We start from the raw sequence: 63,276 nt of genomic DNA, 5'->3' as shown, positions 1-63,276 counted from the left end.
AGTAGTCCTGCTGGTGGCACGCGAGGTGTCCAGGTCAAGCCAGCGAGACACGAAGCGTCAAGGTCCTGCCGGCGACCCGCAGCAGAGGTGCTGAGGACCAGAGGCTGCTGATAACCACCTGGCCCCGGGGCAGCCTAGCACAGGGGACAACCGACTCCACAGCGCGGCAGCTGCAGGCACCATGAACCATCAGGAGCAGCCAGAGGAGGAGGCCCCTGGGGACGAGACGTGCCCCATCTGCCTGGGCCGGCTGTCCAGCACGGCTCGTGTGGAACCCTGCAGGCACTCCTTCTGCCTGGGGTGCATCCTGCCCTGGGCCGCTCGAAGAGCCACCTGCCCACTGTGCCGCGGGCGTATTGTGAACATCGCGCTCGTGGTGCCACCCGCCCAGCACGACGCCTCACCCCACCGGCCCCGCCGGGGATTGCAGCGCAACGCGGGGCTGGGGCGGCGGGAGCAGCAGCAGCGGCGGCAGAGGAGCCCCTCCAGCTACCGCTCCCGCAGCGTCTCGCCACGGCGCAGGGAGCGCAGCCCCGCCGAAGCACGAGAGCTCGTCCGCAGCCGCTCCTGGCACTCGCAGCAGGATGAGCACAGGCTGCCACGGGCCCTGCAGTACCTCGATGCCGAGGACATAGCCGAGGACATCGCCTGGCTGCGTCGGATCCAACTGGAGGAGCCGGGGTCTGGCGACCACGCGGGCCGCCACGCCAGGCCCCGCAACTGAGCAGCGACCGGGCCTCACCTGGGGACGGGCTGGGGGTGGCAGCCACAATCACCCCAGGAATAAATTATGACTTTTCCACCCTGCAAAGCCTCTGCCTCCACTTCTTCCTGCAGAGGTCAGCGGGGGGGCTGAACGCAGCCCTCTCCCGCTGTCCGCGCCGCCAATTGGTTGGGGATGGCTGCTGTTGATGGGGAATGGCTGCGGGTGGCGGGTCCCCAAGTGAGGCTGGGGGAAGAGAAGTCATTTGGGAGCCACGAAGGTGACCTGGCCCTACTGGGAAAAAGGCAAAAAGCAAAAAAGGAGCAAAAGTCTCCTAAAACCTGCCAGCAGAGAATGCCTGCCAGCTGGGGAACCAGGCCTGGGAACCTGCAGCAGCCTGGGAAGGTGCTGCTGGCCTCCTGCAAGTGCAGCCTAAGGGTACCTAAGAACCTGAGACTTCCTGGATGCATTCCTGTTTGACATGATTTAGGTGGTCCTGCTCCGGCAGGTGCACTGGACTAGATGATCTTTCAAGGTGCCTTCCAATCCCTAACGTTCTGTCATTCTGTTACTGTGCATCACTGCGCATTCATCCTGGAGGAGAGAAGGCTCAGGGGGATCTTAGCAATGTCTAGACATCCCCAAAGGGAGGATGCAAGCAAGACGGAGCCAGGCACTTGTCAGCAGTGCCCAGCAGTCGTCCGGCTCTAGGTGTCCCTGCTTGAGCAGGGGGGTTGGAGCAGATGACCTCCAGAGGTCCTTTCCATCCCCAACCCTTCTGGGAGCTTCCTGCTGGGTAAAAAGAAGGCCCTTTTTATACCATTGAGACATAAGATGGCGTAGAACGCCACCACTTCAGGTAACCATTGAGGCGCTGTTCATTTCTCTCATCCTCCCGAGACAGGCAAGAGGTGGTGATGTTCCTGATTTTCTCTAAACAACCCTAGATTTCTCATGCACGTCCCCACTTTCTCTGGCCAATTTCCACCTTCCCAGGTGCAGTTTCTTGCTGTGTCCTTAGCAATGGTGAAACACGAAAATCATAGAATCATAGAATCATTGACTATCCCGAGTTGGAAGGGACCCATAAGGATCATCAAGTCCAACTCCTGGCACCGCTCAGGTCTGCCCAAAAGTTTAGACCATGGGACTAAGTGCACAGTCCAATCTCTTCTTAAATTCAGACAGGCTTGGTGCAGTGACTACTTCACTGGGGAGCCTGTTCCAGTGTGCGACCACCCTCTTGGTGAAGAACCCCTTCCTGATGTCCAGCCTAAACTTCCCCTGCCTCAGCTTCACACCTTTCTCCCACGGGTCCTGTCACTGGTGATAACGGAGAATAGGTCACCTGCCTCTCCACTCCCTCTCGCGAGGAAGTTGTAGACTGCGATGAGGTCCCCCCTCAGCCTCCTCTTCTCCAGGCTGAACAGGCCCAGTGACCTCAGCCGCTCCTCATACGTCTTCCCCTCTAGGCCCTTCACCATCTTCGTCGCCCTCCTCTGGACACTCTCCAACAGTTTCATGTCCTTTTTATACTGTGGTGCCCAGAACTGCACACAGTACTCGAGGTGAGGCCGCACCAGCGCAGAGCAGAGCGGGACAATCACTTCCCTCGACCGACTAGCAATGCCGTGCTTGATGCACCCCAGGGTACGGTTGGCCCTCCTGGCTGCCAGGGCACTGCTGGCTCATATTCAACTTGCTGTCAACCACAACCCCCAGATCCCTCTCTGCAGGGCTGCTCTCCAGCGTCTCATCGCCCAGTCTGTACGTATAGCCAGGGTTGCCCCGTCCCAGGTGCAGGACCCGGCACTTGCTTTTCTTATACTTCATGCGGCTGGTGATCGCCCAGCTCTCCAATCTGTCCAGATCTCTCTGCAAGGCCTTTCCACCCTCATCCGAGTCCACAACTCCTCCAAGTTTAGTGTCGTCAGCAAATTTGCTCAGAACAGCTTCTAGTCCTACATCCAAATCATTTATAAAAACATTGAAGAGGACTGGCCCTAAAATGGAGCCTTGAGGGACCCCACTAGTGACCATCCACCAGCCAGATGTGGCCCCATTTACCACAACCCTTTGAGTCCTGCCCGTCAGCCAATTGCTCACTCATCGTATGATCTTTATGCTTAGCTGTATGCTGGACATTTTGTGCAGTAGGATCCTGTGGGAAACCGTGCCAAAAGCTTTGCTGAAGTCCAAAAAGATCACATCAGCTGATTTCCCTTGATCGACTAGATGGGTGATCTTATCATAAAAGGAAATCAAATTTGTTAGGCAGGACCTACCCCTCATGAACCCACGATGGCTGGGACCAATGACTGCATTGTCCCCCAGGTGGTAAAATCCACGTAACTTTCCAAGCCTCGTTTTGGAGAATTAGAAAGCAGATCACAGAGGATGCTCCACCAGGGACCAGAGGGAAGCCAGGGGTGTAGGGCTGGGGAAACAGGGATGTAGCCAGGCACCGGAAAGCACGGCAGCAGCCCAAGGGTGCTGTGCCCCGACCCCTGCTGAACACACTGCGTTCAGCCCCTTGGACCTTCTGCTGCAGGCTTTTAGGCAAGGAAACCTCCAGACCAAGCCCAGGGCTACAAAGCTGGCACTGCTACGAGAGTATGGAGTAAACCGAGAGGTGGGATACAGGTAGCTGGGTAGGGTATAGCAAGGCTGGAGCTCAAGAGATGAGCAAGCAGCAGCTGTAGAATAGGCCGGTCTTGACCTTGAAAGGTTTCTAGAGAGCAGCAGAGCCCCCAGAAGGGCTGCGTGTAGTCTCCCAGGCTGCAACATGCTCTAAGGCTCCAACTCACCTCCTGCCCGGCTCCAGCTCCATCCCAGAAGAGCAGAGAAGGTCCCCAGTGTAGGCACAGCTTCCCCACTCCTCCTCTTCCCAACAGGGACCGGTATAAAAGTCAACGTACTGAGCTTTAGCTGTCTCCCCCCTGGTTACAATTCAGTTTTCAGGCCCAACCTATAGGGTATTACTGTGATGCCCTGCAAGGAAGCATCTGCACTTCATGTAACTTGTGCAACAGTGGGGAACTAGAACAATAAGAGAAATCAAGGCGGAAGAAATTCTCAAACACTTTTTTCTTTTTTCCAAAGAAAACTTTAATGTCAACAAGACAGGAAGCTGCACAAAGGGAGCTACCGCAAGTTTCTTAAACAACAGCTTAAAACTATCTACATAGGTACTCGTGGAGTAGGGCTGCTTCCTCCAAGTAACAGTCTGGCCACACAGGCTTGGCCTTGCAAAGGCCACCAAACGCCCCTGGTAGGGGTAGGCTTTGCCCTGTCCTGCCCCAGGCTGTCCCCCCCCCATCACACAGTCAAAGCAGCAGTGAGGGATTAGGGTCACTGAAAGCAAAAATCCAGGAAAACAGGACTTGAAAGTCGTTTCCTCTTCCCACCCCTGGCGTTCCCTGTGGGAACGCAGCCTGCTTGAAGTCCAGGCTGATGGGTCTCGAAGCAGCAGTGGAAAGCTCTTCCAGTTTGCACGTCAGACTCACTCACAGCACCCCGAGCTGCAGCCAAGTGGGCCAGGAAAACCTGCCTGGGCCACCCCAGGCTCCCTCTGGGCTACAAAAGTGCAGAGCCCAGAGCATGCAGCAAAGGTGGGTGGCCGTGCTCACATCGCGCTCGGGGTTATTAGCCCAGGGCAACTCCTGCCCACCCCCTTTCACCACCTCCCCAGCTGCTAAAACCCAAAGCTTTGCAACGCACAGTGCCACCTGTACGAAGGAGCTGCAAGAGCTGGCTTTGGGCACGGTGCACGTTCCAGCAGCCAGAGCAGCACGCCTCCGACACTGAGCAAGGAAAGGGCTCGTTTCAAGCCTAGCAGCCTCCTCAAATACAACAACAGAAAGGTGAAGATCGCCCCTGGTTCCAGGTGCCAGGAGGGCAACCAGCCTGGGCTGGTGGCCAGAAGATGGCCAGAGCTTTCTGCTGGCTAAGTGCAGGGCCTCCTGGCTGAAGCCAGAGCCCTGCGCGTGGGGAAAAGGGGCTGTGTAAGAAAGGGAGGCCAAACCCAAAAAAGGCTCCCGTCCCGCGGCTCTGAGCTGGAAAGGGGTCTCAAATCTCAAGCAAGAAAAGAGGCAGCTGGAGTTTCTACTTCAACCATCCTAACCAAAAAAAAAAATAAAAAAATCAACTCAGTAGTAATCAGGTAAACCATCCAACAGGAAAGGAGGGAAAAACCAAAATCCAAATTCAACCCCAAACAGTAAGACTCCGATTGGTGCTTGCAACCAGCCACGCAGGCAGCAAGAGAGGTGAGGAGGGGAGCCTGGCGATGCCATGCTGTCCCCCCAGGGGCTCCAGGCCACCGGCGCCCCGTCCTCATCACCGCCCGCGGGCCCGGTGGCACCCGGCTGTCCCCACCAGCAGGGGCAAGGAGCCTCCCGCCTCTGCTGCCCGTCCGCCGACGCGACCATCTCATCTCCCACCGCCTGCCCGCCCTTCAGTTCTCGCCCGCCTGGACGTACTCTTCGGCGGCCTTGGAGATGGTGCTGAGGTACTGCCAGCTGAGGGCGGCCAGCAGCATGGCGCACGACAGGTAGATGGGGGAGTAGTGGTGGCGCGAGGCCATGGGGCCGCCGGGCAGGCTCATGGCGCGGATGGAGGCGATGATCTGCTGCGTCTTGTTGGACGAAGGGTCCGTGCTGGGGATCTTCTGGTAGATCTGGGGAGGGGAAGGAGGAATAATGGGCTCCTTAAACAAGGGAAACACATGCACGGAAGAGGAAGGCTCGTGGGGCACAAGGCATGGTCCTCAGGAGTTAACTCGGTGGGGGACTGCCCTGGAGCAGCAGGCCCAGGGAGGTGATCGTCCCCCTGAACTCTGCTCTGCTGAGGCCGTACCTCGAGTGCTGTGCTCACTTTTGGGCCCCTCACTACAAGAAGGACATCGAGGCCCTGGAGCGTGCCCAGAGCAGGGCTACAAAGCTGGTGAAGGGCCTGGAGCACAAGTCCTGTGAGGAGCAGCTGAGGGAACTGGGGGAGTTTGGTCTGGAGAAGAGGAGGCTCAGGGGAGACCTTATTGCTCTGTGCAACTGCCTGAAAGGAAGGTGTGGGGAGCTGGGGGTCAGCCTCTTCCCACAGGTAACCAGTGACAGGACTATTAGGAAGAACTTCTTTACTGAAAGGGTTGTTAGGCATTGGAATAGGCTGCCCAGGGAAGTGGTTGAGTCACCACCCCTGGAGGTCTTTAAAAGCCGTTTAGATGTAGAGCTCAGTGATCTGGTTTAGTGGAGGACTGGTTAGTGTTAGGTCAGAGGTTGGACTCGGTGATCTTGGAGGTCTCTTCCAACCTAGATGATTCTGTGATTCTGTAACTAGAGGGAACGGCCTCAAGTTGTGCTAGCTGAGGTTCACGTTGGACATGAGGAGACGTTTCTGCTCAGAAAGAGCAGTCAGGCATTGGGACGGGTTGCCCAGGGAGGTGGTGGCGTCAGAGTCCCCGGGGGTGTTCAAGGAAAGGTTGGACGTGGTGCTTAGGGACATGGTTTAGTGGGTGACGGTGGTGGTAGGGGGATGGTTGGACCAGATCATCTCGGAGGTCTTTTCCAACTTTCATGACTCTGTGATTCTGTGATTCTAAGGCCCAGCTGCTGCATGGGGCCCGGGCCCGCTTCCCTTGAGAAGTGCACTAAGCCAGGCAGCCTCTTGAGGGCACCCCGTGATGGGAGATGGGCTGCAGGGCCTCCAACACAATCCATTGACTGACTACAAGCGGTGCTGCTGGGGCAAGCGGCTCTAGCCCAGCAAACCTCACTCACTGCTGGCATGCTGCAGCCCACCCCAAACCAGGTAACAGCCACCTCAGTCGGATAATCCCATTGTTTTGGGGGTCTTCTTTTCATGGTCTGTATGAGTTTTCTGGAGGACAGCAGACCTTCCTCTAGGCTAAGGCGTCACTGTCCCTTGTCATAGGTTTGGTCTGCCTGCACAAGAAGCTCTAATAACTCACGGTTTTGGGTCTCCCTGATGCAGAATTATCTAACAGCCCTTATCATCTAACAGCCCTCACTGGATTATTTTTTCCCCTAGGAGTCCACCCACCAGCTGTCCTTCCGCATAAACTCTTAACACCCACAGCGCCCCAAAGCCAGGAGTCCCACTGCTTAACAACCTGAGACGAGCTGCCCTCATTTACTGCTGCCCATGAAGTGGAACCACAGACTGCATCACACTCGCTGCAACTCCGGACACGGTGTAAACAAGAGCGCTCCCCATGGAGCTGTCTGCGGGCAGGTGATGCAACCTGTTCAGAAGCAGCAGTCCTCTTGCTCGCTCAGAGAGAGGAAGCCCTCACGCTGGGAAAGCTGACTCATCTTGCTCTTGACCAGAATGAAGGCAAGACCTTGGTCTCTGCCTCTCAACGCAGGCGCAGACCGAGGGCGTATTTAAAGAATGTCAAGCAGCCAGTTTGGTCCAGGCCAAAACCATGTCAGGCATCGCCATGCCCTGGTGATGGACTAATAGAGACGTAACGAAGAGATTAACAGGTTCATGGGTCTGCAAGGGACTGCCAGTTCCACACCAGGAACAAGAACAGCAACAGCCAGAAATGACTCGAAGCAAGCTGCTCAACCTACCTCTTCCACATACTGGTACATGATGGCTTTGACAGCCTGTATGTTTGTGGCATCCATCATCAGAGTGACGGCTTGTCCCTTCCGGATCTTCACTACGCCCCTGAACACCTGCTTGTTGTTATAGCAGGCGGCCAGAGTGGCGATGGCCATCACCTAAGCAGAAAAACAAAGAGCCCTCACTGCATTGCAAGGAGCCTGCCCAGGGAATAACCTCGGCCCAAGCAAAATCAACGGCAAAACACCGGAGTGGAACCGCAATCCCACCTACAGCACGCACAAGCAAAGAAAGAAGAGAGAAGAGAATAAAACAGGTCGGAGTTTGCTCTAAATAAAGATACCTTCACTGGGTGCATTTCCTGGCTCTCTGATGGATTATTGCAGCTGCGGGATGACTTGACAAAGAGGCAGCATGCATTATGTCAATTAATAATGTGGGTGACTTTGACAACCCAAATGTTGCCTGCCATTCCTGCCCCCAGCCCCACTTTGGACATTCAGTGCCTCTTCCATAGTTTTTTGGTTTGGTTTGGTTTAGATTTTAAAGACACATAAAATTTCTACATCTCTCAAATTTGTTTCAGTTCAGTGAATAACCCTAAAAGTGAATTGCGATTGAGGGTCACGTATCTATCCCCATGGTTTTGGCCTGACTTCAAATGGGAGGACAAAGAGGCCTTCGCATTCATGCCGTGGATATCCCCTGCCAACTGGGGAACCGGGCCCGGCAACCTGCAGCAGCCTTGGAAGGCGCTGATGGCCTCCTGCAAGTGCAGCCTAAGGGTACCTAAGAACCAGAGACTTCCTCAAGATACCACCGCCAAGGGCAAAAGCAAGGAACTAGAAGAACAACGGGCTGTCTGAGAAGGAGCAATTGCCTTGGGAAAGGTGCCTTTCTCAGAGACTAGGAAGTATCGGTGTCTATCGCTTGTCTCAGGCGAAGCACAGAAATTAGCAGCGTCTTTTGGCTGCTCCAAGGAGGTGGTGTCCTAGATTGGACTAGATGATCTTTCAAGGTCCCTTCCAATCCCCAGCATTCTGTGATTCTCTCACAGATCTGATACGTAACCCTTCTGCCTCCAACTCCTCATCAGCTGCGCTGCAGATGACGAAGAACCACTCGAAAGCGATAACCTACCTGGGGGATCGCACAGAAGTTGAAGACGCTTTGGTTTTTCAGGCGGGACAGATACGTAAGGACATCGGGGACGTGGTGGAGAGCGTTGGTGATGAGCTCGTTCAGACACTGGACAGCCATATCTATGTTCTCTGGTTTGGCAAGGTCCGAGAGCTTTTTTGCATATCTGCTCCAAACCTGAAGAGCAAGGTAAGAACTCAAGTTAGAGGGTACATTCATGCTGCGAAGGAGACATCAGTAAGTCTGAGGTCTGGGGGAAGAACCCCCACAGCCTTGAAGGGCTAGGGCTTACGAGGCTACAGAAGAAAGGAAAGGCTCCGGAAACCTGACAGTAGCCTTCATATATGCTAAGAGTATGAAGAAAAAGGATGTATCTTCATGTCTTCTATAGGTAGGGCAAAGAAGTACAGCTCATGTGCCAGGCTGGTATCGGGAAATGTTCTATCAGACAAGGTCTGCCATGTGGGGGAGAGAAAGAAAATTCCTTGGAGGGCTTCAAGAACAGCAGACAAGCATCTGTCTGACAGGCAGAGTTGATCCTGCCTTCGGGAATAGACTAGGTAACCTCCCAAAAACCTCACCCAGTCTTTTTCTCCCTCATTCCCGGATCTGACTTAATAGGGAGAGGGGAAAAAGCTGCCCAACAAGCTCTTAGCAGTGGGGGGAAGACATCATCTTGTCACCACATCAGTACCCAACAGCTGTAGATAGATGTAGGACTTCTGACTCAGGTGTCATTTGAAGAACTGCTATTATTAAAGGAATGTACAACCAACAGCAGCAACCTTAAAATTGAAGCAGACTGTCAAATCTCTCCCATTAACTTTGATTTAAAGGGATGTGAAAGACACCACAATTTTAGCTGTGCGTGGCCCATTAGCTACATCCACAACAGATCTTGGACAGAAGTCCGAGAAGATTGTCAAGGGACACGAACAAACAAGCCAAAGCAGTGGAAAAACCCTGGCCGTAGGGATTTTGAAGAAAATTCTAGGAGGAACTCTTCCAACGACAGGCTGCAATGCACTATCAGAGCAGCCAAGACAGTACCTACATTATTTATTAGCACAGTACGTGCAGTTCCTCATGAAGCACAGCAGAAAAGCTTGCCCAACAGCAGTGCTCTCCCTTACCTCTCTGGGCCAGAACTCCCTTCCCTCCAGCTGGTCCTCCAGATAGTCACGGATGATGTTGGTTTTCTGCAGGAAGAGGCCCATGGAGTTTGCCAGCTCCGTGTCCTGTCCGACAATCGGATCTTCTAGCTCTGATGCAGAGAATAGACGGGAAAGGCCTATCCCCACCAGCCCAGCTACGTAGTGACAGTACTGGGACGCACCGGGAGGGCAAGGGACAAAAAAAAAAAAAAAGATAAAAGGAACAGTTACAAAGAGCTGCCCACTTTGCACAGCACATTTTACAAAAGTGATGCTTAGGAGGTAATTCGTGGTGTGTTTTCTGCAAGTTCTCCTTACACATCAGCTTTCCCATGCCCAAACACCTTGCCAAGGGTGTCCTCTGTCACGTCTGTGACTGTTGGTGCTACCAAATGAGCTGCCCGCAAGGGGACCCAGAAACGTGCTGGTGGGGGACACCACCAAGCCGCTGGTGAAATCTTCCACACCATCCCTCCACAGCTGCCCTGCATTGAGGAATAGCTCCCCACGATAAGGGAAGCTGCACGTGCAGACCTTCAGGCCCCAGCAAGGTAACTTTCCTACTGATGTTGAGCGCGTCTGGGTTGACTTACCTTATCCCACTCACGCTGAGAATCCACCTTCTTCTCCAAGAACTCGGCCATCCCGACGCCCATCTTGTGACAAATGTCTGAAATCACATCCTGGTAGACTTTCGACAGGTTCCTGAACTCCATGGAGATCTGCAGCACAAGCCAGCAAGAGGAAACAAAGACAGCAGGAAAAAAAATAAAAGTCAGCAGAATTCAACATTTACTAGCGGACGAGAAAAAGACTTGTTTAGCAGGCTCTTATCCCACCCTAGCTAGAGATCTAGGACAACTCCCCCAGCAAGAGTTGTTTCAAGGCCCGCCAAGCACAGGCTCTCTCCGTCCTCAATCTCAACAATACAATCTCTGGCAGCAGATCAGACACGGCGATATCTTTGGGAGGACTCTGCAGCCTTGGACCGGTATCATCTGGGAGGTGCAGGACAAAACTAGCTACGTGCAAAGTTGTTTCTCGAAATTTATGAGAGCATCCCATCATGACAACCATGGGAAGGAAAGGGGAGGTTCCTGGTGCTCTGTTCTCCTGAGCCTTTCCAGCTTTGGCTCTTGCAAGACACATGAGTGCCCTTCGCACAACGGGAAAGGCATCAAACAACAGGGAGAGTGTGAGATCCCCCTCCTGCATCTCCACAATCTTCTCAGTGATTCAGCTGCTGTGTAAATTAAGCGCATGGGCTCAGCTTCAGTCTGAGGGGCTGGGATCCCCTGCGCAGAGAAGAACTGCTGGTGAGCGCATCCCTACCAAATATTATTAAAATCATACCTGAATATGAACTGCCATCACCTGAGCGCATAACGCAAACAAAACGGAGAACAATGAAGTTCCCCAAACAGCTTACCTACAGAAAATCTCTTCTAAAGTACCACGGCAGTGGCATACAAGCCACGTCTCTATCGCCATACACTAACAACTCCCTGGCACAGCTCCCTCCTATCCCATGCGTCCCAGGCAGAGCCTCGAAGTTTCCACTACGCCTTGTTTCTCCAGACGACTACCCCTTTCCCACTGCTACGGAAAGCCTGACAAGGACAGAAGAAATTTAAAGCGGAAGAAGGCTGAGCAAAGCAGAACTTCCTCCAAAAAAATGAAATGCTTTTTTCTATATTATACCGTTTCTTCAACAGAGCTTTAAAAACAAAGCAAAAAACCCAATCCACCAGCTATTTTTGATCAACGTGAGCAACAGCAAGACAGGTTTAATACTGTTTAACTTGCTGCGGGAGATGCAGATCCCCTGCGCCTTCATTTTAGAAAGATCCTTAAACTATGAACAGCAGCGGTGCTTTTTATCGTAAGCTCTATGCTGAAGACCTCCAGACTCCTGCAGATCCCGAGCAGATCCTGCAGGACTGCTGCAAACGTTGTTCCTCCCATAAGCTGGACACCAGGCAAGTCTTCCTCTGCTCGAAGGGTCACAGGACAGCAAACCCATAAAATGTACGGGCTCTGCACCAGGAACCCGATGCTCCTGCGGGTGCCTTACCGTGGGGAAGTCCTCCAGCACCTGGCGGTCCTTCTCCTTGCTCTCCATGTACTTCCAGTCCGGTTGATAGAGATAGGAGTGAAACTCGTGCAGCATCGGGACCTTTACGTCCAAGCTGATGGTCATATCATCCTCTATGGTGTCCAGGGCACGCAGAACTAGGTAGAAGATACAGACGGCATGTCTGCGGGGGGAGAGAAAACAATCGTCCCTTACTCAGGATTGCTTGTTATTTGGGAAAAGCAGCTTAGGTTCATCGCACAGCCTCATTTCCAGCTCGCCACCACGCACGTGCCGCCAGATTGACGGTGTAACGTAACAATAAATGTCTTAGGAATGAGCTGCTCAAACACCAGGGCAGCAGGAGCGGGTTGGGGATGGGGAGCACCCGTCTGCCCTGCTCAGGACTCCGCAGCCCTGCTCTGACTCCAACCTAAAGCTCCACACAAGCTCCTCGTGGGCTGACCCCCGGGAAAGCTGCAGCACGCCCGAGCCGGGGTTGGAAACCTGGCTTTCTCCTCGGAGCAGAGCGTTCCTTGCAAGGCTTTTCTGGCTATTTACCACTGGGCAGGGCACTGCAAAATCCAAGCCCGCGAGCGAGCTCCGAGGCTCTCGGCCAGCGCTCGCTAGGACCCGGGGGACAGAGCCCGAGGTCTGTTTACAGGAAAAAAAGCAAATTCCAAGCAAGGACGGGGAGGAAAGCAGGTGGGAGTGTTCCTACTGCTGCCTCCGCTCTGCACCTGGAGCCCTTTTAGCAAGCCTGGGGGGAATAAGAGGACCTCTTACGGTGCAACGGGAACACCAGGGTGGGCAGACAGAGCCAAAAAGGCTCCAGATATATCTCAGGCTTGCCGCACCCAAGCCACGCAGGAAGGAATCGCAGCGGAAGGGCACTGCTGCGAGGGGAAGCCCAGAGAAGATGGCATTTCCCTCCCGTCCCCCTGGCACGAGGCGCTGAGGCTCTGGCAGCGCTCAGCCCGTGTGCCCGAGCACCCCGGCAGAAACCTTGGGCTCCCCGCTTCCCCAGAAACCTCCCCAAATGAGAAATGCTGGATTTATGCAGTAATTCCCCAAATCTTAATGAGCAGCGACGCTCCGAAGAGGCGATGCGCTCATTAATTGCTTGCCAAACAGCCACTAGCTGGGATTGCTTAAGCGTTAATTGTTAGGTGAAGGCAGCGCTCTCCTGGGACGAGCAACGCACAAGCAGCAATTCGGCAGAGAAAAGAGAGCGGTCTTTCGAGGCAGCACTTCAATTTGGCACTTTTTTCCTTTAATTAAGGGATATCAGAAGGGTAATCTGAGTTGAACAAAAGCCACCGGCGAAGCCAGGCTTTGTTTGAGGACAGCAGCACGGTCCTGGAAGAAAATCACGGTGGATGAGAAGAGCTCGCTCCTACAGAACAAGGCCCCCTTCCCAAAAAGATGCCCTAAACACACGGCAACGGGCTGGATAGGGCCCTGGCACACGCAGCACAGGATTTATAGGGCCAAAAAGAAACCAAGCCAGATGAGGCCAAGCCTCCCAGCCCAGCAAATCGATTCCTCCGGTACCGCTGCTGCTCCGGCGCCGCGAGCATCACCTGCCAGTCCTGCCTCTCCCTCCCTCACCCCCAAACTCTCCAAACGCAGCTTCGGAAAACGAATTTCTCCTGATCCGCTACAGAGCCGGGGCCATAATTCAGCAGCAATCCCCGCACGTAGGTTGCAAACAGCCGCCGACAGCATTTTTAGGATGCCAGGCAGGAGTTTCCGTGCCCTGGGGACAGGGAGCCTTCACCGTCCCGGTAAGCTACAACAAGGGGAGGATTAAAGAGCAGAAAAGACAGACAGGAAAAACCACCAGCACCCCGCGCAGATTACAAGACTAGCAGCACCCCATACAGACACCGCAAACACGTTGCGAGGTGTTTTATGGATTGGCACCTTCGCTTCTCCTTTTGGCTGTTATAACAGGGGAAAAAATAAGTTCGGTTTTTGGCCCCGCTCACGCTTTTCCAAGCCGCTGGATTTCTTGGCTTTTCCTGCAAACCGTTTCACAAACGCTGGAGCGCGGCCGCGGGGCAGCGTCCCAAACGCCAGCCCCGGGCTCGGGAACCAGCAGCTTCCCCAGGATTCGGGCACAACACACGCACCTAGTCCTGGGAACCCCCGCTTTTAACCGTTAACACGGCGCAGGATTGATCGGGGAAGCTCCCCAGACTGAAAATTAGGAACTTAAGTGAATATTTGGTGGGCGGAAAGAGATGCACAAGACCCCAAGCTTGCATCCCCCTTTTCTGCAGGGGTCAGCAAGGGCTGTAAAGCAAACCTGGGGGCCCAGCGAGCCTCGAGGACCCCCGGGATGGAGGTCTCGAGGCTGCTGCTTCCACACCCACCTCTCTGTCAGGCTCCAGACCCTCGGTCAGCCCCGGCTTTCTGCTCGCCTCCTCCCGCCGTGCCTCTCCAGCCCTCCCGGCCGGCGTGGCACCCAACGCCAGCTCCCGACGCTGCCAGGACGCGCATTCCCAGGGTGTCACGGACAGCACACGGGCTCTGCCTTTAACCTCCTGCTGCCAGACGAGCTGCAGCGACCGTCGGCGGGCCCAAAAAAACCCCGGAGCCCTGCTGCGTGGGGAGGGAGCAGCCGCGCCAAGGAGCCCGGGGGCATCGCGCGGGCACCGCCGCGCTGATTTGGGCGGGAGGGCCTGGGGTCCAAGGTTCCCCCCTCAAAAAAAAAAACAATCCCAAATGAGCAGACCCGGTGCTTAGGGGCACTGCACAGACCCCCCCAGTACCCAAACTGAGCAGCCCGAGTACTTGGGGGCATGACAAAGACCCAAGCAATGCCCAAACTGAGAAGCCCCAGTGCCTGGGGGCGTTGCACAGACCCCCCCACAGTACCCCCCAAACAGCCCCAGCGCTTGGGGGCATTGCGCAGACCCCCCCAGTACCCAAACTGAGCAGCCCCAACGCTTGGGGACACTGCACGAACCCCCCCAGCACCCTTCCTAAGCAACCCGAGTGCCTGGGGGCATTGCACAGACCCCTCCAATACCCCAACCAAGCGACCCCAGTGCTTGGGGTCACTGCACGGATCCCCCCAATACCCGAACCGAGCAAACCCAATGCTCGGGGGCATTGCACAGACCCCCCCCCCCCCCCAAGCAACCCCAGTACCTGGTGGCATTGCACAGACCCGCCCCAGCACCCCCGCCAAGCAACCCCAATGCTCGGGGGCACCGCGCAGCCCCCTCCCACACCCCCCAAGCAGCCCTGGTGCCCGGTACCATTGCACCCACACCCCCCCCACCCTCAGCTGTGCCTCCCCCCCCCCCAGCTCACCGCAGCTCTCCGTCCAGGGCCTGGATGACGGCGGCGAAGCTGCGGCTGGTCTGGTTGAGGTAGCGGTAGCAGGTGCGGAGGCCGAGTCCCAGCGAGTCCTGGGGGGACAACGGGGGGCACAGGGCGGGTTGGAGGCGAGGTGGGGCCGGAGGAGACGGGGGGCAGGGGGCGGCAGCCCCGCTGCGCTGCCCCCGCCGCCCCCCGCCCCGCAGCCGCCCCAGGGCTGCCCGGGGGGGTCCCCGCGGGGGGGACAGCGCCAGGGTGCGCTTGAACAGGGACACAGCTTTGGTGCTGGCCGCCATCGGGGAGGAGGCGGCGGGGGGGGGGCACCAAGGGGGGGTCACCGAGCCCGCTCCGCCCCGTGACCGCCCCCTTAACCCGCTGAGCGCCCGGCATGGCGTTGGGCACGGCACGGGAGGCTGCAAGCTGCTGGGAAGCACTGGGCAGGGGCAATGCATGGGAAGCACCGAGCTGTTGCAAGGCACAGGGGGCCAGGGCAATGCATGGGAAGCACCAAGCTGCTTGGAAGCACCAAGCTGCTGCAAAGCTCCGGGCTGGGGCGATGCACGGGAAGCACGAAGGTGCTGGGAAGCTCTGGGGCAATGCACACGAAGCACCAAGCCGCTGCAAGGCACGGGGGCTGGTGCAATACAAGGGAAGAACCAAGCTGCTGCAAGGCACCAGGGCCGGGGTAATTAATGCACGGGAAGCACCGGGGCAATGCACGGAGGTAGCAAGCTGATGGGAAACTCCCGGGGTGCTGCAATGCATGGGAAGCACCAAGCTGCTTGGAAGAGCTGGTGCCCGTGCGATGCATGGCAAACACCAAGACACTGCAAAGCACCGGGGCCGGTGCAATGCACAGGAAGCACCAAGCTGCTGCAAAGCATCAGGGCGGGGGCAATGCATGGCAAACACCAAGCTGCCGGGAAGCACCGGGACAACGCAGGGGATGCACGAAGCTGCTGGGAAGCACCAGGGCCGGTGCAATGCACAGGAAGCATCAAGCTGCTACAAGGTGCCAGTGCAATGCACGGGAAGCACCAAGCAGCTGCCGGGGTAATGCACAAGAAGGAACCATCAAGCTGCTGCAAGGCGCTGGTGCAATGCATAGGAAGCCCCGTGCTGCTGCAAGGCATCGGGGCAGTGCAACGCACGGGAAACACCAGGACAACGCATGGCAATCACCGAGCTGCTGGGAAGCACCGGTGCAGTGCACGAGAAGCTCCAAGCAGCTGCAAGGCAGCCGGGCCGGTGCAACGCAAGGGAAGCACCAAGCTGCTGCAAGCAGCCGGGCTCGGCGCAATGCACGGGAAGCCGGTAACCGGTGCAAAGCACGGGCAGGACCAAGTCGCTGCAAAGCGCCGCTGTCGGTGCAATGCCCCGGGAGCAAGAAGCACGCTGCAGGGCAGCACCGGGGGCCTCGGATGCTCCGAGCCGGGCGCACCGCCCCAGCTGCTGCAACGCACCGCGAGCACCGAGCCGCTTCCATGGGGGCTGCTGCGACGCGTGCAGCACCCGGGGGCGCCCAGGACCCCCGAACCCGCTGCAATACGCACGGGAAGCACCAAACCGGGGGCGCGCAACGCCCGCAACCGGCTCCGTGCACGCCAAGCAGCGGTGCGCGCCCAGCTGGGTGCCGATGCAAAGCACGGGGGGCCGTGCAAATCCCGGGGAGCGATGCTCAGCGCGATGCCAAGCCCCGGGAGCATCGCAAAGCTCCCCCCGGGCATCGCAAAACCCCCCCAAAACCCGCAGCGGGGCCGCGCACGGAGCCCTCCCGCCCCCCTCCATCACCCCGGGGCCGCGCCCCGGGGCATCCCCAGCCTCTCACCGGGTCGATGCGCGGCATGACGGCCCGGTAGCCGCCCATCTTGAAGCGCAGCAGGTTGTAGATGTCCTCGGGGTGCCCCAGCCATGTCCGCAGCAGCTCCATGGGGGCCCCGCTGCCCGCGCGCTCCCGACGCCGCCAGGCGCGCTCCCGACGCCGCTCCCCCCCCCTCCTCCTCACCCCCCTCCCGCCGCTTAACCGCTGAGGGGGCGGGCCCCTCGAGCCCCCTCTCCGCCAATCAGCCCGCTCGCCCCATGGCTCGGCAGGCAGGCGGGAGCGGCTATTGGTCGGCTGCTCGTCGTACCAGAGGGGCGCCGGCCAATAGGAGGGCGGCGCGGCTGGGGTGACAGCCGGCGGCGGGCGCTGAGTGGGCGGCGGGCGCCGCGGGCACTCGCGTGGCGCCGGGAGCGCTGAGAGGGGAGAGGGAGGAGCTAAGATGGCGGCCGGCCTCCCCTCAGCGCCCGCGGGGCTCAGCTGCCGGCTGCCTTTGGTGGAGAGCTTGCTCCTAGCTCCCACCTGAGCCCTAGGAGCATTAAAATTGGAGAAGACCTCCCAGACTATCTCGTCCAGCCATCCCCTGACACCAATATCACCCATTAAGCCATGCCCCCAAGCACCACATCCAACCTTAAGTTCCCCCTTTCACTAATATCTCCACTAAACCCTGTCCCTAAGCACCCCATCCAACCATGAACTCCCCCTTCCACCACTATCACACACTAGACCCTGTCCCTAAGCACCCCATCCAACCCTTAAACATACCCAGGGACTGTGATTCCACCACCTTCCCCGTCAACCCATTCCAATGCCATGACACAATTTCACCTCAATTTTTATTTAGAAAGGGCACCCAAATCACCATACTTCATTTTCATTTCATACTTCATTTTTACTTCTCTTTCACTAAGAACTTGTCTCCCTCTGACAAACAGCCTCTCAGGCCTGGGCACAAGCTGAAAAACAGCTTGCAGGGCACACTCAGAAGTGACATTAGCCACCCCTTTTGTTACCAAAACCCCATAAATTCAGCAGCCCCATCACCCACAACCACTCAAAGGCATCGCAGTTCACAGGGGAGAGGCCATGAAACTCCTCTGGGAAGGAGCCTGCTATTGAGGCCTTGAATTCCAGCATTCCCAGGTGATTCACAATCCACCTTTAGATCCATGAGGTGTTTTCCTGCTGAGACACCCATACAGCTGAGCCAAACTGCTGGTGGCATCCTCTAACAGGGCAGCAAGAGATTCTGGAGTCCTCCCATTTGTGCTTATACCTCATGTTTTAACCAAGAAACCATCAAAAGAGACACAATGAACTTCAGCTGAACATCACCAGTTCTGTAATTCAGTTTTTATTTTTCACTCAAAAGTCAACAATCCATTGTTAAATTAAAGCCAAACTCAGGGAGAGAGAACTGCAACACTTTCTGCCCTACTGCATGGAGAGAGACAGCTCTGACAAGCTAGGGACGTTATCATCTATTTCCAAATCTTTCTACTTTCAAGATACCTTGAAGATCATGAGTTTTATGCAGTCCCCATCACAAACATTGTTAGATACCCCCACGTTGGTCAGGCTTGTGATCCTAGTTGTAACTGGGGTCCTTTCTGAGTCCCTCTCTTTGGAACCACCCCGGTACTTTGTTAAAGCTGATTTTTTTGACATCAAGACCTGGATTTGGCAGAGTTTGCCAGAAAACATCAGCCTGTCAGGGCAGATGCTCTGGGAGGCAGAGCTGAGCTACACCAAGCACCGCTGAGGTTTTCATCCCTTGGAAGGAGGCAGCTGTTCTCACAAGAGCTGACAGAGGAACAAACACTCATTTTTTAACCACACCTAAATCACAGCCCAACACACGCTTAACTCTGCTATAAACAGAGGTAGAATTATCTAACACTGAAGCAATCAAGCTGTGTAGACAGCCAGACCTACTCCTTTAACTCAACTCCATCTGAAGTCACTTTATTTGTACCAGGGTCAAGGATAAGAGTCTCAGTGACAGTAGTCACCTGCTCAACACCCTAAGCTTCCCATTTGCTGAAGCACAGACACCTCAGAACTGGTCAAACTTTTTACACTGTTTTGTCACCAAAAAAATGCAACCACTTTCTCCTTTTTACATCTCAGGAGATGCTTCAGGGACACCTAGACACCTTCCAGGAATCGAGGAACATAAAACCAGGTCACTCAGTGACTGGGGTAGGCTCCCCGACCCCTGACAGCACTGCAGGCTGGCACTGAGGACACCACCATGTGAGTCTCTTATATCCACTCAAGGGTCCAAAGGTTGCCTTCATCACCGCATGCCCAAGGGGACACCGCTCCTTGTGGTAGATCTGAAGGTGCAACCCTTCGCCACGCAGCTTGCTCTGTAGCCAGTCTGAGCTGAACTGAATGGCACAGTCAAGCAGATGCTCGAGATCTGAAGGCGCCAAAACAGATCCTCGTGTTAATGGATGGATCTTTGCCAGGTACAGGATCTCATTTTTAATTATGTTCCCTGCAAAGGGTCAGAAATAAGGAGACCATAAGGATATTTCTTATCGAGATGATGCAGACCAACAGCTTCCAGTCACTGTGACTTCTGCCTGGAAGATCACATCCAGCAATGCCATTCCCCGTATCAGAGATGGCATACAACAAGCAGACTTACAGCTGGGAATAAACCAGAGGACAAGTCCCTTCCCACTATCCATCGAGCAGATCTTCCTTTCTTTCACAAGTACAAGCCACCCACACTAAGACATTTCACTCAGCTCACAGGGTACACCCAAGTATACAAAACTCCCTTTCTTGCTCTGCCACTAAGCCCTGGAACTCACCCAGCCCTGAAAAATATCTCTGGTCCAAGAGGGTGTAGCAGACAGGGCTGGGCGCACGGAGGGCATCCAGCGCCTGGCCACGGTGGAACTCAGCAGAGAGGATATCAGACGCAGGATCAGCCACTGGAGATGAGCACCACTGCATTTGGCAGTTGTAGAAAACAAGGAAGCCTCCATTCTCAAAATGCAGAACCAGTCTGGGAGAAGCAGAGAAGTTAGTCTCTACCATAAACATCCGTAAACCATCTGTTATATTCTGGCCTGGCTGAAGAGATTTGCACAAAATAGAGCAGAAAGGCAGCAGCTTACAGTTAAAAAACACACACAAAGATTAGAAAGGGTCTGCACATAAGTTTGGAGAAAAACAGACTGAACATATTAGGCATCAGCCCATGGAGAGCAAATGCCCATCAGTTCCCATGAGAGCCAGGGAAACCTCTTGGAGGTACCAGTACCCCAAGGCTCCAAGGTCACCAGCTATAGTTTGGGCTCCGATAGCGGTATTTCAACTGCTGTCTCTAATAGCATCGCTACAGCCAGTGGTTTCAGCTACCCCAGATGTTCATCCAGAGCTTTTTTAGACATAACTGGGAGAAACTGGCATTTGGGGGCTATGATTCACTTTAGCAACCTAAAAGTTGTCTTTGAATAAAAGTCTTCACTGAACTGACACTGTGATTCGCCAGGCTGGCAGGCAACATGAAGCCCACAAGCGCCATCACTTAGATCTCTGAGATGAAACAAAGGAGATAAAACAGCAGAAAAAGGAAAGCATTGGAGAGGCCGTGGCTGGATGGAGGAGGCAGAAGGCAGCAGAGAGGAGAACACTTCTCACTAAGGGTAGAAGAATACTACTAAAACAAGGCATGTCCAAGGCAAACCACACCCAACTGATATTGCTGACAGGCTTCCATGACACCTACAGAACAGGAATCCCCAAACAGCAACCTACTATGGGGTCCCTGGTTGAACACACCCCAGACCTACTTAAAGACATACTTTTAAGATTTTAAGAGGAAGAAAACAAAAGGACAGAAGTACCCCCCCACACACACACACAAATTTAGTCTGAAACAGAAGACTGCCTCTCCAGAACGACAGAAGAACACCAAGTACCTGGGCACGGGGTCCTTCCAGTCTCCCCTCTTATTGGCCCGGTTTGCTCTTGAGAACTCGTTTGTCCGAACGCTGCCGAACAAGCCGAAGTGGAAGCGCAGCCAGCTGCCCGGACCCCCTACTGCACCTGGGGCATCAGGTCTGGAGCACTGGAGCTCCTGTGGCTCCTCTTCCTCAGGTTGTGTCTGTGGAGCACTGACCTGGGCAGGAGAACTTGTCCCGCTAGCAGCTTCTCCTTGCGGCACTGGCTCTTCCGTGCTTGGTCGTAAGGGACAGCCAGCTGCCACAAAGGCCAGGAATAAATTCTTCCCATGAACCTGAAGGAAAGGAAGGTGGGATGGACTGAGGATCTGCATTGCCTCCAACTGTTTCTGTACAAAGGGCTGTTATCTACAGCTTCTTCTAAGCAGAAAGCACATCACCCAACCCTTCACAGGATTCATTCGCATCTGAACCAGCCCTGGCAGAGCTCAGATCATCCCTTCTTCATCTACATGAAGCACAAAGCATCCAGATACTACTCTCATGTGAAGGCCTCTCAGAGGCTCCTGGCAGGCCAAAGGGCAGTGGCTTCCCTCCAGGGCCCACCATGGAGGGATATGGTCACCTTCAGCACAGCTCACCTGGGAGTCCTGGAGCCTCAAGGCATTCAGGTCATTCACATTTATCTTCCTGGTGCTTCCCCCCACCTTGGTCACCACCTGCCCCACAAAACGGGAGGCCAGCAGCTGGAACTTCCTCACCGAGGGGCCCTCTGGCATCCTGGCCAGCTGGTGGAGGAATGGCAGGACCTCCAAACACTGGGGACCCTAGAGCTGCAGGAAAATTTCCAGCTCAGAAACACAGTTAACAGTCAGAGGCTGAGCTCACATCCCCAGGAAGAGCTCACCACAAACCCCTCACCCCTGTTTTCCTCCTCAAGCCCCTTTGGCAGTGTCCATGGAGAGAGACAGGTCCGTTCCAGGACCAGGGAGGTGAGGAACCCCCATCCTTGGGGAATTTCACAATCTAGGTCCACCTGGCCCTAGGCAACCTGTTCTAACACTAGTTTTAAACTCACTTCAAGCAGGAAGTCGATGTGCAGATTGTCAGAAGCCTTTTTCCACCCCAGGTTTTCCAGGAGTCAAGAAGGTCTTAGACTGCTTAGCATCTCTCCTCACAAGGAAGAGAAGCTCACTGAACTCCAGCCACTGCTTCAGTCCCAGCACAAAGCAGGAACACAACCTTACACAGATGTTCCCAAAACAAAGCCAGTTGAGGCCATGGCAGCCATCCTTTTGCTGATAAGGGCACAGAGGCAAGCACAGCTCCCTGATCACCACTGGAGTTAGCACATCCCCTTGCTTTATCAGCTGCTTGTCCCTCCGTCACGGCATGGAGCAGGTTAGGGAGCAGGCACACTCTATTAACAGAGCCTGGGATCAGAGCCGAGACAAGGCAACACCATCCCACAGCATCCTGTTCCTCCCCGGAGGAAGCCACATCAGAACAACGTGGTTATTTCCAGCACAAGATCCCCACCACACGCTGCCGGCAGTCCTGAGGATTTCTGCCAGGACTGAGAGTACAAGAAACTCGAGGACACGGGAAGCAAGGCTTGGCTGCCATCCCACGGTGCCAATTCCCCCTGCAGACCAATCCCAGAGACCAGAGGCTCTGCTTCAAACCCCACAGCACCCAGAGAAAGGCTCTGAGCTACTTGGCACCACTCTGAGCTTGGTTTTCACATCAAGCATGCACGTGGGCGCCCACCAGCAGAGGCATCTGGGCTGGCTCTGACACAGCTGCTCTCAAATGCTGATCCCACAGGGCCAGGCAAGGCAGCGTGGCTATAAAAGCCTTCATGTGCTGCAACGAGCACAAGCCCTTTTGGAAAAGCTCCAAGAGGAAAATGCGTCAGAGAACATTACCTGGATCCGGTACCTTTCATTTAATGCCTTAACTGGTCACACGAACTGGAGAGCTTTTGCAGCAGTAAAAACCTGAGCTTTATCCCTGTGTCTCCTAGGGCAGGAGGTAATTATTTGCAGGCTGGCTCCAGTTACACCCATTTAGCTACGTGTTGTGTTCTGTAGGCTAAAGCCAGTACCAGGTCAAGAGTCACCCAGGAGGTGACAGATCCCCAGGATCAGCTGCTGGCCCTGGACACCGCTCAGCCAAGTGGCCTGCCCACGCCCCAGGTCCTTTTGGTCCTCCTCCCGATTATGTAGGCACAGGATTTGCACAAGGCAGCACAAAATGAGCCTCAGAGCAGCTCACGGCCAGAGCTGAGAGCTGCAGATCACCCGCAGAGCTTCACAGCTATGGTGCCACTGCCATGTTCTCCTACAAACGCTCCTCCACACAAACAAGAAGAGTGGTGGCACCTCCTGGGTGAGCAAGGGACACGCACTGGGAAAAAACAACCCATATCCCACCACAGCTTCACGGTGCTAACAGGGGTTTTGATGCACATGGGCCTGACTTTCCACATGCAGTTATAGGGGCACAGCCCTGCTCAGCCCACCACCTTCTACCTTCTCACCCTATAAAACCATTATCTCTCCAGTTTGCTCCAAACTTATGCACCAACAAGCCCAAGCCCCTCTACAAGGAGCCCCTGTAGCCACACACCAGCCAAGACCCCACAAGATGGGGGCCTTTACTTTTGCCTCCTGCCAGCTCCGCACTCCCTTCTCCCACCCCCCAAAACTGTATCCAATCTCACTTCACACCACTCCAAAACAACCCAGAGCTTCCCCCCCATTCTCCCAGGGGCAGCAGAAGGAACCCTATTATACCACACTCCTGGGGATAGGGTTCATCCAATGCCTTCACACACACAGCACAGCCCCCCCAAAACAAGCACCCATTGCACATCCCCTGTCCCAAAATCCTACAGCCAGCCCCCCCAACTACTGCCCTTCCCTGGGGCTGAGCAGTCCCCTCCCTTCTGCCCCTACCCCATTGCTTGCTTCTACTACCCCCAACCACCTCCCAAACCAGCATCATCACCTTCTTTCCAGCCTTCACAGCCCAACCTCTTCCACTCACATGCTTTAATGGAGAAAATGAGACCCTTCCCCTCCAAAAAAAATTAGCAGGGGAGCTCCCTAATTGGCTGGCGTGGGAGAAATGGGTGAGGTTTCAAGTGGTGGCCCCACCCAGCCCACCAGTTGCCCCAGGGACTGGATGAACTGGGAAGGAGCCTGGACGCCCCATGGCTGGGGGGATTGTGTGAGGGTTGTGAGCGCAGCCTTTGGTGGAAAAGTGATTTTGGCTTATGGGGGGCAGCTGGGAGCTCAGCTGGGAACTGTCAGGCTGAATCAGCAGAACAACTGTTAGTAAAAAGAGCAAAAAAAAGGTAAATTATGAGGGTATGAAAGTGCCTGGAGGAGCTTATCCTCTCTCCTCTGTGCTAGTGGAATTACCTGCAGGTTGGAAAACATGTTGGGTGCTTTCCCCCCTGTGCATTAAAATAATCTTTGCTTCTTCAGGTGCACCGAATACAAGAATATTTACCCCCAGCCTTCCCAAGGAAGCCCCCCAGGATAGTCAGAGTCAGGCAGCAGCCTTCTGGTTTTATTGTCATTATTTTATTTCCATTAGTTCTAAAGGTGTAGAAGTTACGTGGATCGGTAGCCATACTACTTCTTAATATATATTTTTTTACATCTTTAAATAATTACAGCTTGTTCAGTTGGTTGGTTTCCCTCTCCCCCTTACAAATAAGTGTCTGTTTCCACGGGACCTTCCCAGCTGACCTGGGAAGCTTCAAACTTTATACTTTATACATGGAGGAAAAATAAAAGGCAAAACAAGACACCACCCCTGGCATAGTCACAGCTTCAGAGTTACACTGAGAGTCATTGATCGGTTTGAAAGCTCTTTTACAATATTCCTGAGCTCCTCCTGATTGGAGAGGGTCCAATCATCCCGTACGATTGCAAAGTGGAATACGGATCTCTTCTGATCGATTCACGCAACAAGATCTGACGCGATTCTAGATATTGCACTTTCACAACTCGGAAAGACATTTAGAGGTGGTGAACCACCTTTCCACCCCTCTCACTCCCCACCCTGGTTCTCATCTGCCCATCTCGCTCCGGTGAGCACCGAGCCGCATGAAGAGGGCTTGGCACAATCTCACCTTGTGCTGCAAACCCTTAGGCATCAAAATTCCCGTGTGCCATTAACGATGAGCTCTAAGGGAACAACTTCCACAGATAGGTTTATATAAATGTTTGAGTGTTTTGCGGGACTGGGCCTTTCGCTCTTGAGGACAGGGATGGTTTTCGGTTCTGTTTGTGTAGGACCCATCCTGGTGTCACAGAAGAGTTGAGGTTGGAAGGGACCTCTGGAAGTCATCTGGTCCAACCCCCTGCTCACGGTACTCAGCAGGACCTCCAGCCACGCCGCAATGGAACAAATAACAGCAATAATTGTCTTGTCGTATTGTCTCTGCTAATTGTATCTAATTTCCTTAGCAAAGCAGGCTCTGAATGCCTCCCCCATCACTTGAAGGAAAGCAGAGCTGGAATGTAACCCTGAATTTTGTAAGTCGCCCCTCTGACTAGAACGGGCTGAATCTCCTGGTGGTTTCCTTCCTTCATCCTGTGCGAATCCCTTCACGGGTCACCTCTGGTGCTTGTCGTCCTGTGGTGACAATCCCAGGCGCATCTGAAACATCAGCTGCTGGTGGTGTAATGGAGCCTCACCTTTTGAAAGCAGACGTCTTGTTATCTAGGTCCATGTAAATGCTCTTCGCTGTGTTTCAACATCCGTTTTTTAAGGCTTTGTGGGAAGCGGAGAGGCAGTCAACCAAATTGTGCCACGGTCATTTAGATAACCTAAAGGGACATGAGCCAGAGGGCTACCAGGCTTATGTCTTGCAGGGTTTTTCCACCTTGCTTTGCAGGCAGACTCCTCTGTGGCACCTAGGAGTGTGGTTTAAGGGCAGGAGAGAATTTCAGCCAGGGAATTCGGCTTTGAGGGCAATAGGAGGAGCACAGCAACGGGGCAAAGCAGGCAAAGCCCTCAGGAGCATCACCACGGAGAGAAACGTTGCGTGTGTTTGGTCTGCGCCTTAGATCCTCTCCAGGAAGCCACCTGCTTCCCTCCTCCTCGGGCTGTGCAGGGTGGTTTTAGGTATCTCAGGTGTGTGCGTTGCCAAGAGGCATCTCCGGGGTGCTTCGGTGTCACAGAGAAGAATTCACAGCAAGACCCCAAGAGACCTCAACTGCCAGGTGCAAAGGAATATAGGACAAGGAGCAGGCTGGCTAAAGACCTGCATGCCCGGGGAGACAGACTGTAATGTTTTCACCCCAAATTCATATTTGTTAGGTGCTATTTCTGGCCTCTCTGCAGGCTACTGGCCTCAGCAGAATCACAGATTTTCAGGGTAACATTTTATTCATGTTTCACTGAATGTCTGTAGTTAACACACTAATGAGGTTAGACCCTACATTAGCTCCATGGGTCAGAGTGCAAACTCTGGGGGCATCTTGTGGGGGATGGAAAAAGTGCCCAGTTTGTGGGCTTCATTCCCATGAGCTAGTGAAGGGCACTTCTTGTCAACGGGAGGACCACACTTCGTATGGGGATGCTCACAGAGGAGCCTCAAGGTGCAAACAGCATCCAGCCATCCCTGTGGCATCGCTGCGTCCTCCTCCAGGGAGTGCAAAGGCTCCGTCACCCCTCCAAACCCCTGCAAATCTGAGCTACTACAGGGATTGTGGAGGGGCCCAGCTCTCTGCTGTGACTCCATTCCCAGTCTCTGTCGTGACCAGTCCAGTTGAATCCTTCTCCTTAAAGAAGCTTTTCAACCATCAGGAGGAAATTGGAGAGTTCAAACAAATACAAGTCATGCTTTTGCTTCAACCGTGTATGTGGCTTTCCTCTTTGCCAAGCCCTGTATCTTGGTACTTGGTCGGAAACACTCCTTGAGGGAATGGTAAAGAGTGAAAGCCAGAGGACGGCACCTTACACCCTTCAGCACATTTCGGGAGGATACACGATCCCTCATCCAGGTAGCACTCAGTCGTTCCATAGTCAAGTTGAGGATGCAGGGAGGAAAGAGAAGAGCTTGGAAGGCGAGAAGAAGAGTGATGGAGTTTGGGAGCGGACAAAAACAAGAGTGGAGAATCTCGTAGGATGCGGTCTCCCAGAAATTCTCTGCCTGTTCAGGCAGAGCTCTCCCTCCTTGGAAATGCCAGTGAAAACATCCTGGCAAGCATCCGGTGAAGCACTTAGACGGCACAGGGGAGCTGTGGTGTGTGCAGTGCTGGATTTTGTTCAGCACTTGCTGGAGGAAGAGCAGCCAGGGCTAGGTTACATAGAATTGATCCCTTTGGGACAAGGGAATGAGTCAGCGACCTCTCAGCATCTCTCCCAGCTCCATTTTCTATGATTCCCCGGTTGCTGAGAGCCTTACAGGTAAGCAAAACCATGAGTTTAACACTTGTGTATGAATGGAGTTAGACTCCTCTTGCAGGCAAGCAAGTCTATGCACATGCCTGGTAAAGAAGATGGCTCCTGCCTGCATCCATTAAAGGCTGAAGGGTTTTCTTGTTGTAAAAGGTGAAATCCTTAAGGGTTGGACACAAAAATGGTCACGAGCCAGCTGCTAGGGGCCAAGTGGGCACTCACAGTACAACAACAGATAAATGACAATAGGACTTCATCAATGACATCAAAAACAACAGAGAAGTATGCAAAATAATTAAATTAACTGTCTGAAAAGTGACAGCACAGCAGCGTTAAAGAGCAACTTTCACTTGCTGTGCTCTACAATAATCTCTAAGCCTGGCCTGTAGCTATTTGTGAGGAAAAGCCCAACACTTTCCTCCAGGATTCGATGACCAACGTGGGTCTCCTCTACCCACTTCCAGAAGGTTTCTCCTTCCAAAATCCCCCTTTGATTTCAGACAGACCTTCTCCAGGCTCTGACAACAACCTTTTGGGAACACATGATATTGTAATGATAAATAGGAAAGGAGTTACTATTAAATACGGACATTCATCAGGTTTCCAGACCATCTAGGAGAATGAAGGTAATGCTCTAGGTACGTGAGCTGAGGATGAGGAGGGGGGCCTCTTTTTTCTCTGCCCTAGATCATACCAAATCCACTAAAGACACCACAGCATGTCTCCTGCAGTCTGTTCACCAAACTGATCTGGATCTGGCTCCATTTGGTGGAAGATCACTGAATTTCAGTCATGAGAAGGTGACGGCATTTCCTCTGGTCGGGAAACAAACGGATGGTGACAGAAGAAAAAAATGTCTTTGTGCCACCATTGTCTAAGTCTCAAATGGCAGATGTTTTTAAATAAAACCCCAAAGCTTTGTCCATCTTTGTGTTTCTGGCTATTTCGTACAAGATGGTGACAATCTAATAAAGAGAGGCTTGTTGAAAAGGGGGGAAAGGCTTCAAATCCATCAGTTTCTTTGAGATTTGAGTCTTGGTCTCTTTTGTAAGAGCTCTCCTACACCTCAAATAAGTCCTCTTTACCTTTTTGCTGGAACATCTCGAAAGGGGAGAGAAGGCAGGAGAGCAGGGGAGGTGGGGAACAACATTGACTTGATTATTACGTGGCATCTTCTTTGTCTCTCAAGCCGGTCAGCCTGAAGTCTCTGGGTGGAAGACCAGGTTATGCAGTTATGATGTCCCCATGGTTTTCAGCTAAGACCAGGCTGTTCCAGGAGTCCTGTTTGGAGCTGGTTTGTGGAGACTGGCTGATGGCTGACTGGTAGGCCTGCGGGGAAAGCTTCAGGGCTGAAATCGCAGGGTGAATTGAAGATCCATGTCCAGACATGGCAGAGACTGAGAATGCCTACGGGAAAAGGAAAATCCCGTAAACAACACTTCACACCATTGAGGACCCTCTGATTCCCTGTATGTGGGGCTGGTGCCACTGTAATAACACATCTGAGGATTTGCTAGAGTTCGCAGCTTAGATGTGATGCTTTGGACAGACTCTCCTTCTTCTAGACCATGTTCTTTACTATTTGTGCACACGGGACATAGTGTTCTCTTCTAAATGACAGAAATGATCATTTAGCTTCCCAAGGCTTGAGATTTCATCGGCTTCGGGCACTCCTAGCTTACAAATGCCCTCCTGTGGACTGCAGGACACATAACAGCGCTGCAAAGGGTTGCGGGTGCAGGATCAGTCCGGCCCAACAATGCCATTTTTTCCCCCATTCTGTTTAAACGCTGCAGCTCCCTGTATGAACCCAAGGGGAAGGCAACTACTACATACCACCGTCTCTTAGCTGTGCTGGGCCATGGGGATCCTTAACACAGTTATTAAACCCAGAGAGGCAACCCCAGATCAGCTCCCAGCTGCGGGTGCTGCTCAGCAGGACGCACGCCTTGCTGGAGGCAGGGCTCTTCCCAAGACATCTAGTGGTGGACGTGGCACACAGCACCCACTCACCCTGCAGCCCTCTGCCGTCACGCTGGCTTGCTTTTACCTTCACAGGGACTTAAATTTGGGCTACGTGAGTTTATTCTCACGCTGCATTTCTCATACCGTTCAACACACAGCCAGCCAGTGCAGATGAAGTAGAGTATTGCCAAGTTTTTCCTTGCTCAAGACAAATCAAATCAAGTCATATATAGGGAACGAGTATTTTCTTGCCGTGGGACCCATACAGCTGCCCAGCTAGAAGGAATTTCATTTTTTTATCAAGGCTGCTACCTCTTGTTGTCCATTCAGAACTGCTACATGTCATTAAAAAGCCACATTGTGCTGTAAACACAATGCCAAGACCGTGTATTTTTATCCTGTCCCCGAGAATAGATCTCCTGCTGTGAAATCTGGGTTAAAAAGAGGCAACCTTCTACTACAGAGAAGGTTTTGAGGATACTCCCCTCACCATATCAACCATCCTAGTTCCCATTTCTGTCCCACCACCCCATGTACCTGAGAAATGGGGCTGGGGTGCCCGTAGTGAGATGAGAGCCCTGGTTCTGTTTTTATGGGGCGCATTTCCTCGGTGGTTGTGGCACTGCTGCTGCTACTGGTGGAGCTGGTGGTCGGGGTAAGACTCTCACTGCTGGATGGACCTGTGAGAAAGCGAGTGGTAAGCCAGGCTCTTCCCAAGGACCTAGAGCAGTACAGATCTGTACCCACCCACCCAAAGTTAAAAAAAAAAAAGGTTAAAAAAAATAGCAGGAAAGGCTTTGTTACTGCTGAAAGGCATTCAGACATTCCCCATTTTTAAGACGCAGCCCATTTTGTGGTTGGGTGTTGGACTTGGCACATAAATCCAAATGGCCAGAAGCACGAGCACACACATATACACGCAATAAACTCCCTTGTTCAACACTTACCTGCTGGCGTCTTTGTTTTGTTAAGGTTCTTCGGCTTACGCTTCCTCGTTTGAATGCCCTCTTTTCTCATCGCTAAAGGCCGTGGAACCTATGGACCCAAATATAAAAGCACATTGGTTTCTGTATGTCCATGTGGTCACCTAGAACATGGTTCCAGCTCTACCTTGTCGAACCTATGCAAAATTATCTGATTTAATTGCAAACAACAACAAAATGGAGCCCAAAGTCACAGATCAGCACTGCTGTATGAAGAGAGATGTCAAAGCTGCAAGGTGTGCTTCCGAGTGGGACCAGATGGGCTTTTTACAGCGTAGGTATTGAGAGATTGTTTTAAGGCCAGAAGGGAGCAGCCCGTCTGATTTACTTTCCTGTTGAATTCAGAGCTGAAGCTGTCTTTCTGGACAACTTTCTTTATTTTCTAGAAAACTACTAAATCTGCATTGGGGGACCTCCGTATGCAACTGATCCCACTGAGCTAGTCATCCTCAGAGTCAGAAACACGCTGGGATTCCTAGCAACAATTTGTGGGGTCAGGTAAAGCTTCCCCTCATCCGTTGTATCTTCCAGCTTTGACCTATCTCTCCTGGATGCTCCCCCATCTGCTCTGAAGCACTGGAAATCCTTGAGAGCATGGGAGGGTATTAAAAAACAGGAGTAGCAATGGGGAGAAAAATGGGGGAGAAGAATGGGGTTTTCTTCTGCAGTCGCAAGGGTGGTGAAGGTCTCTGTCTCTGCCACTACTACTCTCCCACTGACTGGTGGAAGAAGGATGGGATATTTGCATCCTGAAGTCCTGCTTTGCCTTGGGCTCCAGCAGGACTCTTCTAGATCTATCAGACACGACATGAATGCATGGAGCCCCCACTATTAGGAAGAGACTATCTGGGCACCCGTGCAAGGGAAATCATCATCAGGAAAACCAAGACAAGAGAGCACAGAGTTGTACCCCGAAGCCAATCCCCACCACAGTGCCATCCACACCCTCCCCATAAGAGCAACGAAGGCTTTACCCCGTGGAGCTTCATGTAGAGCCCGCAGGCGTTGCAGACGGGCTCTCCCTCAGCGTTTCTGCGCCAGAGCGTGGTTGTCGTCGTGTGGCAGTTGGCACAGGAGAGGCCGACGCGGCGGGAGGCCGACTGGGATTAAGAACAGAAGAAGAAAAAGCATCAACCCTCCGCTGCTCCCACCGGCAGCATCTCAGGTCCCTACGAGCTTGCTCCAGGTCCCCTGTCCTCTCCCAGCACCACCAGGCACACGGGTGCTGTGGCTCTGGAAGTCCTCTGGTCTCCCTCTTTCCTCTCTAATAAGGAAAAGAGAGCTTCCAGCTTCCAGCAGCATTGTCTCCCTCAAGATAAAGAGGGATAAGTAATAGGAACCCCCAGTAATTAAATGTTGCAGGGAACAGGTCTTTTCCCTGTCTGGGTGAACTGGTTTAGGCTCAAAAGGCCGCAGGAGGAAGACAATGAGCTTGAGACCATGTAAAATAGCAAACGTGAGCTTGGAAGCGGTGGGAGGAAGAAAAAGCGTCGTCCTCCAAGCCTGCCTGACTCTCCCCAGCACCTTCAAAGCAGAGGTCTTAAGAGGCCTTCAGTTATCCACCTTTGTCAGTGGAAGAGGAGCTTAGAAGAGAGCTTGCAGCAATGACAAAGATTTCCCCTTGCAGGGCTCTCTGGCAAATCTCGGGCTCTGAAAATAAATACTGAATGTATTCATTGAGGTAGAGGAGCTGGCGTTGCTTTAACCTTCCCCCTATGCTATATCCCTAGACGTGTCCCCCTTCTCTTCATGGCAATTGTTTTCCAGAGGAAAAAGCAGGAATCTGGCCATTTGGGCAAGATTTCCAGTTGCCAGCACTGGACCAAGTCTGGCTCCCAGCCGGCAACACCTGACCACACAGAAGCGCCCAGGGATAACACAGATACCAGAAAATGAAACAGGGCAAGGGCTTGGGTGCCAGGTTGCAGACACTGATGGTATTATGTTTCTCCTGGCCAGCAGTGTTGTATATACCCTGCAGAACCGAGATAGGTTTTGCAGGGACTCAGCACCCTCTGGAACAGACACGCAGGAGATCCCTTCCCCCAAAAAAGCAGTGGGAGCATCCAGTCCTTCTCTGGGGCAACCAGGGGTGGGCAGTCCCCAGATCCCAGTCCCCTTGGAGCTGAGGACAGCCCAGCTTGGCCCAGTTACTGGTAGAGGTGGTGGTGGAGCTCGGCTCCATCCATCACCACCAAGCGGTTTTCACAAGAGGGCGCTGGGTAGCTGCGGCTGGTGGCAGCGCTCAAGCTACAAGCGACATTTTTTGGCACTTGCAGGGAATTGGCTGGGTTTGAGCAGAGATGGGTTTGGGCTAGGTAGAGGGCAGGGCAGCTGGGGATGGAGCCTCCAGGATGACGAGGAGCCCCGAGGGAAGGCTTGCTGGCTCCTTGCTACATGGGGTCAGGACAGCCCCGTGTCCCTGCGGCACGGACTGCAGAGGCCTTCCCAAAACTCCTCACCCAAACAGGCCGGGACAGGCAGGATATCATCACCGAGATATTCCACATTCCCCATGCATGCCCCATCCCGATCCCACAGCCTTTGGGACGCCCTGACCTGCCCCACAAGCTCTGCTTCAGCTTGCCCAAGGGAACAGCAAGCCGGGTGTCCAGGAGAGGTGGCCGGCCACCACGAAGTGAAGGGGGTCAGCCAGCAGTGACCCAGGGGATAATGATCCTGAGGGTAAGAGAAGATCAGCTGGAGGTGTGGTGGAGCTGGAAGGGGTTTCCATTGCTGCTGAAATGCCTACAGAGGTACTAAAGCATAGCTGGCTTTCTAGTTGACCTGTAGCCCCTTCCCTGCAGCCCCTTTCACCACCTGGCCTGGATCAGGTCTCTGCACAACTAGTCTGGACAGTACGAGGCCTTGCAGCTCACCAAACTCAAGGTAATCCTGCTTATTTTGGAAATCCGGTCCCAAACCACCTGCGCCGGGCAGATGGGGGCCCGAGGAGCTGAAATACCCCTGCCACCTCCACCTGGCCGAGGCCTTTTCGCCTCGTCCTGGCAGGCAGCCTTGCCCCACGTGTGATGCTGACTCACCAGCCTCCTCTGGGGTTTGAACAAGGGCCGGTTGATGCCGTTCATCTTGTGGTAGAGCCCGCAGGCGTTGCAGAGGTAGTGCCCCGTGCCGTCCCTCCTCCAGAGCGGGGTGGACATGGCCCCGCAGTTGACACACTCTCGCCCCTCGGAATAGTCATCAAAAAATTCTGCTGCCATGACGGGAAAGAAGGGAAAAGATTCGGTTAATTAAGCGGCTTTACGTTAAATTTCTGCTCTGCTTCTCAGTATTTGAACCCAGCAGTGACATTTAAAGAAATCACAATTGGATTTTATAGGGTGCAAGAAGCATCTCTTCCTTTCACGGGGAAGCCCCCAAGATTACAGGGAAGAGGAACCCCTTTCCCTGCCATACAGTGTTGGCTGAAGGACCTGTGTGGCAGCAGGGATGTGCTGGGACACAGATACAGGGAGACAGAAATAGAAACCTTCCCTTCTGCTCTGACGTTATCCAGTTTTCAAGATTGGACATAGCCAGGGCAAACAGATCAGGGCAGGCAAGCGGCCGTGTTTGCAACCCAGATGAATTGCCTGCGACGGGGGACAAAGAGAAGCCCGGACCCACGAAGCAGAACTGCCCAGAGAGCAGAGAGCTCCCCAGGCATCCCCTGTCGGAGCTCAAGTATGTGTGAGCAGAGAAAATCCTGCCTGTGCACCCTGCAGCCCCTGGCTCCCACCTGCCCCTCTGCAGAATTGCCTCAGAGAGCCAAAAACCAGAAATATTCACATGCCGTCACTCTATTCTCTGCACAAGAAGCAGCTCCTGAACGGCAGGAATCCACAGGTATTTCCATGATAAACCCATTCCTGCCCCTGTATCCCCTCTGCACCCAAAGACAGTGACCGAGGCACGCACATGTCCTGCTACGGGCACCAGGAAGGGAAGGCCAGATGATAAACTCATTGTGGAGAAGAAGAGGAGGGTAAACAGGCTGGGAATAAACCATGCTGCTGAAAAAGCCTGATCCCCAACATACTGCAACACACATGAGACTTTTGGAGGATGGCAAGAGCTTTGCACTGGGGCCTTCAGCCGTTACATGCCAGCGTAGCATTAACTCTTCCAGTACTATTGTCCAACTTGCTCTATTTTCTGCCTGCCCACCTGATTGTTAGACAGATCTCACTTTCTGCTGGAGGACAAGGGTTCCCCAAACGGCAAACCAGCAAAATTTGACTTTTTGTGGATCCACGTCTCAATCCCTTGTGGATTCTCTGATATCTTGTAAGCGTTACGTTCAACCATCAGCCTTACGTTCTTCTTCTTCTGCTCTGCAGGCTCTTTTTGGGAAATCTGTGGGAAGCTACGTAACCATAACACAACCAAAGGATTAAAAAATGACTGAAGTGGGGCCGGTAAACAGAGACACAGAGAAGGATTCATACAAGCCTAGTTATCCCTAGAAAACCAGTCTAAAAATGAGAAGAGATTACACCATGTGGCAATAGGGAAATACTAGAAGAGAGGAAAAGAGTACACCTAAGGGGCTCTGGAGCCAGAAAAGAAGAAATACAATGTCTTCTAATCACCTTAGGGAACCCTCATTACATTTGTGCAGTTCTGGTGGTTTAGGAAAGATGGGAATCCCTCCAGGTGAGTTTTGGACTTGGTACTGTAACCATGCCTCACTTTCCCCTTTAAAATCACCACCGAGCCACAGCCAAAACCCAGATCAAATAAACTTCCTTCGAAAAGAGGAGGAATTGGAAGAGCTAGTCAGGAAAGAACTCATTTCCTTGAAAAATCTCAAGAAAGGAAAACACTTTGCTATTTTCTTTCTTAGAAGTAGCTGAGGTTTTTGATTATAATTTTACCTTAAAGAATCTATATTACATGTTTTCGGGGTAATTTTCATCTTATGAAAAAATCTTTTCATCTCTGAAAATAGTTCAGTACAAAGTCTTTGACACAATCCAGGGAGAAATGAGCAGAGAAGGGGTAGTCCAAAGACAATAGTTAAAACTCTTCACTGATTTAAATTGTTCTTGGGAGTTATTATAAAATGTTGCCGTTCCTGGAGAATTTCCCACCAGAAAACCAAAATCCGAAGGCTTTTAATCAAAGAAACAAAAGGGAAAAATTTCTAGCTGTCCCTGAGAAATGTTAAGAGTTGGACTAGCCCTTGAATAGGAAGGTACCTCAAAATGGGTATGATAAGAAGAAATGTCAAGTATGGAAATGCTTTTGTTTTTAAAGAAAACAGCCTGTGGAGTCCAAACCAGACAAGCTGTAAGTCTTTTGTTTTCTGATAATAATCAAATTTGCTACTGTAACCTAGCTCCGTGGTCCGTATTATTTTCACTGGCATGTAATCTGCCATCCAAAATCAAAATACAAAGCAGTCTTCAGACCTGCTCCCTTTGCTCTCCCCAGTCCATCTGCGTTTGTTTGAGCTATATTCTCCACTATTTTTTCTTTCTTTCTTTTGGGTTTGCAGGGGATTTGGACTGGAGCTTCTCTCCTGAGGGACTTTCACCGATTTACGTTTCTGGAAGACCTTTTCTGCTTCTGTAGTAACAGCATTTGTGCGATTTCTTCCTCTCAGCTGCAGGCAAAGGTGAGCTTCGTGAACATGACCAACTGGGAGTCGCTGGAGCTGGAGACCGCGAAGGAGCAGACTTTGCTCGCAGGGCACACGGCGGCTCCACTCAATGGGTGGCTCTCCCTGACCGCGGCCCTCGCAGAGCGATATCGGATGGGTGCGTCCCCTGCGGACACCACCCAGAGCTGAGTCAGAAGATGACATCTGTGGAGTGCAATCTCATTAAAAACATTCCCAGAGCCCCGCCGGGGCAGGGACAGCTCCTTGACCTCACTAGATCTCACCTGGAGGAGAAATGTTGCATCAGGGTATGCCTGATGATGGCAAATTCCTCTCGGCAGAGGTGCTGGCTAGAAGGGTGTGTCATGGAAATGACTGAATGTCCGCTCAGGGAAGACAACTTAGGCTTAATGCATGCCTGAATGAAAGGGTGACTCGTTTTGGTGCCAGTGGAGAAATGGAAGGCAAGGGACTGGATTTCTTTCAAAAAGAGGTGCTCTCATTTCACACCATCACTGAAATCAGGGTTGGGGTTGTGGAGGGGAGCCTTCTGAGCTGGCCTTCCAGCCATCCCAGCTGCTCTTGAAAACCTGGGCATCTATGAAATGCCAAGAAATGCCAAGAAAGTATCACCTTAACAGCAGCAACCCCTGCAGTTTGACACGGGCAGATGTTCAAGACCTAGGTAACGCAATAGCTGCTCATTTTGGAAGGTGTGGGCCATGGCCTCTGCCTCCCTCCCTCCCTCCCTCCCTCCTCCAGGGGCACAACCAGGGGCAAGGCTGAGCTATATTGGGCATGGAGGTCACTGGGTTTCAAGTGCACCCATTGCTTAATCTGCCCTTGTTATTAATAACGGGGCACCGCAGACCGGAGGATCCCCAGGAGAAGCAGTAAAGTGTTTTCTTGGCTGCCGTCTCGGGGCTGGAGCTCTAAATCCCGGCGTTATGAGATCCCCTGACACTTATTCGTTCCCTCTCCTCGCACTAGCAGCCGGCAGAGGAAACGTTTATTCAGGCAGCAAATTGCCCGAGCGGCTCCCGGCGGGACCCGAACAATGGGAATGGAAGGAAAGGCTCCCCCAGTCGCACTCAGGGCAACAATTTCCGTTTCGCGGCACAGGAGCCACCGCCTGATAATGGAGATTTATGGGTCCGGCCAGTGACCTCTACAACAGCCCTTCTGCTTGGAGGTCCTCCTGGAAAGGTCTGCTCCCTCTCCCAAAGCCGGGTATGGCCAGCAAGGCCGAGGAGAGGACAACGTGTATGTGCCAGTTGGGCTGAGGAGAAAACAGGCCCATGGCAGGAATAACCTCCTTCACTACATGTGCCTCAAGGTATCAAGCTCCTCTCTGAAGGCTCAGCTCCCCTAAGTGCCTTTGCCCAGCCCTTATCTCAGATAATATCGGTCTTGGGGTAGTTCAGGCCTTGCTGTGGGGTGAGTCCCTGAGCCTGGCGTTGACTAATGCTAATGGCTTTCTGCTGCATGCTTCATAAGACACTGCCCCAAGACCATGAAGGAGCTTCTCACGTGAGATCAGATCGTGAAATGGTGCTGAACAAGCCGGCCTGTTGAGGACTGGGGCCTGTCCCTGTCCCAGCCACCAGCTTGCCACATAAAAGGAGGTCCTTTTCCCCTCACACCTACCCCTTACAAAGACTGCAAGGTCCCCAGGGCAGGAAATGTCACTTGAATGTTGCACAACAGTCTCCTAATCTTGGGTGAGGCCTTGAGCATGCTAATGTCAGGAATGCTTTCCACAATGGGACGCTTAGTCCCTAGGGAGCCCGGAGCGATTCTGAAGTGGGGCACTGGGGTCTGTTAGGGGAAAAGCATTCTTGAAGGTGGCCTTTCATGGCTCTTAGTCACTGGGAGCGGCCCTTTACATCCACCACCAGGTCCACAGAGATCAGCCAGGGAGGACAATGCAGAGCTCGATGAAAAGAGAATTGGGAGCCGCCGGCCAGCCCACACCTACAGGCACTTCTTCCAGCATGGCTAGGATGTGACAGCATCTCTGGCCAAGGATATCAAGTCTGGGTACTTCTGCCTTCCCAACCAGGAGAATCAGGTCCCCGTGGACAACAGCTGGGAAGCAGGGGAAGGATGCCCAGGGCTTGGGTCTGAAGGGAGACTTGAACTCCCCTCTGATCCTTCCAGCATCTCTGCAAACTCCAGCTCTGCCAGCATGTCCATTCCTAGGTCTTTAGCAAGCTTAAATTTGGAAGCCTTGGAGAGATATCTTGAACAGGTGAACCTGAGGGATCAGGACCCGAAAGAATGGTAAGAGTGAAAGCACCTCTGACGGAGAGGTTTTGACTCCTCCAGTTCAAAGCCAGCAGCCAGTTTATAAGTTTTTGTTCCCAAACCAGCCTCGAGAAGGGGACAAAGAACCCTCCTTGCACGAGTTTGGGTGAGATCTGGTTGTCTCTGCTTGAGAAACAACAACGAGGTTGTCTCCTTTCTTCTGCCCCCTCCTGCCCTCACCCCCTCTCTCTACTTGCTGGGGAGAAAGAGACTTCCATTAATATAGCACTGGAGTTTTGTTTACAGATGGAGGGATATTTAATATCAACATTTCCCCCTGCAGAAGTGTCTTCTCAACCCAGTGAAGCAACTCGGCAAAGGAGAAGCTGTCCTTCAAACACAGCCAGGCACTTAGAGGCTCTAAACAGAGCCTGAGAGCAGTTCTCCCTGCAGAGAAGCAGTTTCCTAAAACAATTTGTTATGATAAGAGGTGAGAGCCACGTTCCTGTGTATACAGAATCCCAAATGGACTCTCAGGGGCACTCGCAGCTGAGGCAAAGGACACTGGTCCCTCGGACACATGGACACCTTGGGCTCCAAGAGGATCCCAAGCCACCAGCACCATCTGCTTCGATGGACAGCCACAACAGCATGGCAGCAGGAAATGGGATTTACCATTCTTGGCTACTCAGGATGGTTTGTCCCAAATCCCAAGATTGTTCCTATTAAAAAAGAGACAGTATGGAAATCCTTCCTACCATTCAAGCCTTTGGGTGTCCCTTTAATAAGCGTTTTGCTGCAGCGAGTGGCTCAGAAAGTCACATCTCTTTCTTTTAAATGGGTTGAGGTTCTCCCATGACTTGTATGACTACAGGAGCTGCAGCTTTATGGAAAAAAAAATAAAAAAGAAAAAATGCCAAAAACCTTCTGGTCAGATCACAGCTGTTAAAAGTGCTTCTTGTTCCAGTGCTGTGTCTGAGTACAGGGCTAGAAAGGAAAACAGAGCAGCAGAAAACAAGGAGAGACAAAAGCAGAAGAGGCAGGGAGTGATCGAAAATAAAAGAGCCCAGACCTATGCCTGAGAGAGCTCTGCAGCCAAGAGAAAGCTGTCTGTGAGCCTTTCCTTTTTCTATGGGGACATCATCAGTGTGGCATGCAGATGGGGATCAGAAAGCCCATGTGCATTATCAGCTACCAGAGCTGAGGATGTTTCTGTAAAATTAGGTTCTGCCCATTGGCGTTTTTTTTTTCTTTTTTCTTTTAACCCCTCCTCTTCTCTGCATGTTTCCCCTCTGACAGAATTTGGGGGAAATTCGTCCAGTTACCCACTGGTTTAGAGACCATTGGGACCTATGCACAAGGTTGGCAAGGGGAAGCAGGACGTTGCCTGAGTAGTGCCCATCAGTGAGCTGGTTGTGGCTCTCACCCTCCCATCATCTGGATTAGCAGAAGACATCCCCTGTGTGTTTGTTGATCCACAGGGAATGGAAAAGGAGGCAATTTCCCCAGCGTTAACCAGAAATGCTCTTTCAAGCAAAATGCGTCATTGTGAAGCTTCACAGAAAGGGCTTGATGCCGTCCCTGAATGTTTTGGGGTTTATCTGACATGTCTAAAATGGTCGGTCACTCAGTTGGCTGCTCAGAGCGAGTAGCTTTCCCCATGCAGACCTACAGCCCCTATTTAATTGCTCAGGAAGCATTTCACCTGTAATCTGCCTGAGCCACACGCCACTTTTGAGAAGGCAAAGAACTCTCTTGCCTCATGAAACACCGAGACTGTTCCTGCACGACCGTTCCCAGCCAAGTGTTTCACGTCAAGGCAAAGGGAACATTGCGTCCCTCCCCTGCAAAGCTCCCCGCTCTGCCTGCAGCAAGCCAAGGTCTATGGCACACACCACTGCCAACAGCCAAGCATACTCCTTTCCTTCACGGATATGTTTTCCCCAGCGTGAAGGACAGTGGAGGTAGAAGCAGCCAAGGGACCAGCTGAGATCATGTGCTAGAGGTACACGAAGGGAAGGCTGGTCAAAGCCTGGGCCTGGATTTGAGTTCAGTCTCGGCTCTGTCCTTGGGAGCAGGAGCAAAGGCTCTTCCATGCCTCACCGCGTGCCCACACAGGGGAAGGTGGAAAACACCAGGCCTGGGGCTCCGGGGACATCTCAGTGTGTAGTTTTGGGAAGGGGCAAGAGGTGGTACTGGGGGCTGGCCAGTGTGGCCACTGGGAAGGGCTCTCCACCACACCAGAGCCACCACCTCACAAGCCCAGAGGCTGTACCACAGCTGCACGGAGAGGTGGTCACCCCCATGCTGAAGCAGCATGGCCCGGACCCAAAAAGTGGGCAGCAGGCCGGGCAGGAGAAGGCCTGCAGCTCCCCTTGGGTTGTATTTGCACGGGGGGAAGGCCCAACAAGCTCTGTCCATGCTGCAGTGGAGACAGGCTCTCCTTTTTCCATGTCCACCATGAACACCACTCATATATGGCCACTTACACGCATATGCGTGCAGGATGGGGGCTGTTCAGATGACAGAAACACAGCCAGACTGTTAGATCCCAGTCACCCCAGCATCCTAAATGGGCACAACCCCACACTACAGTCAGAAAAGGCAAACCCATTCCTTCTCCCCACCCATCCCTAGCAGCTCACCAGCAGGCCTGAGGCCCTCCATCAGATCCTGAGGAAAGCTTACACAAAAAAAAAAAAAAAAAGTTAAAAAAAAAAACAACAGCAAAAGCTGATTTTGGGCAGAGCACTTGCTGGCCACCCCTTTGATGGCAGAGTGGTGTCCTACAGCAACTTGTGCTGCCTGTGAAGTTGTGTGTAAGTGATCTCCAAGGCCTGCTTTCTTTTGCTGGGACGCAGGCCTGATCCCACCCACCAAGGTGACCTCCCCTTTCTTACTCCTACTTACAATTCTTACACTTGTAAATATCTGAGGCTCTTCTGATAAACAGGAGATTCCTCTGCTTATCGACTGTCCAAATATTTTTAACAAATCTCAGATTAGCATGGAGAGCTCAGGGAATGGCCAGGATGGGGCCATCCACAGCCTGGGGGCTGTTTGGCGGCAGGGACCTGGAAATGGTCTTTCTCTCACTAGACAAAGGAAAAAGAGCCACAGCATTTTCCCCCTTGAAATACATCCCATCTCCACGTGCACGTGCTTTAGCTCTCCTTTGATTACTGCAGGGATGATGGGGAGAAAATGGAGAGTGTCAGAGCCAAGGAAAGCTCTGTAGCCTTACGGCTGCTGGTGTGCCAGGCCCGGTGCCCATGTCTGGCACCTGGCACACGTTCATCAAGCATGACATAGCCTCCACGTGCCCTTGGCCTGCCTTGGTTGGCCACCTACAGCACGGTGGGTGAGCCGAAACACCTAAAACCACAGGAACCCGACGGTCTGTGGTCATACATCCTCCTGCAGCATCTGTCTGTCTGAGGGAGAGCATCTGTCCGTCTGTAGGGGTGGCCCAGGTGGACCAAAGTCAAGGCCCAGGCAAGTGGTGCTGCTTGGGGTCGTTACAAAGATATAACGAGGGAAGCTGTGCGGATATATGCTGACAGCAGGGCATTAGGGGAAGCTTTTTCATTAGGACATGGATTAGGTGCCCAGAGAGGTGAGGGCATTTCCATCCCTGGGCATTTCCAAACATCAAGACAAAGCCACAGCTGGCCTGAGCTAATTCAAGTGGCTAATTGCTTTGGGCAGGTTTGGGGGCTAGAGATCTCCTGACACCCCTTCCAACCTGCCTTTCTGTAACCCTCCTACTCCAGAAAATCAGTGGTTGTTTTTTTTTTATTATTTTTTTTTCCAGACTAGTGCAGATCAGAGGAAAAAATATTTATCTGAATCAGGCCAAAATCCCTTGTGGAAACACAACTGTATTATTAGTGTGTGTGTGTTACGTGTGTGTTTGCATGTATATATATACACACATACATACAGACATACATATTCAGTGTAGATATACACTTACTGTGTCCTTAAGAACGCTGTTTTAGCCAGCTAGGAGTCATCTCTAATTAGCTGTCTTTGCTTTTGGTGTTAGAATTATTTTTCTATGGCTATGCAGAACATAGCTGTATAGAACTGCATATATGTATATATATGCGTGTGTACACCACTATAATGCACACACATATATACAAACACACACTTTATATATTCTATAAAGTATATATACACTGTATATAAAGTATATATACACTGTGTATATAAATACACACTTTATATATTATAAAATATATATATACCACATATAGGAACATATGAAATATGTAGTCTATACACTGCATAATATGCCCAAGCCCTCTCTGAACGTGACAACCTTAACAGAGACCTTCAGGTGCATATTCAAGCCCTGCCCCAGTATTTTGTTCAGACCCTGTGGGCTGACCAAAACCCACCAAAACCAGCGAGGTCGGATCCTGGCCTCTCTACGGGATGGCAGCCAGGCACAAACAGAAAGGTGTTTGGTACGGCATATGGGATGCTGGGTGCTCTGACCCCCGGCCCTCCTCTTTTCCTGTTTTAATCGTTATTCTGGACAGTAAAGTCAGCAGGGGTGGAGGACGGAGCGATTCTGCGATAAAGTATCTGCAGAGGTCAGCCCAGCGCTCGGCAAGCCCAGAAACTGCAGCCCAGGCCAACAAAACGGCAGGTACCTGACTTATCAGGGCAACATACAACTTGCAGTTTTTCTACCTCAATTGATTGGACTTTTTATCTAAAATAACAGACATTATAAGATAGGCGAAAGTCGAGATAAGGAGCAAAATTGAGTAGTCTTGAATCAGATCAGCTTGGGGACAGGTTCAAACTCCCACACCTGCCCCGGGGGAATCAATGAAAGTTTCTTGGCGTCGTCCACTCGTTTTGAAACGCTGCTCAAGTGGAGTGAACTTTGAGACCGTGGCGTTTATTCTGTGATTATAATTAACCTGCTCACCCGTTGTTATTGATTTCCTCGTGAAGGGAGGCGACGGGATGTTGGCTCAGGAATATAGATGGCTGGGGAGGGGAGGCAAGGGGGCACGCAGCCTAGCCCCTCTTTGTGAAACGATGAGGGGCAGGACATAGGCAGCTCCTGGAGAGAAGCCTCGGTCATGCCCAAGACCCTGGGCACGAGGGCATCCTCCCAGCCCAGGAGGCCAGGAGGAGAAGATAACCCACAAGCCAACTGCCTCCCTCTTGCTCGGAATCACCAAGGCATGTCCCAGATCTGCATCCATCCCAGCAGTGAGCCCCTGGGGCCAGCAAGCCCTTCCCCAAACCCTCTCACACATCTGGGGCCATAAGGGTCGTTCGGAGGAGTCCTGATGGCTGGGGCTCACCTCCTCACCCAGCACTGCGAGCTCTGAATATTAATTAAATAATGATGGCTCCATGGCCTGCAAACCCAACAGCTTGACTTGGAAACTCATAGGGTTTTAAATCATATATTTTTATGTCTCCTCTGGAGCACAAGCACGTAGGAATTGGGGGTTCCCAGGTTTCTTCTTGTCCGGAAAAGCTGCCTCTTTGCGTCCCTGCAAAAACAGAGCCTCACGTGTAACGCCACGGCTCCGGATGATGGAGCCCGGAGGAAAAGCGAGCCTCACCAAAGGGAACGAGGCACAAAAGCTGAGAGCCGAAAGGGAGCTGCCTGGGGACATTTGCATCATCCCAGCACAGCCCGGGGGGACGGCTGCCCCAAGACAGCATCGAGGAGGCTGGGGAGGGCAGCGCCAGGACCTCTCCTGAGATGCTCCCCGGCAGACACCAGCCTCATTCCCAGGGATTAGGAGGAAACATTCCCAGGCAGGGATTTTGTTATCCCAGAGTCAGAAGCAGCCGGTACCAGGCCCTGTAGGAGACATGGGATCAGCCCCGCGCACCCCTGGTCCGCCTGCCCCGTCCCCACCTCTGCTGCCGATGGAAAACTTGCTTCCCCTGACTTTCCATGAATTATTTTTTCCCCTCCCTCACAAACAAGCCAAATTTCCGACTCCCTCTCAAGGCTGGCGTGGGCCGCGCGAGCCCAGCTGGCTCCGATAAGGGTCTCGCCAGCTTTGCGGGTCGCTAAAAATAAAAATAAAACAGCAAATCCCTTTGTGCTGCACCGCGTAAACCAAGCGGCTGCTTTCCAAGATGGAAAAAGGAAGGTGCTGCTGGCGTCTGGGAAGCTTTCCTGGCCAACAGCCTTCACCTCCCCGAGGAAAGCTGTAGGTTCCCAAATAGCTTGCAGGGGGCTGGGTTCCTGCCCTAGGGAAGCTTATTGCACGGGCCTGATCCTGCAGCATCTCCCAGCCCTGGGCGAACCTCCTTTTGGGATGGTTTCAGCTCAGAGGGGGCAAGCTCCTCAAGTTTGCTTGGTTGGTTTTGGTTTTTTATTTTGCTAGTTTGTGCTTTTTTTTTTTCTGCAGCCCACACTGAATTTGTTTAGCGAGCAGGGGACTGATCCTGTAAGCACTGCCTGGGCAAAACCAGCAGGATTGGTCCTAGAAACTGCTGTAAATCCAGGGGAAAACTCGGTGCCCGCCAGGAGGGGAGGTATTTCCAGCTCCCCTCCTGAAAGCAGGCTGGAAATACCTGGTGAAAGCCAGGGGGAAACTGAGGCATGAGACAGCGTGCTGGGGCTGGGCATAGAGACAGGGGCATGAGACATTTCTGTGCATCCCCTACAGCTGATTTCAGCAGCAGAAAGACATGAGAAGGATACAATTTCGCCCCTCCAAGCAGAGCGTGAACCCTACAAGAACTATAGGTGTCCAGAGCCGCTAAATAAAATTACCCAAAGCTATCTCTGTGCAGGGAAATAACTGAGGAAAAATTTAAAAAAAATTACACCGGGCATCTCTTGGGTAAAAATAATGATTTTCGCTTCCAGTTGATGCTTCCCCAGCCTTGGCTTTACAACCCAGGCCTTGCCAAAAGCAGAAGGCTGAAATGTTTCAGTGCTGCTGACGGGGTCAGACGTGCGGCCAGCCTGGGAAGTCTCTGCCCAGCTCCCTGCGAGCGGCCGCCCGGCTCTGAGCTGCCTGGAGGAGAAATCCCAGCTCCGGCTCAGCGCAGGGAAAGGGAAACGGCGACCAAGTGCATCGTCAGCTTTGCTCAAGCACGGGGGAAAGGCTGCAAACGCAGCCCTCCCGCGGGGATTTCTCCTCCTTGCTTTGCTTTTCCAGTGGGAAATGACCTGAAAAAGCAACAAGAAAAGCCCCTTCTTGCAACCACCCCGTATGAGCCCTAACAAAACATCCACGGCGTCGCTCGGCACGCTTCAACAGCAAAAGGGTTCCCAAAAAAAGCCCCGAAGCCGCTCGTCCCCCGCTACGAGAGGCAGTGACGGCCAAATTATTTTCAGCCGCTGTCACGCACAGGCGAGCACCCGCGTCTGAGGACCTCACTGCTCAGGAATGGCAGATAATTGGGTTTAATTTGTCATTACGGATGTATTTACAGCTTGGACTGGTCGCTGCGACCGATCGTGTAAAGAAGGTTAGAGGGACTTGATATTTTGCCATACCACTGGAGGTTTAATAGGCAGCTGAGAGCCAACGTTGACCCAAAGGTTTTGTGTTTTTTTTTTTTCTTCGCCCCCAAACCAAGCAAACCTCCACCAGACATCACGGCGAAATTTGCTTGTGTAATTTGGCGTCATTTGGGATGCAAAAGCACCTTCTCACCTATTTCCCTGCTTACTTAAGCAGCGTTTCGCAGTCGCGCACCAAAGGCGGTTTTGCACCTTCCTGCCAGACGGCCAGAAGGCAGCGGGAGCTCAGGACCCATCGAGGAGGCGAATATTTGAATATTCCCAATCCTCAGCCCCACAGGCATAATTACACATGATCCCCCCCCAAAAATGGAGCCGGGACGGGGACAGCTCAACCTCGCCGACACGCACAAGGGGTTACGGCAGCGCGGCCGCCTTGCAAAAATCGGCATTTCAACAAAACCGGCTGCTTTCAGCCCAGGATCGGAGCCCCCCACTCATGTCCCTGCCTGGTTTTGCAGGCAGCAGCCAGCCCCAAAGGGGAGGCAGGAGCCTCGCAGGGCTTTTTTTATAGAAAAGGGGTGCAAAAGTCTCAAAGCACACAATATGTGCGGTGCTTCACTCCCCAAAGGATGTCTCCCGAGTGCAGAGACATCCCCAAGCGCTCTGTTTCTGCACCCTCTTTTCTGTAAGGGAACTGTAAGGAAGGACACACCGGGCTGGTGTGCAAGGAAGGGAATCTGGGGACAAAAGCTCCAAAAATGAGGTCTGTTTGCATCTCTTTTCCCTATGCACGCAAAGCTCTGTGGGTCTCAATGAGCAAAAAATTCAATCTGGAGCCCTGTGCCGATAAGAAAGCACGGAAAGTTTGGGGTTTGCTACTTCAGCTACGCTCTTAAAGGCTTTTTAATTAGATTTTCTTTGAAATTGCATTTTTTCACCCATTTTTGAACATTCCCTGCGCACGTCCCCCCGCAGCTGCCGACCTCCAGGCACAAAACCTCGCGCATCTTGCCGCACGCCTGCTGCGTTTTCACCTGGGTTGGGATTTATTTGCAGGTCGGCGCATCGCTGGGGAGGGGGGGGGGAATTTCCCAAGGCAAACATTTCAAAGCCCCCGAAATATTGCAGCCGTCGGGGTTTTTGAAATAACTGGCCCCGTTTGGGATCACCAGGGAGCACCTCTGCCTGCCGAGCCAAGGTTTCTCCATCATCAGAAGAGCACGGAGACAGCAGGATCGGGTCCAATTTCCTTTGGTAAACACCGCCTGATACACGCTCCTCTCTCTTTCCAAGGATTTTGCCTCTTTCTACCCAAAACGGATGGAAATAAATGTGGAGAGAGTGAAACACGGGCTGTCCTCTTAAAAAAAGAAATTGCTGCTTTTGTTATGGGGGATAAAGATCCACGTGGGTGCGTGTACAGAAAAAATAATTCATCCTGGCTTAATAAATCTTAGATTTAGTGCCACTGCTCAATGCCTTCAATTTTGCTGCTTTGTAAAAAAAAAAATAAAAACCATGTATTATATAAAATATATATGGATATGATACAATACATGATATTATAGGTATTATATTACACTACACAACTATTCTATACAACTTGTATGATTGTATTCAGTAATTAAAGCTCCCTTTCCAAGGATGGAGCTGTATCATTAACAAGGGCGATGCAGCGTGACAATGATATTTTTACTATTATCATTGCTTTATTTGCAATTTTAAATATGCTGTTTGGGGAGACGGGGAAGGGCATAAAAAGAAATTGCGTGCTCGAGCTTGAATCGTGTCTCCCCATCCCGTAGCCCTGCGGGTTTTGTCCCCAAAACTGCGGGGCTGTGGGGCTGGGGACCTCTCTCCTTGTCACCCGGTGACGAGAGCGCAGCAGCTTGTCGCGCCGGAGGGCTGCAGATGATGCATTTGCCTTTACCGGGGATTTTTGCAAATGGGGAAGGAGGTGAGGGAGAAGCATGGCGCGATGCTTTCACCCTGAAGCCGCCGCGTTGGGAGCGGTGCCTTTGAGCACCCCTGCGAAATCCAGACCTCAGCCCTCCCTCCGCTGCCCTGGGGCATCGGCTGGTAGGGCAGGGGGACGTGACAAATGGGATGAGTCACTGGAAACGAAATGCCAGCCTGGGGATGCTACCCCGCCAAGCTCTTCGCATCCCTATGGGAAAGCGTAAGATCTGGTTCCCCGATCTCCCAGCAGCAGAAAAAAAAAAAGAAAAAAAGAAAAAAAAAAAAAAAAAAACATTTTCCAACCGATGGCCGCGTCTGTTGGGGGCTTTGATCTTCGCAGATGTGGTCCCGTGGAGCCTGGCCGGGGACTCCTGGTTCGGTGAAAGGCAAAACGAAATGCGAAGGCAGCCAAAGTGCCCCGTGCCCCGGCTCGCTCCCGACCGCAGCGGCAAAATTCAGCCTCCTAAAATATATATATATATACAGAAAAATAAAAAGAAGAAAAAAAAAAGACCCCCTACCTACCCCAAAAAAGAAAAATCCTTCAGTTTTACACGAGTTTGCAGCTGAAGGGGAAAAAATAAAACAAAAGTGCACGGGGTGGGGATGGGAAAGCTGGATCTGGCCCCCCCATCCCCTGCGTAAAAGCCAGTGCATTGCCTCTGTTCGTGCTCGCCTCTCCCCAGCAAAGGGGGAACAGGGCAAAAACACCCCCCGGCGGCTCTGGGGGCAGATTTTGGTGGCGGGGATGTCTCCTGGAGGATGTTTTGCCCCTCCTTAGCTGGGGAATTCACCCCAACCCCATGCCCCGGGGCAAGTTCATGGCTGCTGGGTCTGATCCTGCCCTTCAGGGTGAGGAAATGATCCCCAGACGTACCTCCAAACCCCAAGTTTGCTGAACAGGGGTGGTTTTATTTTATATATGCCCATGTGATTTATTTATGCCCCCAGTCTCCCCAGCATTTTATACCACTGAGCTGCTTTGGCACTTTTTAACCCCAAATTCTCCTGTTAGGGAAAAGCGAGAACATACATCTCTTAGTATCATTTTTTTTTATCACCTTTGAATGCAGTTTCACTAAAGTTTCACCAAACTTTTCCTGGAGCATTGCTTATCAGTGGAAAATAAACGCCATGCCCAGTTGCGTAGACCGCGCGTCTGAGTCTGCAATTCCAGCTCCATCTGCACGGACTTAACCTTCATTATTAAATAGTAACACTAATTAGTATTACAGTAACGGCCGGCTGCTCTGCAATTAGCACTGTCCGAAGGTGGTGTTTCTCCAGGAAATCACTGGAGGAAAACGAAAGCGCTGCAAAAATCCCTGGGCGCAGCAAAGCCTTGCGCCAAGGGTTGTGTTTCTCAGCATGCAGAGAATAAGAATATCTCCGCTCCCAAGGAAAGGCAAAGAAAGGGTCTTGGGATTCACCATGCCCGGAGCTGCCCACCAGGGAGCTGCCTTCCACAAAATCCACTTTTCTGTTTGAATCCCGAATTTTTAGGCTCAATGCCTTTCAGGCCGTTTCATCCCATCTCCCTCATGCTACGCAAAAGCTCGAGCGAAGAGCACCAAGAGGCATGCTCCGTCCACGGGACCGGCAACACTAACTGATCCCCAAACCCCAAAAACATCACAAACCTTAAAAGCTAACCCGGTATTTCTGCAGCTGCAATGCTTCATCTTGAATATTTCATTTTTAAGTTATTTTTCTTGCTAAGAGCCCATCAGTGACCGCTGCGAAAATGTGATTTTTTTTTTCCCCCCAAGGAAGAGATGGGCACTGAAATCAAATAAAAACGCACGACTGTCCTCAATGATACAAATCAATAGTTCCTGGTTTTCCTACATGTTCTGCCACCACAGGCCTTCCCAAAATGCCTGCCTGGTCAACCAAAGCTTTATTTTTATAGCTGAGTTCCCCATTTTTACGCAATTTCTTAGTGCCCGAAGAAATGCAAAAGGCAATGGCAAGGCCAAGCCTTCACCGACACCCAACTTTCATTCCTATAATGCCTTAAAATAATTCTAAAGATTAAGAAAACCTTGCTGAAGGGAAATTTTACCCTCCTGAGTGCAACCCTAAAATGTATCGTCGGCCAAATTTGAGGCATTTGCTTCCGAGCGCCTTTATTTCTTTTCACTCCGGCGCCAGCAGCGAAGCCCCCACAGAGAGGTGGTGGGGAACAGAAATGGGTCCGGGGGAGCAGCCCCACAGCCCTGCTTTCCTCCCCATGTTGCCTTTTTCTTCCACGCAAAATACAAAAGCAATATTTTAAGCCTCTGGGAACAATTTCTGGTCTTAGGACCAGGGCGCTTACAGAAATCAGCGTTTCGGCTCCAAGACGGGGATCAGCACAAGAAACCCAGGTGGGATTTTGGGCAGGGAGACCCCGAAATCCAGAGCTGGGGCACCCAGATGTGCTGAGCAACCCCCCCCAAAAGCAAAAGGGGTGCAAGAGGCTGTGGCTAATGGATTCGGATACATTTCTTCTTCTCTCTCACCTCTCCCCCTCGGCACTGAGTTTCCCTTCGCCTTCCCTTTCCCCGGCCTCTCCAACCATCCAACAGCTGCAAAAAGGACGTAACACAAAGCGGCCCGAGAGCGGGATCTGGGATTCACACACCAAACTTAGCTGGTTAATTCCATCCCTAAATTTCCCCCTTTTGCACCAAATCAGGCCGGGAAGGGGCTGCCCACCAGGGTTGCGCTCCCGCAGACCATCCCCGCCGCGGCCCCGAAATGCCTGCGGAGCTATCTGTGGAGCAAACCCTTCCATGGGAGCTCGGCACATGATTCTTGCAGCTCCAGGCCTACCCAAATTTCATTTAAATTATTATTATTTTTTGCAACTGTGGCCTCGAGGACTTTTTGCAACGTTGCAGTGAAAGTGCATGAGTAAGGGTGTAACCGGCACCATGAGGACCCCGATATTCTGCATCCCCAGGAGCTCAAAAACCACAAGTTTCTCAATCCCACCCTCCTAAAACAGGGTCGCGCTGATGAAAACGGGGCGGGGGGGGGGAAAAACATGAGAACGGACAGCACCCCATCCCACCGTACACCATCCCATCCCTGCCCCCGGGGGTTGCTGCGCTCACCGATGTTGGCGTGCCGGGCGGCCGCGGGCGTCCCTCGGCTCTGCAGGTTGTGGAGCATGGGGCTGTCGAAGGGCGAAGAAGTCCAGGTGGTGGCCATTTCGGGGCTCACGTAGGCGGGGTAGGGGCTGGAGTAGGAGCCGCCGAAGCCCCGGCCGTACTGCTCCCTCCCGTTAGCAGAAAGGCTCAAGGAGCTGCTGTAAGCCGCCGCGGCCTCCCGGGAAGAGGTGGCAGGGATGGGGGTGCTGGTGGAGAAGGAGAACCGAGGTGACACGGGCGGGTGGGACGATCCGGGGTTGTAAGCGGCGCTTTCGGCTCCGGGTTGAGTCCAGATGGAGTGGCTGGAGACGGGGCTGCCTTGCTGGGAAGAGCCGCCGCTCTGCAGGTACGGCAGGCTGGGGAGCATGGAGGTGACCCTCGTGGTGGGCACATAGACGGGGGACGCTGCGGCCGCGCTGTGCATGAAGCCACCTGCCCCCTCGTAGGCCGGGGGGCCGGGGTTCGCCGCCATGGCTAAGCTCTGGTACATCTCGCCGCGGGCCCCCCCAAACCCCAGCCGGCTCCCCGGGCACAATCCAGAGCGGCGACGACGACGACGCGGGGGGGGGGAGCGGGGTGACAAAAAAAAGAACCCCGAAGCCCGACTCCCTTCTCCCCCGACGGAGACGCGGCGAGCGGCGGCCGGAGAGGTCTCGCCTTGGGGTGGGGGGTGGGGGTCCGGCCAAAACGCGGTCGGTGGGGCGAGTTTAATTTAAATTTCTTTTTTTTGTTTGTTTGTTTGTTTTTTGGATTTTGGTTTTTTTTTTTTTTTTCCTCCACCCCCCCCTGCCCGCCGCCCACCTTCCCCACCTTCAGCAGGTCCGGCCGCCGCTTCCAGCCCCCCAGCAAGAAGTCCTGGTCCCTGCGGAGGAGAAGCTTTTAGCTCCCGCTTGGAATTAGCTTCTCCCACCGGGCTCCATCCATCAGCTCAAACTCTTCCCCCCCCCCCCCCCTCCTCGACGGTGGGGCCGGGCTGCTTAAAACCCTCGGGCAGTCTCCTCCCCGTCCAACCCCCCCCAACCCCCCCCCCCCCCCCGGCCCGGCCAACAGAGCCCCGGGAGATGCGGCTGGGGATGCGGGAGCCCCCCTCGGGGCGGGGTGGGGGGGGGGGGGGGGAGATAAGGAGGTTAGAGCAGGGCCTAAAGCTTGGGGGGGGGGATGGAGAAGGAGCCCCGGAGCCCCGGGGGGGGGGGTGTGGGAGCGGTCGGGAAGGTGAGAGACAGAGAAAAGCCGGGGGCAAAAAAAAAAAACCTTTGTCCCGCAGGTACGGGCGGTGCGATCCGCCGCTGATGGTCCCCGGGGGGGGGGAACCAGCTGGGAGGGTTTGGGGGGGGTAAGGGAAGGGGTTTTGGGGGGTTCGGGGGGCACCAATTAAATTGGGAAAGGGGAAAGGGCGGGGGGGGAAAGGAGGGCGGTTTGGGATCCCAGCGGCACGCCCCACGCGTGTCCGCGTCCTGCGCACCCCGCGGGGGGGTCCCCAAGGGGGGGGGTTTAAGCTCCCCGCTTAATTTCCCCGCAATTTCCCCGCTCTGAGGGTGCTGGAGGGGCTGGGAGCAAGACCCCCGCGAAGCAGAAGCGGCACCGACCTCCCCCTCCGTGGGTTTTTAATGCACCCCCCGGGCTCTTTTCACGAGTGGGGGGCGCTGGGGGGACCCCCCGGGGCCGGGCTTTTGGGGTCGGCGTTTCCCAGGGTGGGCGCTTCGGGGGCTTCTCCCCCGGCTGAGCTCCGGGTCCTGCTTTGGGCCTCTTGGGTTGTGGGGCAGAAGGTTGGGATTTGGGGGCACGCTGTGGGGCGCACAGCTCCTTTTGTGGGTTTTGCAGAGGCGAAACCCCAAAAAAAGCAGGAAGGGAAGGGGGGAATGGAATCCCCTATCGCCGATTTCTCCGCAGATCATGGAGGGATCCTCGAAAACCGCCTCGCACCCAGGCCAGGGCCGGCCACGGGAGTGGGGGGGGGGATGGATTTTGGCCGGAGAACTCACTCTTGGGACTGATTTAGGTTTAAGCAGCAGATTCCCCAGGCTGAACCCCTCGGCCGGGCTGAATTTAGCAGCAGCAGAGATAACCGGGAGATAAGGGCTGATACCCGGCAGGACAGCGGGAGCCGAGGGAAGGGGGAGAAGCCGGAGGCAGAGCCCCGTGGCGCGTTGGGAGCGGGTAAGGATGGCAGCGGGGTGGGAAAAAAAAAAGAAAAAAGGGGGGTTTTGGGGTGGATTTGCTTTTCCCCTAAACCCAGGGGACGGAGGGGCCGCTGTGAGTGCGCCCGTAACCGGCCTAGGACGGAGCCTTCCCACTGCGGGCTCCGAAAGGGAGCGGGGATCGGAGGCAGGGGAGGGGAAGAAGAGCAAATTCCCCTCCCGTGGGCAATAATAACCACGATGGGAATAATTCCCAAAATCACAGGCAAATCGACCCCAAAGCGAATCTGAGCCCGTTTTCAAGCCCCGGGGAAACAATAGGAGGAAGCTCGCGGGGAGAGGCCTGGAGGGAAGGGGCTCGCCAGCAGCCAGGAGCGGGGGACAGAAAGCGCTACCCACCTCGGTGCTGGGGGCAGGGGGCGGCGGGGGGGCCTTTCGGGGGCCTTTTGGGGTGGGGGTCCGTGGGGCAGGGACCCGTCGCTGCGGGGATGGCGGGGGGGGCTACGGGGTGCCTGGCTCCTGGTCCTGCTCCGCTGGGGAATGGGGTTGCGGAGGGGGCAGCGGGGTTCTGGTTGTGCGCTCCCCCCTCAACCCCCCCCCCAACCAGCACCCCAAACAATTTCTCCCCACTGTGGCCAGTCTCCCCAGTCCCACCCGCTGACTGGTTTGCCCACGTCACGTGGAAGTGGGCGGCGATGGGAGGAAAAGAGGTGGTGGTACAGGAAAAAAAAAAAAAAAGGGGGGGGGGGCTGGAGGAGGGGGGGGGGTCCGTATCTGTTGCACCATCAGCCAGGCGCCAGGTTTCGTTGCCGTGCCAAAAATATAAATTAAAAAAAAAATAAATGAAAACGGAATAAAATCCTAAAATGAAGCCCCCGGGGCATGCCCACACGGCCGGCCCCACGCTGCAGGCAAAGTCCAGCCCTGCTCCGCGCCTCCCCACGCACCTGGAGGGACACCCGTGGCCCCTAGCGAGGAGGGGGGGCTTGCTGGGGACTGGGGGGGGCACCCAGCACCCCGACCCCATTACCGGCGACCCCATTCCTTGGGGACATTTGAGGAGCAGGGGGGATTTCTCCGAGCTCCTGCCCCCAAATCCTTCATGCTCCGAGCAGAGCGAAGCGGTCGCAGCCACCCTGCCTCCCACCCCAGCATATTTAGGGGTGCCCCCGCCAAAATAGACCCCCCCTCCCCAAATCTAGACCCCCCCCACCCCCCCCCCCGTGCGCTGCTGCAGGGTCTAAAGGTTCCTGGTGTGATGCGGGGCCAGCCCAGCCGGCCGCAATTTGGGGTCCCGCCGAACCGAGGAGGGTCTGGGGGGGCTCTGCCCCCCCGGAATGATGCTCACACCCCCTATAAATCCTGAAAAAAATCCACCATGGCCATTAATTGCCCCTGATAACCACACGCCAGAGCCCTGGGTTTGCAGTGGGCTGATGGGCACCTCGGGGGGGGGGGCTCCGAGGTACCCCCAAATTTTGGGGTCTGACCCAGAGGGAGGTGAGGGGGGGGAGGGGGAGGCTGGCAGCGGATTTTGGGGCTGGAAAAGTGAAATCCCCTAGAAAATTACAAATCTCCAGCTGAAAGATTTCTCCTCTTTACGTTTCAATAGTGGAAAAAAAAAAGGTGAAAAAAAGCAATTTATGGGAGCGGCGCGAGCCCCCCGGTCCCATTGAGCCCCTTATTCCCCCCCGGGGAGGGGGGGCACGGGGGCTGCCCCAAAACGGGGGCTGTATTAGGGCCGGGTGTGGGGCGTCGGGGCCGGGCGGCCGGAGCCGGGCAGCAGGGCTATAGGTGCGGGCACCTATAGAAATGTCGGTGCGGGCGCAGAGACACGGGGCGATGGCACGGATTTCTTTTAGGACCGCGGTCCTAACCCGGGGGTTGTTATCCCTGCTGCGGGTATAGGGTTAGGGACATTTAAATAAAATGATTTCTGCTGCCGGTTTGTACATCGAAATGCAAATATTGCGTGTGGACGGGACTTAAAACGTGTTAATGTATAGGAATATACAGGGTATATTGGTGTATAGGGTATAAAGACGGAAATTCACCCCTTCCTAAATACCCAGCGCGATGTGCTCGCGGACATCAATAGGGGAATGGACTTAAATAGGGGCATGGCGTCGGGCAGGGGAAGGCGGCAGAGTTAAATCCCTTTTATTTTTATTTTTACTTTTTTTTTTTCCCCCCAGCAGCTGCGGATCCAGATGTGCCGCCATCCCAACGGACGCGCATCTCCCTGCAAAACCCACCGGATTTTCCCCGGAGAAGAGTTTTTTGGTTTTTTGTTTTGGAAACTTCGTTGATTTTTTACGGAATCTCATCCCTTTATTTCAAATAATAATAATAAGAGGGGGAAGAATTTCGATTAAAAGCGCTTAAAGCCTCCGCAGCAGCCCCGCCGGGAGCAGAGGGGATTTTAGGGACCTGCCTTGGCTTCGCCCCAAAAGCGCTGAGCTCAGCCCCGGCGGGATGGATATACGGGGAGGGGACGGACCCGTTCCTTTTTTAACCTTTTTTTGATAAGAAAACGAAAAAAAAAATAAAAAAAAATAAAAGCAGAGGTCGGGATGCAGCTGGGTCCCCGCGGCTGCGGCTCTCGGTGGCTGCAGCCGGGAACGGCGTCAGGGTTTTGGGGTCGGGGCTGGGAGGACGGGTTTGGGGAGGGATTTAAGGTTTTAAAAATCTGTGCCGGGAATTGATTTTTTTTTTATTATTATTATTATTTCCTTAAATCACGCACACGAAATGGTTGGGGGAGACGCGAGGCAGGAAGAAAAGTCGTTTTAGCACAGGGGGAGGGAGAACCGGGTACACGCGGCGCCGAGCGCGCAGGGGGCCGGGGTTTGGGATTTTTTTTATTCTGGCTGCGAGCCGGGGGGGGGTCGGGGGGGCCGGGATCGGGTGGCTCGGGGGGGCCGCCCCAAATGGTACGGGGGCAGCCGCGGGCGGCACGGAGCGGGGCTTGTAGGGCCGGGGAGCTGCGGTTGTAGGGGTTGGGGAGATGCGGTTATAGGGCTGGGGAGCTGAGGGTATAGGGGTTGGGAAGATGAGGCTATAGGGCTGGGGAGGTGCGTGTATAGGGCTGGAGAGCTGCGGATATAGGGTCGGAGAGCTGTGGGTATAGGGGTTTCGGTGCTGTGGGTATAGGGGTTTTGGTGCTGCGGCTATAGGGCTGGGGAGATGAGGCTGTAGGGCTGGGATCTGCGGTTATAGGGCTGGGGAGATTCGGCTATAGGGTTTACGGAGCTGCGGCTACAGGGGCTGAGGAGCTGTGGTTATAGGGCCGGGACCTTCGGCTCTAGGGCCGGGATCTGCGGCTGTAGGGCCGGGAGCAGCGGCTGTAGGGCTGGGATCTGCGGCCGTGCTTGGGGCCGGTCGGGGCCGTGCCGGGAGGAGCCGGGAGCGCCCCGGAGACGTCTCGGGGCCGCACCGCCGCCGCCTCCCCCCGCCCCCTGCCCAGCGCCTTCGGGGGGGGGGGGGGAGGCGGGGGGTGCAGCTGAGCCCCCCCCATCCCAATTTCTCCCCCCCCCCCCCAAACCGTCACAAACCCCAAACCAGCACCAAACCCCGCTGCCGCGGTAGGGCTGGATCCTTCTCCTCTCCCCCGGGCCCCGTCCTGGTGAATATTTGGGGACAACCCCCCCCCCCAAAAAAAAACAAAACACGGTGGTGTGTGGGCAGGAAGGGGGCAGAGCTGGGCGGCCCTGCTCCGCTCCCCCTCAAAATTATTATTTTATTTTATTTTATTTTATTTTATTTTATTTTATTTTATTTTATTTATTTTATTTTATTTTATTATTTTATTTTATTATTTTATTTCATTTCTTTTCATTTTGTTTCATTTCGTTTCATTTTATTTCATTTCATTTCATTTCACTTTATTTTTTTACTTTATTTTACTTTCATTTCATTTCATTTCATTCTGTTTTACTTTATTCCGTTTTACTTCATTTCGTTTCCCTTTATTTCCCTTTATTTCCCTTCGTTTCGTTCCACTTCGCCCCATTTCGCTTTGCCCCGTTTCGCTTCATTCCGTCTCGTTTCCCTCGCCAAACGCCTGCGCGCTCCCGCTGCGGCGCCGTGACCGTGGGAACCCGCGGGAGCGCGCCCGGGGTGAACGGGAGCGCGCCGGGGGCGCGGCGGCGGCCGCCAAACCCCTGCCCGGGGGGGTCCCGGCGCTGCCCCCCGCCTGCTCTGCCCCAGCCGCACGCAGCCACGGCCCCGACACCATAGCACCCTCGGCCCCATAGCACCGAGCCATACAGACATACAGACACACAGCCATACAGACGTACAGCCATACAGCCATACAGACGTACAGCCATACAGCCATACAGCCATATAGACGTACAGCCATATATTGTACGGCCATCCTTCTACTCGTCTGCACATTTAGCCCCATAGGTACCTAGCCATATAGACATACGTTACGCGACCTTCTAGCCATCGACTCATTTACATTTTTACTCATTTACCCATTTATCCACATATCCATATACCCATATATCCATTTATCCCCATATCCTTTTAGCCATATGCCCATACACCCATTTATCCATATACCCATACATCCATTTATCCCTATAGCTATATATCCATATATCCATTTATCCATACACCCATTTATCCATATATCCATACATCCATTTATCTATATACCCATTTATCTGTATAAGCATTTATCCATACACCCATTTATCCATACACCCGTATGCCCATATACTCATTTACCCGTTTATCCATTTTTCCATATAGGTTTATATCCATTTATTTGTACACCCATATATCCATACATCCATTTTTCCATATCCCCAAATATCCATGCATCCATTTATCCATACATCCACGTATCCATTTATCTATATACCCATACAGCCATTCATCCCTATAGCCATATATCCACTTATCCATATACCAGCTTTTCCGTATACCCACTTATCCATATATCCATTTCCCCATACATCCATTTATCCATACACCCCCACACCCCCACACCCCCACACCACAGAGCCACCTGACCCTTTCTCCATGGGACATTCCCAACATTTCGGTGTCCCTGTGCCTGTCCGTGCCCCCTTCCTGACACAGCCACACATCTGCCCCTACATCCCCACCCACGCGTCCCCCTCCTGTGTGCCCACACCTGCACACCCCTCCCTGCCCCCGCAGGTCTGCAGGGACCTAACCCTAACCCCAACCCTAAGCCCCCAACCCTACCCCTAACCGTAACCCCAACCCCAAACCCAACCCTACCCCTAAACCACCAAACCTATCCCTAAACCTAAACCACAAAACCTAATCCTAACCCTAAACCACCAAACCTAACCCTAAACCTAAACCAGCAAACCTAATCCTAACCCTAAACTGCCAACCCTAACCTTAACTCCTAACCCCAACCCTAACCCTAAACCCCCAACCCTAACCCTAGCCCCAACCCCAACCCTAACCCTAAACCCCCCAACCCTACCTCTACCCCTAATCCCTAAACCCCCAGCCCCAACCCTACCCCTAACCCTAATCCCCAACCCTAACCCTAACTCTAAACCCCAACCCTACCCCCAACCCTAACCCCCAACCCTAACCCTAACCCCAGCCCTAAAGCCCCAACCCCACCCCTAACCCTAATCCCCAACCCTACCCCTAACCCCAACCCCAACTCCCTAAACCCCCAACCCTAACCCTAAACCCCCAACCCTACCCCTACCCCCCCGCCGGGGCCGTGCTGGGGGCCGTGCTGTCAGCCCCTATTGATGAGGTGTGGGCTGACGGCGGGGGGCGCCGGGGGGGGCGGTGGGGACGGCTCCGCTCCAGACTCCCCGGCGCTGGGGTCAGCGCCCCTGGCAGCCCCGACGCCGCCACGGCCCCGGGCACGGCCCCGGTCCTGGTCCTGGTCCTGGTCCTGGTCCTGGTCCTGGTCCTGGTCCTGGTCCTGGTCCCAGTCCCAGTCCCGATCCCGCATTTTGGGTTTTCATGCAGTTGATGCTTGAAGCTCAAGGGCAAGGGGGTGTTGGACGGGGACGCAGGCTCTGGTGGGGTGGGTGGTGATGCTGGAGGCTGGATTGCAGGGGAAAAAAATAATAACAATAATAAAAAAATAAACCCACCAAAAGGAACAAACAAACAAGAAAACACTAAAAAAAAAAAAAACAACTCACATTAAAAAAGAAACACCCACACTAAAATGGGGATCATTTTAAAATAGGGTTTTAAAATAAATAGGGTTTTAAAATAAATAGGACTTTAGAATAAATAGGATTGTAAAATAGGATTTTAATATATATATATATATATTTTTAATCATGAAAGCATCTATATTTTTTCCCCAAGGAAAACCCAGCCTCTGGCTTGGGAACCCTCCCCAGTTCACCCCGACCTGTCCCAACCCCGTTCCCCATGGGGCCGGGACACAGCAGAGCCTCCCTCAGCCCCAGGTTTGGGAGGGGAAGGAGGTCCCAAAGCCCCTGTAGGATCGGGAACCCCAATCCCCCCCAGGCTGAGGGGTGTCCCTATAACTGCAGGTGGGGAGGACTCGGCTCCGGTAGTGGGGTCGGCATCAGCAGAGCTCGTAAATAATTAGCCTTTATTCTCCAACCTGCTGCCGGGCCCCCTTGGGGTTAACGCTGAATTTCCATGCGGTTTACACCCCCATTTCTGGAGCTGAGGCAGCGACATGGGCATTTTCTTCCTACAAAACCACGGGCCCAGCTTCCCAGAGATATCCTACAAAAAAAAACAAAAAACCGCTCGGGGCAGCCCCTTGCACTGCCGCTCCCCAGGCAAGGAACAGCGCAAATTTCCCCAGCTTAGCCCAGCCCAGCAGGAATTCGGACTATGCTGCCGAGATTCCTAAGGCCGTGCAAATAAAGCTTCCAGCTTCCATTTGGGAAGAGCCTGCCTGCTTCCCCGCTGCCCCCCTTTTGGGATTTGCACGGAGAGAAGCGTTGCTGGCGCTGACGCTGACGGTGCATTGGTGTTGCTCAGAGCCGCTGACCCCTTGGCACGGTGTTTGGGCTCAGGTAGGGCTGGGAGAGCCCGGACACGGTGGGTGTTTCACCCCAGGGGGCTCATCCTGAGGAAAAAGGGAGAAAATGCCCCAAAATGCAGCACAACGTCATAGGGTGTTTGTCATAAATGAGGTTCTCACGGGGCAGAGCCCTAGCGCAGCACCCCGTGGGAGAAACGTTATATTGGCAGACTTATACCCAATTAGCCATCATTTTTAGATCATTAATTATTCTTAGATCATTAATTTGGTGTTTAATTAATAGAACTGTAATACCCACAGGGCAATGTGCCTGGAGGCAGCGGGCACGGATTATGGTTCCTCCTGTGGTCTCCAGCATTGCCGATGCTGCACCATGGGGCTGGAAGTGCCAGAGGGGGCTCCTGGGCACCACCTGAGTCCTGGGGGGGGGACAAAAAAATGCTGGGGGGAGCAGGGGGGAGCCTGGACTTGTGTCATCTTGCTCTGCACGGGATGGGCTCGCCAAGGGATGGCTCCCCAAGGACACCTCCAAGAGAGACGTCCGACCCCGTGCCATCTGCGGTAACTCCCTGGCTAGGTGGGAGCAACCATTTGGTTGTCTTCTTTTTTTAATTATTATTATTTTTTTGCTCTGATTGTCTTTTTATTTTATTTTATTTTATTTTATTTTATTTTATTTTATTTTATTTTATTTTATTTTATTTTATTTTATTTTATTTTATTTTATTTTATTTTATTTTATTTTATTTTATTTTATTATTATTTCTCTTCTGCAAAAGACCCCGGAGCACTTTATGAAGATCACCCACTTAAACCTCCCAACAGTGCCGTGGGTAGATCCCATTACCTGGGACGAAAAGGGAGAGGATGATTGAGAGGCTGGTGGGGACAGCAGACCTGCGGCAGACCTGTGGCAGGGCTGGACACTTGGTGCCTGGCCTTAGCACATGATTATTTCGGGGGGGCATGCACCCCATGCACCTACAGAGGACACGTCTCCAAAATGCGTTATTTTAATTTTCTGGCTTCTCCCGACACGCCAGGAGGACAATTTTCAGCACCTTTCCATTCAGGCTGCCATAGAGCTGTACATTCATTCCCCAAAAAACAGGTGTCAGAAGTAGAACCGAGTAAGAAAAACATTTTTCAGTTCAGCAGAAAGTCAGGAATAAAAAGTCAAATTCAAGAGGAAGGATGTTTGTGTTTCAGATGGAAGATGCAGAAATACAAAATCAACCAACTGGGAAGCTCAATATTTTTTGTTTCTGGCCGAACGAAGCTGTGAAGTGCAATATTTTTGCTCATTTTCTGGTTTTCTTTTTTAACACTTTCACTTTCCTCGTTGGCTTGCAATTTTTGTGTAAGATTCGAAGACATTTCAGGCTGAATAACTGTTTAAACTCAATAAAAAAGAAAAGCTGTGTTTGAACTGATATGAGCAAGACGTTTAAACATTTCTAATTGTTTTTGGTTACATTTAGGGTTGAGTTTTTGTTCTCGAAAGGACAACACAATGTGTGCACAAATCCAGATGTCCTTTACCAGTATAAGCTGAAAATTATTTGAATTATTTTCCTTAGCTTGACCTAAAAATATGCTCCTTCTTCCAAGAATCTTCTTTTCTGAGGATTTATGTAGAGAGTAAAGAACATTTTTTAACTCCTGTCTTCTTTCTGCACGCCTGCCCGTCTGAACAGCCTTGGCTGTTAATAACTTGCAGTGGGAAAACTACAGAATGGGCCAAAAACGTTACATTTTCTGTTGTTGTAGGCAAAACAAAACAAAACAGCAGGGCTTTTGTTGTTCAACTGTTTCCTAGCTTCTCACCTTCCAGGGAAAATGCTATCGAAGCTGCAACTCTCCTCCAGAAATGCCAACGAAGGCTTTAACAGAGAGCTCGCCATATTTTTATTTTTATTTTTATTTTTTATTTTTATTTTTATTTTTATTTTTATTTTTATTTTTATTTTTATTTTTATTTTTATTTTTATTTTTATTTTTATTTTTATTATTTTTATTTTTATTTTTATTTTTATTTTTATTTTTATTTTTATTTTTTATTTTTTATTTTTTATTTTATTTTTATTTAGATTTCTATTTTGATTTTGATTTTAGCCAAGGAATCATCCAGGAGAGCAGGGCAGAAACAGGACCTGCTGCCATCCCCATTAATAGCAAGGTTTGTCCCTTCCCTGCCTCCAGGTGCCCACAGGGTGAAGCTGGTTGAGTCCCATCAAGCGTGGTCATCATGAGATGTTGGCAGCAAGCAGTTTGGGGTCCACCTGCTCTGCTTTTAGCTACGGTGCCTCTGAGAGGGTCTCCAGGTATGGGGTCTTCTCCTGGGTTCAGCTGTATTGGAGGGCTGTAGGGCCCAAACCACAGACATCCCCCAGACCTTTTGTGAGGATGGGCCAGGATCGTGCCCAAAGGATGATAGATTCATCAGGTCATCAAAACACCTTGGTCCTATGACATGTGGGACCTTCAGGGTTCCTAAGCCCAGCCGTGAGGGGGGTTTGGATGTGGCCGCTCTGTGTTGGCAACCATGGTTCATGGGATGGATGCAGCCAGCCCAGGCCCTGATGTACTTCACTCCATGTAGCTGAGCTTTTTGGGGCCAAATCCTTTCCCCCGGGAGCCTTAGGGCAAATTATGTGGGTCTGATGGCTCTCTGCAGCCCTCCAGAAGGCTGGTTCTTCTCGCCTGGAGGAGCCAACCCTCACTGACTTAGACATCACCAGGCAGCATCCCAAGACAGGTGGGTCCCAGTGGGCCACCAAGCCAGGCCCCAGTCACGTAAAATGTTCTTTGTTTCCTTCCCTTGTATCGACTTGGCCATCAGTGTTAAACACACAGTAGAGAGTGAGGACATCTGATGGTGATGGATTTTTTTTTCCTTTTCCAGAATTCTTGGCTAATTTCACATATTCATGTTTGAAAAAAAAAATGGAGGTGAAAATATGTAGAGCTTTTACCCATTTTTATCCAGATGTCCTGGTTTTACTTTCCCCTTCTCCCATTTTTTCTTCTGCTGTTAATGCAATGTTGAAGCCCAAATGCCTCACACTGCCATTTTTGATAAAAAAAGAGAAGGGGGGAGAGCTCCACCCTTCGGATTTGGCCTGTTTTGGATCCTGCACCATCAATAAGCTTTACTTTTACTTATTTTTCCCTCTTCTCCTCTCTATTCTCATCCTGCCTGATGAATCCTGATCCCCCCAAGACCTCAGCATGGGTTTATCTCCGCTCTGTTGGCTGGAAGAGGGTTTCTCAGTAAATAAAGCAAAGCAAATGCTCACGTCCTCAACAGATACCAGGGCTTTAGAGGGAAAGTGCCTCCAGCCTGTGTTTGGCTCTCAGCACGATGGTGCCCTGGCTTCTCCAAGATTGTTGAAGGAGAAGGATGTCCCAAGGTTTGGGGACCCCTAGCTCACTTCTCAATAACCCCAGGACTTTGGAGAGCCCACCACACCTCTACTGCCCCCCCCCCCCAGCTGCCCAGATCCTAAAGCAGAGGTAATAAAACCCCAAGTGGTGAATCTTTGACCCGCCGTTGAGGGCTGTCCACGTAACTGGGCTCTGGGACGCCCACCCCAATGCAGACAACGGAGGGAGGGATT

General features: G+C 52.9%; 3 protein-coding genes and 1 long non-coding RNA gene across 8 annotated transcripts; 1 reads left to right on the top strand and 3 right to left on the bottom strand.

Moving 5' to 3' along the window:
* Positions 1 to 3,786: 3,786 nt before the first annotated feature.
* FDFT1 (farnesyl-diphosphate farnesyltransferase 1) lies at positions 3,787 to 16,997 on the bottom strand. 2 transcript variants are annotated; one of them, XM_083830734.1, is made up of 8 exons: positions 16,818 to 16,997; positions 14,984 to 15,081; positions 11,660 to 11,843; positions 10,179 to 10,307; positions 9,565 to 9,756; positions 8,432 to 8,608; positions 7,297 to 7,449; positions 3,787 to 5,381 (listed from the first exon to the last, which is right to left on the bottom strand). In XM_083830734.1, exons 1-8 carry the CDS (start codon positions 16,917 to 16,919, stop codon positions 5,160 to 5,162), a joined length of 1,257 nt encoding a protein of 418 aa, XP_083686860.1. In that variant the 5' UTR covers positions 16,920 to 16,997; the 3' UTR covers positions 3,787 to 5,159. The 2 variants fall into 2 exon arrangements, with proteins under 2 accessions (XP_083686860.1, XP_083686861.1); XM_083830735.1 differs by lacking the exon at positions 16,818 to 16,997 and having other exon boundaries at positions 14,984 to 15,300.
* Positions 16,998 to 18,149: 1,152 nt separating this feature from the next.
* Positions 18,150 to 23,944, bottom strand: NEIL2 (nei like DNA glycosylase 2). Of its 2 annotated transcripts, none has more exons than XM_083830740.1 (5): positions 23,786 to 23,944; positions 21,376 to 21,567; positions 20,753 to 21,069; positions 19,637 to 19,833; positions 18,150 to 19,314 (listed from the first exon to the last, which is right to left on the bottom strand). In XM_083830740.1, the coding sequence occupies exons 2-5, from the start codon at positions 21,511 to 21,513 to the stop codon at positions 18,998 to 19,000; spliced, it is 969 nt and encodes a 322-aa protein (XP_083686866.1). In that variant the 5' UTR covers positions 21,514 to 21,567; positions 23,786 to 23,944; the 3' UTR covers positions 18,150 to 18,997. The 2 variants fall into 2 exon arrangements, with proteins under 2 accessions (XP_083686866.1, XP_083686865.1); XM_083830739.1 differs by having other exon boundaries at positions 23,747 to 23,943.
* Positions 23,945 to 24,294: 350 nt separating this feature from the next.
* On the bottom strand, positions 24,295 to 51,476 carry GATA4 (GATA binding protein 4). Of its 3 annotated transcripts, XM_083830738.1 has the most exons (7): positions 51,338 to 51,476; positions 50,492 to 50,733; positions 33,150 to 33,319; positions 31,080 to 31,205; positions 30,070 to 30,157; positions 29,660 to 29,802; positions 24,295 to 28,564 (listed from the first exon to the last, which is right to left on the bottom strand). In XM_083830738.1, the coding sequence occupies exons 2-7, from the start codon at positions 50,586 to 50,588 to the stop codon at positions 28,382 to 28,384; spliced, it is 807 nt and encodes a 268-aa protein (XP_083686864.1). In that variant the 5' UTR covers positions 50,589 to 50,733; positions 51,338 to 51,476; the 3' UTR covers positions 24,295 to 28,381. The 3 variants fall into 3 exon arrangements, with proteins under 3 accessions (XP_083686864.1, XP_083686862.1, XP_083686863.1); XM_083830736.1 differs by lacking the exon at positions 51,338 to 51,476 and having other exon boundaries at positions 50,492 to 51,322; XM_083830737.1 differs by lacking the exon at positions 51,338 to 51,476 and having other exon boundaries at positions 33,150 to 33,316; positions 50,492 to 51,322.
* Positions 51,477 to 51,676: 200 nt separating this feature from the next.
* Positions 51,677 to 58,216, top strand: LOC310897298. Its single transcript, XR_014582204.1, has 3 exons — positions 51,677 to 51,791; positions 52,527 to 52,684; positions 54,861 to 58,216. It is a non-coding gene; the product is annotated as an uncharacterized lncRNA (long non-coding RNA).
* The last annotated feature ends 5,060 nt before the right edge of the window (positions 58,217 to 63,276 follow it).

This window comes from Anser anser, assembly GCF_964211835.1.
Source record: "Anser anser genome assembly, chromosome: 3".
Taxonomy (NCBI): Eukaryota; Metazoa; Chordata; class Aves; order Anseriformes; family Anatidae; genus Anser; species Anser anser.
The sequence above is the reverse complement of the archived record's forward strand: the minus strand, read 5'-3'. Positions and strand labels throughout refer to the sequence as shown.

What these genes read in the sequence shown, in the direction of transcription:
- FDFT1 (XM_083830735.1), bottom strand. Translation starts at nt 15,285, where the DNA reads ATGGCGGCCAGCACCAAAGCTGTGTCCCTGTTCAAGCGCACCCTGGCG. An exon ending in CTCAGCGTGAGTGGGATAAG is followed by an intron (nt 9,757 to 10,178) that starts GTAAGTCAACCC and finishes GGTGCGTCCCAG; the next exon opens with TACTGTCACTACGTAGCTGG. An exon ending in ACTTCTGTGCGATCCCCCAG is followed by an intron (nt 7,450 to 8,431) that starts GTAGGTTATCGC and finishes TTTTCTGCTTAG; the next exon opens with GTGATGGCCATCGCCACTCT.
- NEIL2 (XM_083830740.1), bottom strand. Translation starts at nt 21,513, where the DNA reads ATGCCAGAGGGCCCCTCGGTGAGGAAGTTCCAGCTGCTGGCCTCCCGT. An exon ending in TGGAAGGACCCCGTGCCCAG is followed by an intron (nt 19,834 to 20,752) that starts GTACTTGGTGTT and finishes TGCTTCTCCCAG; the next exon opens with ACTGGTTCTGCATTTTGAGA. An exon ending in GAGATATTTTTCAGGGCTGG is followed by an intron (nt 19,315 to 19,636) that starts GTGAGTTCCAGG and finishes GACCCTTTGCAG; the next exon opens with GGAACATAATTAAAAATGAG.
- GATA4 (XM_083830736.1), bottom strand. Translation starts at nt 51,017, where the DNA reads ATGTACCAGAGCTTAGCCATGGCGGCGAACCCCGGCCCCCCGGCCTAC. An exon ending in TCTACATGAAGCTCCACGGG is followed by an intron (nt 30,158 to 31,079) that starts GTAAAGCCTTCG and finishes TTGGGTCCATAG; the next exon opens with GTTCCACGGCCTTTAGCGAT. An exon ending in CAAAACAAAGACGCCAGCAG is followed by an intron (nt 29,803 to 30,069) that starts GTAAGTGTTGAA and finishes GCTTTCTCACAG; the next exon opens with GTCCATCCAGCAGTGAGAGT.